Source organism: Bidens hawaiensis, unplaced genomic scaffold (assembly GCF_021521415.1).
Source record: "Bidens hawaiensis isolate Kalapana, Puna unplaced genomic scaffold, B.hawaiensis_p1.1 tig00027401_1, whole genome shotgun sequence".
NCBI classification, from domain to species: Eukaryota; Viridiplantae; Streptophyta; class Magnoliopsida; order Asterales; family Asteraceae; genus Bidens; species Bidens hawaiensis.
The window spans coordinates 4,703-76,791 of NW_027494441.1; the positions used below are offsets into that span (position 1 = coordinate 4,703).

At 37.9% G+C, this 72,089-nt stretch overlaps 1 protein-coding gene and 2 pseudogenes across 2 annotated transcripts; 2 read left to right on the top strand and 1 right to left on the bottom strand.

The window, feature by feature from the left end:
• Positions 1-27,176: 27,176 nt before the first annotated feature.
• Positions 27,177-30,656, bottom strand: LOC143575437 (ultraviolet-B receptor UVR8-like; annotated as a pseudogene). The gene is made up of 5 exons (XR_013142758.1): positions 30,332-30,656; positions 28,798-29,010; positions 28,245-28,724; positions 27,604-27,710; positions 27,177-27,512 (listed from the first exon to the last, which is right to left on the bottom strand). The product of XR_013142758.1 is annotated as an ultraviolet-B receptor UVR8-like (transcript).
• An 8,879-nt stretch (positions 30,657-39,535) lies between these two features.
• Positions 39,536-40,404, top strand: LOC143575438 (putative 2' cyclic ADP-D-ribose synthase BdTIR). Its single transcript, XM_077059818.1, has 2 exons — positions 39,536-40,205; positions 40,299-40,404. The coding sequence occupies exons 1-2, from the start codon at positions 39,727-39,729 to the stop codon at positions 40,402-40,404; spliced, it is 585 nt and encodes a 194-aa protein (XP_076915933.1). The 5' UTR covers positions 39,536-39,726.
• Positions 40,405-48,997: 8,593 nt separating this feature from the next.
• On the top strand, positions 48,998-49,681 carry LOC143575445 (putative 2' cyclic ADP-D-ribose synthase BdTIR pseudogene; annotated as a pseudogene).
• Positions 49,682-72,089: the final 22,408 nt, after the last annotated feature.

Here is a 72,089-nt window from a genome sequence, read left to right on the forward strand (position 1 = left end):
ACCCGAGGGTTCACACATATATACATTATATGCGCGCACCGCAAGCAGGGCACATGTCACATGATATATTCAATGATTAGAATGTCATGACTCGTTTATGCATTTGTATGATCAACGTGTCATGTGCATTTTTATAATTATTATTATAACTTATTAACAGAAGAGTTGAGAAATTGTTAAATGGTTAAAATGTCATATATGAATAGTATGTGTACTCATTTGATCAACATGTCATGAGTATTCCTATGATTAAGTGAAGAGTTGAGAAATTGTTAGAACGTCTTAGTATGACTCTTTGTATATGGGGCGTATCGCCTTGCCAGACTGAAAATGGTGAGCCATTACTTACAAACAGCCAACAAGACTTGTCCGTATTGTCGTCAAAAACCTTTTTCGATAACCAAATTAATCAAATAAATCGATAGCTCGTAAGTCTTAAAAGAAGCCGATCTACTAACAAAACTTCAAAATAAAATGAAGCCAACCTATTAACAAAGTCTAAACCAAAGCATGGTTTTCTTTCAACCTATAATCCATATAAAACTATATCATCACCGCAAACTACAGTCAAGAACACAACCATATATGATTACTATAACCGGTTCGAACTCGATTACCAAACCCCAGCCGAAACCTGCCCGGCCATGATTAACAAACCCTACCCAAAGCAGTTTGAAACCCCGAACCCGAACAACCAAAACACGAGAACAAAAGTTAATTGTTTTTTCTTTTTTTAATTTCTACTCCGTGACGTTTTTGACCCTAAGGTTGATTGTTGTGCCTGGGTTAGTTAAAGTGTCACGCCATTGTAACGTAAACAAGTGGGGTTTTAACAAACTAAATCGTTATCTAGCGTGTTATGGTTGGTGAAGAAAATAAAAAAAACTAAATAAAATTGAATGGTTGTTATTGGTTGGCCCCACAACATTAGTGTTAATTATTGTGGTAAGTTGGTAGCTAGGGATGAGCGAGGACCCGTACCAACTGAGTACGCCCAGTCGGTACCGACTTTTGCTGGTTTCGGGATAGTACGGCATTGGTATCGGTATTTTACTGAATTTTAGGTATCAAATTCAGGTTTACACATGGGGAAAAGGATATTGTGGTGCGCTTGATCACGGTGACCAGATTGATAAAACGACACCCGAACTACTTACGAGCCTCAAAACTCACCTTGTGGTCCAGGTTCATATTACTTGTCAAAACACATAAACACTTTTGTTTTCATTGGACATTATTTACATTTGTTTGAACTTATGATTGTAGGTGTGTGCAAGCAAGCGAAAGACATTTGTGTTGACGGATAATGGTTCATTATTTACATTTGTACCGGTACCATTTTTCTTAAAAATTCGGTGCTCGTACTGGCTATGGATCTCTCATCTCATCCCAGTGGTAAACATAAACAACACCCCATAACATCGCGGTATAGCCCACCTCAGCTTTAGAGCATGTTTGGGATTGAGTTTGAAAAATGCTTATTAGCTTATTAGCATTTTTAAAAAACCAATAAATTTAAAGGTGTTTGGTAATCATAAAAATATTTCTTATTTTAGCTTTTTAAAAGAGTTAAAAAAGCAGTTTTTCAAAAGCCTCAAATCCTGGCTTTTCAAAATGGCATTTTGAAAAAGCCATTAAGCAAATAAGCATTTTTCAAACTCAATCCCAAACATGCTCTAATGCCTCTTTTGTAGGCCCAGAATAACCAGCCTACTTGATTAGAAAACAAGCCCGAAACCACATGACATAAACTCAACTACCGAATCCACCCAAACTGTATATATAAGACTGCACGTAGTAGTAAAAAAACAAGACATTAAATGGTGACATGGCTCCCAAATAATTTGTTAAAACCATTACATGTTTGGTTTTCTCATTGCTAAAGTCTTTGCTCGCCATTCCCTTAGCGGCGCCAATGTCTAATTGAAAAGGTGTAGGTCTCACTTTATTGGAAGTTACAACCAAGCCATTGTGATTTATTAGAAACTGGTTTTAGAGCCCGTGTCACACACGGAATGATCCAAATTATAAAATTACAAGTAAAACAAATAATTGCATAACGTATATGAAAAAATGTATTACATCTATGCTTATATCTATACTATGTGTACATAAATTAATTTTATTTATATCACAAAATGATTTTTTTAAATGAACTTAATAAAAAAATGCGCATGCATAAACGTATTCGAGAACGCTTTTTCTATTGAAAATTTCATTCTCGGTATCATACATGTAAAATTGAAAGAATTTTGGTTATTAACCAATTTCAGGAATAAGACTTCTCATACAATAGTAGTTCTAACCACTCAGCCAAAATACAGAATAAGTGTCACCTTTATTGATATATTTAACAATTACCACCCATCAAAGGAAATGAGAACATTAAATTGTAACGACGGATGTTCTCCTGGAACTATGTTTTTCTGAGCTACATCATGAAAAATATTTTGATAACTTTTATGGGGTTCTCGACTTTGTCATAGTGACAACATAAAATAACATGTTAACTCATTTAATTTTGTGAATATTTTGCTTCATTTGAGCATAGTTTTGCATGGAATGCTTCCCATACAACGTTCTGATCATCATTGAAGGAAAAGTTAATGCTTACACAAATATTTCAAATTTGATGAAAGTTAGAAGCATTGATAGGTCTAGGGATGGCATGTCAAAAGTGTTTGCAATCTTTTCTTAAATTTAAATAGTCGAGGGAAAAATAGTCAATTGGCCAAATTCCGAACCTTTTGATTATTTCCAAAAATGCCCTTGGAAATAGATTTGAAACTTGAATCATGTTTAAAATTCTAACTTTTATCCATTTGATATTTTCAAACAAACACTGTGCCCCCCTAACAAATTTGATGATAAATCTATCTGCATTCTCAAACTTTTAAAAATACTCAGATTTCACATTTTGACCCGTAACAAATTTTTATCTAAATGTAGTTAACTTGTATCAAACAATCTATTTACCAACTTTTGAACCTAAAATCAAATTTAAGTTCCACAAAAGACTCGAAGCAATACTTGATAAGAAAAACAAAGAAGTTAGAAATGATAAACTTTAACATATATATAGTTTAGTGATTAGCATATACTATCCTTACATTTTAACATATATATATAGTTTAGTAAATTAACCGAAAAATAAATGGATAGATTTAAAGCATATATTTATAATTTATAAATTTATATGACAATTTAGAATAGTAATAATAATAATAGATAAATTGCTTGATTTTAAAAAAATGGATCAACTTTTAAGTATATATTTATAATTTAATGATTAAAAAAATTACTTTGTAAAATGAAAGCATATTCGCGTTTTGTTTTTCTTTACAATCTTTTACAATATACATAGTACAATATGTTAATGATAACATTTGAAATTATATTCTTTTCAATCTTTGATAAACATAGTTTGTTGTTGATTTTTGGATTTCACCAAGTATTTTGGAATATATAGTAAAATAATATGTTAAATTTTAGTATATCCTATTTTATAGGATTTTCATATCAAATAATTGGTAAGATTAAATTTTATTCCCCGTATTACGGGGGTTGTTTTACATTATTTGTTGGGACTAGGATCTTTGATCCTCGAAATTCAAGTATCATTAGCAACTGTCAGCAGGACTGAGGATCCTCAGAGGTTCAAGGATCCTCAACAGTCAATTTCAGTTATTACGGACGAAGTATTTTACTCAGTCTTCCCTTCTCGTCCACGCTTCAAAAACGTTCGAGTTGAAGAAGTAAACAAACGTGGCCGGGATTATAGCATAAGTAGTTACTAGCCGTTATAACTTATCATCATCATCATCATCATCATCATCATCATCATCATCGTACTCAGTATATCCCACCAATAGCAATCCTATGGTAGGGTCTGAGGAGGGTAAGATGTAGACAGCCTTACCTCTATCCCATAGGGATAGAGAGGCTGCTTCCGGTGAGACCCCCAGCTCGATAGTAGTTTTGAATCAAGCCTTGGACATAAGACACATAACACTCAATCATCGGGACACCGGCTGATTGGTGCATGTGCCCTTGTCTTTCGGCTATCAACGCCACCACATGATACCTGATTAACCTTCCGCCACTTTTAACGTTATTTTCACGTGATTAGTAAAATAACGTCAAAATTAGTGCAATTTTACTTTTGCCCACCCAAGGGTTCACACATATATACATTATATGTGCGCACCGCAAGCAGCCGTTATAACTTATATATATATATATATATATATATATATATATATATATATATATATATATCAAATACTAGCCGATCAACAAACGACACTTTAGTACTGAGAGTTCATAGCAAACACTTGTATTCACGATCAGCTATTATTCCACTATTTGTAATCTTTTCAAGTTCAATATAGTTGGTAGTGATAGTTTTCACTACCCGGGGTTTTTGTGCCGGCGGGATACTAGTTACCAATGGCTTTTTCTCGTATAAATCTCTGTGTTCAACCTTCACAATTATTACTTTGATTATTTTGTTCATATAAGCACCAATCCTCATTCACGAATTTGGTTCATTGATCCTTAATCCGATTTTTAACCAAAACAGTTTGGCGCCCACCGTGGGGCTCTTGGTGCTTTAATCACAAAAAATCCTTACCTTTATTCAATCCTCTGTTATCACTCACTCAATGGCCTCTCAAGAAAAAGCTATTCCTACAACCACTGCTTCAAGTGCCCCAGCTCAAGTAACTTTACCACCGGTACCTGGCACTACGAAGCCACAAAAGCCAGTAGCTGTTACTCAGAAGGAGACTGCTGTTTTCTCCGGATCGAAAGCCACTACTGTCTCCCTAACGGTAACTGCTAGTAATGATGTCTCTGTTTTGTGTTCACAGATGAAGAGCTATATGGAGCAGCAGAACAAGATTAATCAGAGGATCCTTTACGAGATCGAGGAAATCAGGAAGACCAAGAAGGCCGCTGAAAACACAAGCCCCATTATGCCGAGGATGCTTGATTTCAGCACTCCGGATTTCCCGGACCAAAGGTGCCCAACATCCACTTATCCTCAACAAGGATCCTCGGACCTCTCCCAGAAAAAATTCTCTGACCAATATTCGCAAGGATCCTCCATCCTTCAACAGGGATCTTTGGGTCAACCTTTAAGACCCTTCAATCACCAATTGCAAAGATTCTCAGCATGTCAACCCGAACCCTTAGGATTCCGTCAAGGATCCTCCAAACAACAACTTCAAGGATCCTCAATCTTTCAACCAGGATCCTTGGGTTTTCAAACAGAACCCATCATCCATCAGCATTCAGAATCCTACTATCCTTATGGAAAAGAACCCCTTAAGGAACCCCGATCCAGGCCATTGGAGGTCCATGAAGGCGATTTCATACCCATGCAAACTACTGCTCCTGCTGGACCAACTGCTGATGCCGAAACAGTATATCCCGGACGCAGCTATGGAGCTAGATCTTTTAATCACATAAAAGGTAACATTTATGATAATCCGTCTTTTGGCACTAACCATGCTAGTATGTAGGATACTAAGATCAACCAAACCATAGCCCGTGAGCTACAGAAGCTCAAGGATATGATATCGAGTGTGCTTGGAGTCATCAAACCTATTCCCGAAGTACCTGCAGGAAGCCACAACATATCTAGGTTTGCTCCACTGATTTGTGATGCCGAAATACCAAAGCGCTTCACTGCTCTTAGTATGAAACTATACGATGGATCTACTGATCCTGAGGAACATGTGGCCTTATATCGTGAGTGAATGGAAATCAACCCGATTCTAGAAAGATTGAAGGAGGCTTGCTTATGTAAGGGCTTTGGCTCAACCCTCACTGGATCCGCCCTTAAATGGCTGCTAAGTCTTCCTCCTTATTCTATTACCTCATTTTCTCATTTGATCAATCTATTTAATAGTCAATTTTCATGCAGTAGATCTTTCAAAAAATTAACTAGTGATTTATATAGAGTTGTCCAACCTCGTGGGGAGCCCCTTAGGCAGTTCCTAACAAGGTTCGGAAGAGAGGCCTTGGAAATTCCAAATTTGGATGTCCCGACAGCTGTTGAGGCATTCAAAATGGGGTTACAAAAGGACTCTCCATTTTATCAAGATCTTGTGATGACCCCTTGCAGGAACGTAGATGAAGAACGAAACAGAGCTTTAAGATTCATCAGGTTGGAGGAGGATCAAAGAATAGAAGATCAACTGAGCACTCCGGTGAAAAATGAATCTCAAGACAAGAAACAAGGATCCTACTTCAGGAACAACAACTCTAAGCCACACAATAAACCAAATGGCCAGAAGATCAATGCTGTAGAAGAGAAGGAGGACGATGAAGATTGTCCAAGAATATTTGATTATTGCTTCTCCGTAGATATGGGAGGAGTGATGCTTGCTATTAGGAACTTGGGCGACAAAGCAAGATGGCCAAGAAAAAATGAGAAGGCACCGCTCCCTAAAGACAAATCGAAATGGTGTGCCTTTCACGAAGACTTTGGCCATATGACAGAAGATTGTATAGCCTTGAGAAAGGAGATAAGCTACCTCCTCAGCAAGGGTCGCCTTAAGGAGCTGTTTGGAAGAAAAAAGCCCAAGAACAAGGATCCTGAAACAGTTTCGGAAAAGGCTGCTCCACCTCCCCCAGACGCTCAAGTTATCAACATGATCTTTGGAGGATCTGATATATGCGGAACCTCTTACTCGGCTGCAAAGAAGTACGCCAAAGAATGCAAACTGGAGAATGGTGAAAGGCCGATCAAGACTTCTACAACAGCCGAGCAAAGAATTATCTCCTTTGATGAGGATGATCGAGTCAATGTTCAGGACCCTCATCATAATGGTTTAGTCATTACTTTATTTATTTCTAACCATTATGTTCGCAGGATACTCATTGATAGAGGAAGTTCAGTTAACATCATCCAACTGGAAGTACCCAGAAGGATGAATATCCCAGAGTCAGAAATTGTCCCACGATCCTCAGTTCTTGTAGGATTCAGTGGGGAAATGAAGAATACATTGGGGGATATCAAACTACCCATATATATAGAGGGAGTAAATTCTATTCAAGAATTTTGTGTTATCAATTCCTTGTCTTGTTGCAATGTTATTCTTAGCAGGCCTTGGATACACGGAATGAAGGCGGTTCCCTCTACCTACCACCAATGTGTAAAACTGCTTTAAGTGCAGTCCTGGTAAAGGATCACGAAGGTAACCAACACCCTATTTACTATGTAAGTAAAAGTCTCCTCGATGCCGAGTCCAGGTACTTTCATTTAGAAAAACTTATTCTTGCTCTAATCATGGCTTCAACTAAGTTAAGTCATTATTTTGAAACTCATACTATTGTTGTGAAAACTAATTATCCCATAAAAAATGTCCTTAGAAAACTAGAAATGTCGGGTAGAATGGCCAAATGGGCTGTAAAACTAAGTGCATATGATATTCAATATGAGCCTAGAAACGCAATCAAGTCAGAGGCCCTAGCAGACTTTGTGGCTGATTTCAGTAGTAACATAGAAGAACAGGCCAATCTTGAAGTCCAACAGCTTGAAGAAACCAAGGATCCTTGGACACTCTTCACTGATGGAGCCTCAAACGTTAAAGGAACAGGATTAGGAATACTACTAAAATCGCCACAGGGGGGCATACTATCCCACTCGATAACTTGTGAATTCCAGGCCACTAACAATGAGGCAGAATACGAGGTACTCATTACAGGTATACAACTAGCCAAAGGTATGAAAATCAGGTACCTTCAAATTTTTGTAGATCAATTATTAATTGCTAATCATTTTTGTTTTGGTCAAAAATTGACAACAGTGATTTCGTAACCAAATTAGTAATCGGGACTAGGTGCTTGTAAAAAATGAAAGTAAATGTGCGTGGACACAATGATTTGTTGCGTGGAAAAAACCCGTTATCCTTAGGATAACAAGCAAAAAACCCCGGGCGGTGAAAACTATCAACACCGGTTTATCAATTACCAAGGTGATTACAATGGTGGAGCTCAAACTTGATCGTGATTACAGAGAATGCGAGTACTATTAAGTCTCGTGTGTCTAGAGTCTCTATTTATACAAAAATAAAAAGCTAACAATATAGCCTATAATTTAGGAAACTTTGGAATTATTCCAATTAGCTGTTAGCCCTTCAATCAGCATGTTTCCTTTCTTGTCACGCTTTATTAACTGAAAGTGCGAGTCTTTGGGAGATCACGATAACAATCTTTGACCTGGTAAACATAGAAAGAAGCAAAAATCGTGTTACATATATAATGTAATTAGGATACCTGTTACCTTTGACGATGTCGCATCCTGAATTTGCTCTGAATAATGTTTCCTGAGGATACCGGAAATCCGTGCCCTAACAATTGTCCCCAAATTTTAACAGCTGTAGATATGCCTTACAGCTGTAAAATTTTTGAATTTTGAATTTCAAATCTTGTGCGGTGGATACTTAATACACGCGTCAGCCGTTTTAACTACTTGCCAAACCCTAGGTAATCCTTATAACTACCCAGATGATTAATATTTATCTCATCTTCTCTTTTCATCCAGGTAACTTCTCTCTTTTCTATCTCCTGTATCTTTGTGAGATCATGAGTCCTAAGCTTCATAAGTCTGGTGTCGAAGATTTCGTATCGTAAAACCTTCTCGCTAGTCCAGCGAGTGAGATATGCATTTTTGGTGATGCAGACATCGCCAACTTGCGGTCTCGAGGATGCTTTCCTCTTCGAACAGTTTTTAGACCTTTCGACGCCGCTATTTCTTTTGACCATGTCTCGAAAACTTGGATCTGTTTTCCGTTTCTGCCGTTTAAAATTGGCTTTTCGTATCCATTTCCTGCCTTTACAACAGAGTTCTTTTCTAGAACGGGTCTTAGTTATGCCCAAACCATGCCGATGGTTTGGAGGACCTTGTTCGTTTTGGAGAGATTGATTGCTGATCATGCTCTTGATTTCACCCTTTCTGAGTTTGCATCTGTGTACGATCTTCGCAGTCATGGATCTTCAAGATATCTTCTCAAAATCAAATATGGTCGTTCCCCATTGGTTTTGAAAAATACTCAGAATAACGACCAGTGGAAGAGACAATTCTTCTTCGTAAAGAGAGGCTCTCTCCCTAATTCTGATAATCTTCCTTATCTCTAGATCTCTAAAAGTAGGATACCTTATTTTGAAGTCTTATGCTGACCTGTTTACATCTGACATTCTTTGTTTTATTTTTTGTAGCCCTGAAGTTTTTCGAGATTGCCCCTCCCACCAAAGAGACCGAGGCCAAACTTGACTCTTTCTTTCTCATCGACGAGGAGGAAAGGACGTTTTATTTTCAGCCAAGCCTTCAAGAGCCATCGCCTTCAGCCGGCTCCGTTATGTCTGGTAAGGAACATTGAATTGTTAGTATAAATATTTTTAGAATTTAGAGATACTAACCTGTACACTTGTAGGTAAATCTGCCTCAGTCTTTGCTTTGGATGATATTGACAGCATGCTCTCTACCCGCAGCACTAGGAAAAGAAAAGCCGCTCCCGTTCCTTAGTATAAGGCCGAGGGCAGTCGTGTCAAAGCTTTGAAAAAGAGGAGGACTTAGGAGACCTCCGATTCTTCTTCGACAGGTGACCTTGAGTTTAATCAGGCATGTCTTTGTATTTTATCCATGTATCTCGTAGATAATTTATGCTGACGTTATTTCAGTTTCAGGGGCTAGGATTGTTATTCCAAATTCAACGATCTCCATCATGAACTCCTTGAGGCCAACACTAGAATTGCTGAGATGCTGAAGATAGCGAATGCCAAGACCGGCCTTCTTGACAAAAAGACGAAAGAGATCGATGACTTGAAGCAAGAACTTTCGCTGGCCAAGAAGGAGTTAATTCACCAAGAGGTAGATCATCTTGCGCAGATCCAGGAGGTCACTGATGGAGCGAAGAAGTCCGTTGCTATCTCCATCTTTCAGTCCCGGCTTAAGATGACTAAGGAGGCTAAGGATGCAGGGTTGGAGACCCCTTTCTCGGATGTGACTGCTTGGGAGAGAGTCCTGGCCGAGCTTAATGGCAAGAATGTGGAGGATATCGGTCCTAGTGGAGCGGAGAAGTCTACAGAGGAGGCTATGGAGGTCGCAGTGAAGGCGGTCGGTGGTGAAGTGCGATTGGGTGATGATAGTGGTAAAGACAAGGCTTGAGCCCAATTTTTTATGTGTTTGTCTATGGTTTGATGTTAGGTTTTGATGGTTGTTCGAACAATTTTTATTTTCCTGTCTTGAACAAGTAAGCTTTAGGATATCTGACAATAGGGAGACATAGGTGGAGGGATCTTGAGTTTCAAGACGAAGCTTATGTCTTCCTGACCATAACTGTATGATGATGCCTGGTGGAGGGATCTTCCACTTGTTGAAGATGAAGCCTAGGCATTGTCTTTTTGTTTATCTGCACTTAACGTTAGAAATGACACAATATTTTGGTTTAATTATTGTGTTCTGCACGTATGCCATTTTTAGATAGTTTATCTGAATAAGTTTTGATCAGAATATGTTTATAAAACGTTTTCATCTTTTTGAGATTAGATATCTTGAAGATAAAGTATCCTGAGGATATACTTCTTGTATATTTAAAAATTATATCTCCAGAAAATCTATCTTTAGGACTTTTAATAAAACACCTTGAGGATAATGTATATAAAATATCTCAAAGATTATATAATTTTAGAAAACATGTATTTGAGATTTTTTAGGCATAAAATATCTTAGGGATAACATATCCTTATGTCTTGAGTGAGTTATCACAATCAAACCAAAAGATCATACCTTGAAATATGAATTGTATAATAAAATTAAGTGTAAAGAGTACCTTTATAGAGATTATTTATAAATCTGATAGGCTTACATGTAATGTCCCCAATTGTTGACTTTTTTAAGTATCAAGCATCTGGGAAGTTGTTAAGTTAAAATCAACTTAGTAATCTTCTCAGCAATCTGTCGAAACAAAGTTAGATAATTCTGGCGACAAAGCCCATTAACTGGCGATAAAGTCTTTTCGCTGGCGACTAGGCCTTTACTTTAGAGACATGAAAATGTCTAAACTTGGGATAAGACTGGGGAAAGTCCCAAACGTATGGGCATGATTATGCCAAAACTTTAGATAACACGAAAGTGTTATAAACCTTAGATAACAAGAAAATGTTATAAACCGTTTGTGTGACACGTCTGCCACTTATCTTAAGGATTCGGTATATAGCCAACAACAGACGGATTGTCAGCTGGTCTGGTCAGCCTGCCTCGAACTATACCCGAATCATCGTGCGCTCTAGGCGTCGTTAGAAAGGTGAAGACCTTTAAATCATTTGAGATATCCGAGATATCATATTCGTGCTCCCCTGGCGTTCGTTGGAAAGGTGAAGACCTTTAAACCTTGAGGGATATCATGGATATCATATTCGTTTGGGAGGTGATCAGCCTCTGACTGTTGTCGAGATAACATATCCTTAGGATAACTGCAAAACACTAAGCTCTTGATGAGGGGTGGGTGTTAGCCTGGCTAACACCCCTCCGATGCTTAAGTTAGTAAACTTGATTTAGAAATAATAGAGTTAAAAAATGTAATAATAGATAAGGAAACATACCTTCCTTTTGAGGATACCAACATACCAGTTAAGTATACTAACAGAAATACGCCTTGAGGTGGATAGCGTTCCAGGCTCTTGGTATAGGAACACCTTCCATAGTGATTAACCTGTAGGCCCCTTTACCTTCTTCTGAATCGATTAAGTAAGGGCCTTCCCACTTTGGAGCTAGCTTCCCATCCTGTTGGGTTAGTGGTATTTTGGAATGCCTTTCTTAATACCATATCTCCTACTTGGAACCTTCGAACCCTGATATTCTTGTTGTAAAACTTGGCTATTCTTTGTTGGTATGCTGCCATTCTGATCCTGGCTAGATCTCTGAGTTCATCGATGGTATCCAAGTCTTCGGTAAGACTTTGGTTGTTGGACTCAGTATCCTGGATGCTGGTTCTTTCTGTAGGGATCACCATCTCGGTAGGGATAACAGCTTCGGCCCCAAACACCAAGGAGAAAGGTGTCTGCCCTGTTGCGTTTTTTGAAGTGGTCCTGTCGGCCCAAAGAACAAATGGTAGTTCCTCAGCCCATTTACCCTTCTTGGACCTCAATTTCTTCTTCATATTGTTGATAATGATCTTGTTACTGGATTCTGCTTGACCATTAGCTTGAGGATGTATTGGAGTTGAGGTCACCATCTTGATTCCCCAACTTTCACAGAAGTTGGTTGTTCTTTTTTCGGTGAATTGTGATCCATTGTCACAAACAATCTCTGCTGGGATACTGAATCTTGTTAAGATGTTGCGTTTGATGAATGAGATCACATCCTTTTCTTTGACTTGAACAAATGCCTCTGCTTCGATCCACTTGGAGAAGTAATTCGTCATGGCTAGCATAAAGACTTTTCCACCAGGAGCCTTGGGCAGCTTTCTCACAATATCCATTCCCCACTTCATAAATGGCTATGGGGAGATGATAGGATATAATGGTTCAGCTGGTTGGTGTAATATGTTGCTATGTCTTTGGCAAGCATCACACCTCTTGGAGAAATCCATTGCATCTCTCTTCATTGTTGGCCAGAAGTAGTCTGTCCTTAGAATCTTGGATGCTAAGGCTCTGCCCCCAGTGTGGTTTCCACAATCGCCTTCATGTATGTATTTGAGAACTTCTTGTGCTTCTTGATATTCCAAGCATCTCAGGTATGGACCTGCAAGTGATTTTCTATACAAAACATTATTTAAGACAATGTATTGGGTTACCTTCATTCAGAAAGCTCTGGGATTTTCCCCTTCTGGGATCTCGTTATCCTGAAGATACCGTATTATAGGATTAGTCCAAGATGCTGGGTTATCCTTAGAATTCGAAGTTGATATAAGGCTAAATATATATAAATCCCTTGTATATTTAATATAATATTTTATTAGTTTTCGTTCGGTTTTTATTAGAATTTGTATATTACTAATTTATTTGAATATTTTAGGTTCCGGGTTTCAACCATGTCAAAAAGAGGGCGAAAACAAGCAAAATGGGAGAAGGCCCGTCGAGCGGTACTTTGGGCTCAGTTTTCTAGAATCTTCTACAAATATTAAGACGTTGGGCTCAGTTTTCTAGAATATTCTACAAATATTAAGTTTATGGGCTTAGATTTACAGAATCTTCTACTAATTTTAAGTTTATGGGCCTTAAAAGTCTATAATAACACCCATAAACTTAACCCTAATCATAACCTGAAAGCCATAAACAAAATTTGGAGCTCAAGAGGTGATCTTTTGGAGGTTTTGAAGGCTTGGAATCATACGGTGGCGTGCTTATCATCCAAGAACGAAGACCACGAGTTTTATCGCGTTTAATCTTTCGTTTCTTTTGTTTTCCACCATGAATTCCTTTATTATTGTTTTGTTTTATTTTATGATGTTAGGCTAAAAATTATAGACTGCCTAGGCTTATGATGAACCTATTTTGACGTTGTGTTTTGATTTGGGATTTATTTATCGTTATGATTTTTATGATTTAGTAAAAGGTTTAATCATATTAAATTGATGCGTATGGATATTTAGGATTGTTTGATTAATTGTTATTATTCCATAGTTGCCTAGATTATTGTTTGTCATTATGATAGGTTGCTATTAGGTCATCTACTTTGTGTTTTTGACTATTTTATGATTTATATGCATTAAGATCATAGGAATAATAATTATTAATTAATTAAACCTAAGTGTGCTGCTAACCTAAATCTGTAAGGTACTAGGTTATTGATAGATCTTTATTATTTGATCTTGCTAGATTTAGTTCTTCATAAGGAGTCCGTCTAGGTTTGATTATCTAATTATTGTCTATTGAATCAATTCGATATATTAAACTGCCTTTGATTTCCGCGCTGTAAGGTAGGATTTCGTATAAAGAAACTAAATTGTAAACAATTGGGTGACCGTAAGCGAACTTGATTTTTAATACTGGTGTGCGTTAAAACTTGTTAGAAATCCATAGGCTTTCTCTTGAGAAGGGTCAGGGGTCCTATTTGGTTTTTCTTTTAAGTGTCTATTTTACGATCCCAGTCCATAACTAAATATTTTCCCGAGTCAATTCATTACCAAAATTTAGGGGAGTCTAGCCTAGGTAGTTTTCTCATCATCATCTTATTTTCATAACAAACTTTGTTTTCGTTTAATTTATTTGTTTTCTTAATTAGTTTTAATTATAGTATTAATTTAGTATTTTAAATAAAAACCCCCTTAAACAAATATAAATAATAAGTCGTGTTTTGTAGTCGAGTCTAATTAGCTAGTAAACGTAATTTAAAGAGTCTCGTGGGTTCGATATCCGGACTTACTTAGCTGTACTAGAGTCGACTGGTTCACTTGTCGGTTAGTAGTTTAGTTAAGTTTAAGAGTCTAGAATTTATTACTTAGTGTCTAGATTAACGTGTTTTTATATAACTACTTTTAGCACATCAGAAGTCTCTAAGACTTCGAGGTTCTCCTTTGTTGCTGGATTCAAGATATGCACGATAGGTATCTTGACATCTCCTGGTATCTTGAGAGCTGATGCAAAGTTTGCTAAGGAATCTGCTTCAGTGTTCTCTTCTCTTGGTACCTGCACTATGTCAAATGTCTAGAAATACATAGTTAATTGCTTAACTATTTCTAAATATCTCGCTAGGTTTTCTGCATTTACTGCATAAGTTCCATTGAAATGGTTAGCTAATAACAAAGAATCAACATAAACTTGCAGATACCTGACCTTCATATTCTTAGCTAATTGCAAACCAGCTATTAAGGCTTCATATTCAGCCTTATTATTAGTAGCCTGAAATTCACAAGATATGGATACAGGTATTATGCCCCCCTGTGGCGATTTTAGCAGGATACCTAGATCTGTTCCTCTTATGTTGGAGGCCCCATCGGTATGCAGAGTCCAACTTTTCTTGATGTCCAATTGTTGAACCTCATTCTCTACTTCCTCAAGTATATCCTGGCTAAAATCAGCCACAAAGTCGGCAAGCGTCTGAGATTTTATGGTTGTCCTTGGTTCATACAAGATATCGTATGCACTAAGTTTCACAGCCCATTTTGCCATCCTACCTGACATTTCCGGTTTTCTCAAAACAGCTTTAATAGGATAGTTAGTCTTTACATGTATAGCATGAGTTTCAAAGTAATGTCTAAGTTTAGTGGAAGCCATTATAAGTGCTAAAATTAACTTTTCAAGATAAGAATACCTGGATTCAGCATCTAGTAGACTTTTACTTACATAATATATTGAATGCTTTTGACCTTCGTGATCCTTGACCGAGACGGCACTGATTGCACTCCCAGAAACGGCTAAGTATAGGGATAAAGACTCACCATCGACTGGCTTCATTAGAAGTGGTGCTGAGGATAAATACTCCTTCAGGGATACCAGTGCCCTTTCTTGTTTTTCTCCCCGTTCGAACTTTTGATTCTTCCTTAGGATATCGTAGAAGTCTTTACACTTCTCTGAAGATCTTGAGATGAATCTGTTGAGTGCAGCTATTTTTCCGGTAAACCTTTGGACATCTTTGACATTCTTTGGTGATTTGATATCGAGGATAGCCTTGATCTGCTCTGGGCTTGCTTCTATTCCTCTCTTGGTGACCATGTATCCCAGGAATTTTCCTGCTTTGACCCCAAAGTGACACTTGGCTGGATTCAACTTCATGTTGTATTCATCCAGGATATCGAATGCTGTCTCCAAGTCTTTGAGATGATCCTCGGCCTTTTTTGACTTCACAACCATGTCATCTATGTAGACTTCCATCGTGTCCCCCAGTTGGTCTTTGAACATCATGTTGACGAGCCTTTGGTATGTTGTACCTGCATTTTTAAGTCCAAAAGGCATTGCAGTATAACAGTATATACCTGTGGGAGTCATGAAGGCTGTGTCTTCTTGGTCTGAAGGCTCCATTTGAATCTATTGAAATCCTGAGGATGCGTCCATGAATGTTAGCAGTTCGTGGCCAGCAGTTGCATCCACCATTGAGTCGATGTGTGGGAGTGGAAATGGATCTTTTGGGCAGGACTTATTTAGGTCTGTGAAGTCTACGCATACTCTCCACTTTCCATTCTTCTTCTGGACCACAACTAGATTGGACAACCATCTAGGATAATGGACCTCCCTTATCATTTTGGTCTTGAGCAGTTTCTGCACTTCTTCTTGTATGATTGCGTTTCTCTCAGGAGCAAACTTTCTTCGTTTCTGATGTACTAGCCTGAAAGATTTATCTATACCAAGTTTATGAGTTATTATTGATTTTGAGATACCTGTCATATCTTCATGTTTCCAGGCGAAGGTAGAAGCTCGTTTTTTAGGAACGATATCAATTCCATCTCGATATCCTCAGGAATGCTTGATCCTAATAACACTTTAATCTCAGTATCCTGAGGATCCAAAGATACTTCCTTCACATCCTGCTCTCTTGCTTGCAGGACCTTCCCTGGTTGTTTCTATAATTGCTATGCTTGAGTGGGTTTTGTAGTCCACTTCATTGATGAAGCATAACATTCTTTGGCATCTTTTTGATCACTTTCAATCTTGATGACTCCCCAAGGACTTGGGAGTTTCACATACTAATGGTAGGTTGAGGGTACTGCCTTCATGCTGTGGATCTAGGGCCTGCCTAAAATCACATTACAACAAGATAGAGAGTCAATAACACAAAACTTTTGTAGGGAGTTAGTTCCCTCAATATATATTGGAAGTTTGATTTCTCCCAAAGTGTTCTTGGTTTTGCCACTGAATCCGGCAAGGACCGAGGATTTCGGGATAATTTCCGTTTCCGGGATATCCATTTTCTTCAAGGCATCCATCTGGATAATATTTACAGAGCTCCCTCCATCAACGAGTATCAGGCGCACAAAACAGTTAGCAATACATAAAGTGATTACCAAACAGTCGTGGTTGGGATCCACAAGGTCACATCTATCCTCTTCATCGAAGGATATGATTCTTTGAGTTGTTAATGTGGAAGTACAGAGAGGTCTCTCTCCGTTGTCCATCTTCGTCTCTCTAAAACGTTTCTTGGCTGCTGAATACGAGGTCCTGCAGATGTCAGATCCTCCCGAGATAAAGGATACCACCTTAGCTTCGGGTGGTGGAGAAGGTTCCCTTTCAGGTATATTGACAGGATCCTGATTCTTGTTCTTATTTCTTCCAAATAGTTCCTTCAGGTGTCCTTTACTAAGAAGGTATCCTATCTCTTTCCGGAGTTCTATACAATCGTCTGTCCGATGGCCAAAGTCTTCATGGAATGCACACCATTTTGACTTGTCTTTGTTGGATCCGGGCTTCTCATTCTTGTTAGGCCATCTAGCCTTGTCGCCTAGATCCTGCATGGCACAAATTATACCACCAACATCTAAGTTAAAGCAGTATTCAGAAATTTTAGGATATTCTTCGTCATCTTCGTCTTCTTCCACAACATTGATCTTGGGATTATCCTGCTTGGAATAAGGCTTTGGCCTAAAGAACTTTTGGGGGAGTCTGATTCCCTGTTGGTGGACTCATATTTTGGGACCACCAAACCTCTATAAGCCTTCTTATCATCTTCCAGCCGTATGTATCTCAATGCCCTGCTTCTGACTTCATCAAGATTCCTGCATGGAGTCATGACTAGGTCGTCATAGAAAGGAGAATCCTTCCTAAGTCCCATCTTGAAGGCTTCAACAGCAGCTGCCATGTCAAGGTTGGGGATTTCCAAAGCTTCCCTGCTAAATCTGATTATGTAATCCATTAGGGATTCATTGTTATGCTGAAAAATTCTATATAGATCACCTATCATTTTCTCAAAAGATCTACTACACGAAAACTGATTATTAAACAAGTTAATTAAATGAGCAAAGGAAGTGATAGTATTGGAAGGAATACTTAATAACCATTTGAGGGCCGGCCCTGTTAGTGTCGAACCAAACCCTTTACATAGACAGGCTTCTTTGATTTCAGCGGGGATAGGGTTGACCTCCATCCTTTCCCTGTATTGAGCCACATGCTCCTCAGGATCCGTAGTGCCGTCATAAAGTTTCATGTTGGGCGGCTGGAATTTCCTGGGGATCTCCACGTCGCATATGGGCCAAGTGAACCTGGAAAGTTTGTGACTACCCGCCGGGACTTCAGCTATGGGACGGATTATCCCGAGGATACTGTAGATCATGTCCTTCATTTTCTGTAATTCCCTGGCTATATCGGGGGATATCCCCTTGTGCTGTACAGATCCACGGTTAGTGTATAAATTAGAATTAAGTAAACTGTTACAAGGATCTTGGTTAGGTCTCTGGTATCCTGAGCTTGGGTGGTTAATTCCTCCATTGATGGTATCCCCAGGATAAGGTGGTGCCTGCATAAGGATGTCATCTCCAACATGCACTTCTGAGGACATCATAGGGGATCCTGATGAAAATATGCCGGCTGGCATGGTTGAGCGAGGCTGCATGTTGACGGACCCTGGCCTCGTTGGTCTGGGTAACTCCGAGGATACCGAAGGAAAAGCTCCCCAGTATCCTGATTGCTGCTGTGGTGGAATCCTTGCTGATTGTGTCCCCAAGGATCCGAGATTCTGAAGGATAGAAGATCCTGGAGAATCAAAATCAAGGACCCTGGGCATGATTGGAGTGGCCTCATGCCCTGGTTTCTTCTTGATTCCTTCAATCTCCTTGAATAGCATTGAGTTGGTCTTCTCTTGCTGCTTCATGTGCGTTTTGACCTGATTCATCAAAACAAAAATATCATTGTTAGACATATCCGGGTCTATCCGTGTGGAGGACCCCGCGAATGGTGGAATTTCTCCTCTAGGCTGAGTATTTTTCTTCGGCAGTGGTGGAGGTTCTGGATTGACACTTGTAGCTGTAGTGACCACTGAAGCAAAGACTGAACTGGTTTTTGGTTGTGAGGCCATTGTAAAGAGAATGAAGGTGAATGAAATAAATGGATTTAATGGATTAAAGTACCGTTAGCCCCACGGTGGGCGCCAAATTGTTTTGGTCAAAAATTGACAACAGTGATTTTGTAACCAAATTAGTAATCGGGACTAGGTGCTTGTAAAAAATGAAAGTAAATCTGCTTGGACACAATGATTTGTTGCGAGGAAAAATCCCTTTATCCTTAGGATAACAATCAAAAAACCCCAGGCGGTGAAAACTATCACCACCGGTTTATTAATAACAAAGGTGATTACAATGGTGGAGCTCAAACTTGATCGTGATTACAGAGAATGCGAGTACTAGTAAGTCTCGTGTGTCTAGAGTATATGTTATGATCCGGTTTTAAGCTCCATTTATACAAAAATAAAAGCTAACAATATGGCCTATAATTTAGGAAACTTTGGAATTATTCCAATTAGCTGTTAGCCCTTCAATCAGCATGTTTCCTTTCTTGTCACGCTTTATTAACTGAAAGTGTGAGTCTTTGGGAGATCACGATAACAATCTTTGACCTGGTAAACATAGAAAGAAGCAAAAATCGTGTTACATATATAATGTAATTAGGATACATGTTACCTTTGACGATACCGCATCCTGAATTTGCTCTGAATAATGTTTCTTGAGGATACCGGAAATCCGTGCCCTAACAATTTTAATGGCTCATATGCAGTCAAAAGTGAAAAATTAATGAAATATTTAGATATAGTAAAGGATCTTGCAAGGTCCTTCGAGTATTTTAATATTACACAAGTACCTAGAGAAGAGAATACAGGGGCTGATGCCTTGGCAAACCTGGCCTCGGCCTTGAAGTTCCCCGAGAACATGAAGGTTCCTATCATTCATGTCTTATCTACTGCAATCGAGGAACTCAAAGCAATGGAGGTAGATGGGAATGTACTTATGGATCCTGAGGATCACCCTCATGCTCATTCATCCTAGATCCTTCCGATAATGAAGTACATTCAAGACGGGGAGAACCCGAAAGACGAAAATCCGAAAGCTTTCAAAGCCAAGGTATCTCAATATATTATTATATGTAATATGCTATACAGGAAATCCCTTGCAGTTCCATACTTGAGATGTATCGAAGAACCTGAGACCCAAGAAGTTTTAAAGGATTTCCATGAAGGAGATTGTGGCAATCATACAGGGGGGCAGAGCATTATACTCCAGGATCCTAAGGACTGGGTACTTCTGGCCTACTATGAAGAAGGATGCTATGGAATACTTCAGGAAGTGCGATGCTTGTCAGAGGCATAGCAACATCCTACATCAGCCGGCAGAACCCCTATACCCCATTGTCTCCTCATGACCATTCATGAAGCGGGGAATGTATATAGTGGGAAAACTTCCTACAACTCCAGGAGGAAAAGTCTTTATGTTAGCAATGACGGACTATTTCTCTAAATTGATTGAAGCTGAGGCATTTCCTCAAGTTACGGAGAGGGAAGTTATATCCTTTATTAAACGTAACATTATTACTAGATTTGGAATCCCTTTTGAAATTATTTGTGATAATGGTTCCTAATTTATTGGGAAAAGAACTACTAACTTTTATGACAATTGGGGAATCAAGATGATCACTTCAACACCAGTCCATCCACAAGCAAATGGCCAAGCAGAATCAAACAACAAAATTATCATCAACCTGAAGAAGAAGCTTGGAACGAAGAAAGGCAAATGGGCTAAGGAACTACCCTACGTGCTTTGGGCAGATAGGACAACTCCAAAGAATACCACAAGACAGACGCCGTTCTCATTAGTCTTTGGAGCTGAGGCATTGATCTCCACCGAAATGGTGTATCCAACAGCCAGAACAAGCATCAGTGATCCTCAGATAAATGAAGACAGTCTTGCTCAAGATTTGAATATTGTGGTAGAACTCAGATATCAAGCAAGGTTCAGGATGGCCGCCTACCAACAGAAGATGGCCGGTGCATACAACAAAAATATCAGAATCAAAAGATTTGAAGTTGGGGATTTAGTTCTTCGAAAGGCATTCCAAAATACAACTAATCCTGCCGACGGGAAGTTAGCACCTAAATGGGAATGTCCTTATTTAATTGAATCCAAAGCTAGAAAGGGGGCATATCGTTTGATGAATATGGAAGGTGACATGATCCCAAGGGTTTGGAATGCAATTCATCTGAAAAAATATTTTTGTTAACCAGGATCTTGGATCCCAATAATCTTCTTCATTTGGTAAAATTTTACTTTATGTCCATATAAATTATGTTAGATTTTTGTTTTGTCAAGTTGCAGAAATGCCGAGCAATAGGGTCCTCAAGTGGAAAAAACGGGTTGGCCAACTCTCTCCTAAGTTTAATTGGTCTTGTCGCCAGGTTTATAAGGTTTTCACCTTATCTCCCGAATTAGGGTTTCTACACCCTCACCTGGAGCGCACGATTATCCGGGTATAATTGAAGGCTGTTGGGACCAGTGCACTATACGTGACTGACAATTTCATGGCTAAAAATTATATCTTGGATCCCACGAATTAAATGGTAGACGTACCATATGCACAAGTTAAGGTCAACGCCGAGTTAGGCTCGTCACCGCGTACAATTGGGCTAACGCCAAAGATTGGCTCGTCGCTCGTATTTCTTGGGCTTGTCCCCACGAATTATTGGGCTTCTCCCCACGATTTATTGGGCCTGTCCCCACGTTTTATTATTTGTTGGGCTTGTCCCCAAGATAGTTGGAATTTAATCCAGCTTTCTAACTATTATATCCTCTTTTGATGATTTGTTTTAACAAGAAAATATCTTAAAGAAAAAAGTTCTAAGGATTGAGAATCCTCTATCCTAGTGACACAGGTTATAATGCAGAAATCAAAAGAGTTATATTATAATATGCAAGATAAAACGGCGATCCGGGCTTCACCAACAAAATGCGGACCATCCACCCGAATCAAACTACGTCAAAGTTCATGCAGAAATTTAAAAGACAAAGGCGGTTAAGGCTTCATCCCCATAAAGCTAAGGATCCCTCCACCCTAACCACCTTTGAAAATTGTCTTATGGATCACGGATCCTAAGGATTGCCACTCAAATTGTCCATACAAACCATAAACAAAAACCATTAAAACATCATAAAAAATGGGCTCTGGCCTTGTCTTCATATCCATCATCGCCCATTTCGCCATCTACTCCTTAGCCATATCACCCCCACCTTCACCAGCCTCCTTGACCTCCAACGCATAATCCTTAACCCCGCTCGTCCCAGCATCCTCGACCCCCTTCTCAGTCCCTGCATCCTCGCTCTCTTCGCCAAAGCCAGCCAATGCCTTCTCCCACATAGCCACATTCCAAGTGGACCTGTCGAAGTTAGGATCCTCAGCCTCCACAGCCATCTTGATCCTGGCTGTGAGCACCGCCTTGCTAGCCCACACCTTGGCCTGCTCGGTGACCTCAACCACTTGCTCCTAAGCTTGGATGTCAGCAAGTGCCAGTTTATCCTCCAGGGTTCCCTTCTCAGTTTGAAGTTCCATGATCAGCTTATCCTTTAGAGATATCCCGGCATGGTACCTTGCTAGTTCCCTCTCGGTGTTGGCCATGTTTTCATCATACAGAACCTTGAAATTAGCCACAGCCTGTAGAAAGAAAACGAATCAATAAGATAGTCAAACCATCTGTACATGAGGAGAAAGGATCCTTACCTTCTAGAGCTGGTCGAACACATCCTGGGCACTGTGGACTTCCACGTCAGGGTCCCTTTTTCTCTTCATGCTGGCCTTGGAACAAGTAGTCATGGTCTTCGGATGTGCCAGGCTGGAGCTTTTCATTAGCTTCTTCTCAGAGGAGCGAGAAGAAATGAGGCTATCAACATCCTCCAACTGGAACTAACCCAACAAGTTTTTGGAAGGCTTGGATGAGGACTTCTGTGCACCTTCCCGAAAAAAGATAAGTTATTATCTGTTATCTTTTCTTATGTAGCAAACTTACAATTAAAGGATGGATTCTAACTTACTTGACATTGTTTCCGAATTCTGAGGAGCTGGCGGTCTTCTCGTCTGAATCCTGTGCTTCTTCAATGATAGTTTTGAAGGTCCTATCAAAAGGATCCAGAGACAGGAACACCTTTGCCTTTTCAATACCTTCCGGGTTAGCGGCAAAATCAGAAAATTTGGATACTGCACAAAAAACAACAAGCCCACAGTTAGCCAATTGATAGAACGAACATCACCTATCCTCTGGATCCACTATCCTACCCTTCAGGATCCGGCGAGACGGTAAGGAATTCCCTTTGGGGATACTGTCTCTTAAAATGAAAAAGAACTGGTTCTTCCAGCTTTGGTCGTTATGAGTAGTCTTGTTGATCGGCAAAGGCTGGAAGGGTTTACTCTTGAAGAGAAATCTTCTAGAACCGTGAGTTACGAGGCTATACAAGTAAGAAAGGGCTGGAAGATTGAAGTCGAGATCCTGCTCTGCAATCAGTCTCTCAAAGGTATGCAAAGTCCTCCACATCATCGGCATAGCTTGAATATAGCTAAGACCGGTGAAGGAAAAGAATGTAGTAGTAAGGTCGGGAAACGGATACGAGAGGCCGAGAAGGAATGGGAGTGCCGGAAAACAAACCCGATCAGAGGAAACACAATCGCTCCTTAATCGGGATTCGTACGCCCTAAACACTGTTCCTTCAGGGAAGCGTTTGGAGATTCTCTGGATCTATTCGTTGGTAAATTTGCAAATCTCTGAAGCTGGATCTTTAAGAAGATGTTGAGTCTAGAGCACGGGAGTAATATCCTTAGGACTCGAGCTAAAGGAAGCTTTCTGGTCTCTTCTAGGCATCGTGATAGAAGGATGAGAAAGATACAGGAGATAATAGAAAAAAGAAAAGAGGATACCTGGTAGTTGCGCCGGAACTACGCTTATAATCCGATGAAGAAGGAAGATATAAGGGTTCGAATCTATTAAGTAGGCATAATTATTTGGTGGCAGGTGACGATCACATCTATCTTTAATCAACGGTTACGATGCACCTCTCTCGAGATAAACATGACAATTGTTCCCCTTTTCGCACCTATCATGTTTGGGGGCAATTGTTGGGACTAGGATCTTTGATCCTCGAAATTCAAGTATCATTAGCAACTGTCAGCAGGACTGAGGATCCTCAGAGGTTTAAGGATCCTCAACAGTCAATTTCAGTTATATTCTAATCTATTTTTTGCAGGTATAACACATGTTTACCAGAATTCCTACTATTACGGACGAAGTATTTTACTCAGTCTTCCATTCTCGTCCACGCTTCAAAAACGTTCGAGTTGAAGAAGTAAACAAACGTGGCCGAGATTATAGCATAAGTAGTTACTAGCCGTTATAACTTATATATATATATATATATATCGAATACTAGCCGATCAGCACACGACACTTTAGTACTGAGAGTTCATAGCAAACACTTGTATTCACGATCAGCTATTATTCCACCATTTGTAATCTTTTCAAGTTCAATATAGTTGGTAGTGATAGTTTTCACTACCCGAGGTTTTTGTGCCGGCGGGATACTAGTTACCAAGGGCTTTTCCTCGTATAAATCTTTGTGTTCAACCTTTACAATTATTACTTTGATTATTTTGTTCATCTAAGCACCAATCCTCATTCACGAATTTGGTTCATTGATCCTTAATTCGATTTTTAACCAAAACATTATTCGTATTAATATTTATCAAATATTTAATGAGATTAATTTTTAATATAATGAGATGTTATAACCCGTTTAAGAGCTATCTGGGTTTGGTGAGACCTTTACCCGTGAATTCGAGTCAAATGCGTGAGAAACCTTCATTTACAAATTAAGCTATCTGATGGCTTAAGAGAATGGTTGTTTTACAGTTTTTGTTTTTCAATATTTATTTTTTGGAATTTAATTTTCTTTATTGTAAGAAAGTTAATAATATACTTAGGGGTTTATGATGAAATGGTTTCATAAATAAATGATATGTTATAACACATTTAAAAGCTATCTGGATTTGGTGACTCATGACCTACTTATGTTTTTTACTATGAAATTGTTTATTAATTATAAATAATATCCTTTTCTTTTTAAATTGGATATTAAATTTTAGTATATTCCTATTTTATATGATTTTCATATCAAATAATTGGTAAGATTAATTTTTAATTTAATGAGATATATAACACGTTTAAGAGCTATCTGATTTTTGTAAGACTCATACCCATAAATTTGGGTTAAATCAATGAGATGCTTCCATTTAAAAATCAAGCAATCTGGTGGCTTTCATAAAAGGGGGGGAGCGACCATATCGTACCAATAGGATTTTAGGGGTTTCGGTTATATATATTATAGATAATATGTTAATATTTATTTTTATAAAAATGTATATATAATATAAATAGAGCATAAAAGAAAAGTGAATAATTATTGATCTATTACATATATTAGGGTTAATTTAGATCTTAGTTTTGTAGGGAAAATAATTGTGAGAATTAACCAAAAGATAACAAGTGTCCACAATTATTTTACTTTATTAGAATAGGTAGATAATATTACGTAAATATATTAGGAAAATTGGATTTTAATAATCCCAAATTTTTGTTATTGGCCGATAATAATCCCAACTTAGTTTATTCCCACTAGTGGTCCCAAATTTTAAAAAATTGACTCTTAATGGTCTCCCGTTAATAAAAAAACCTAACGGTGTTAAGTTTTTTCTGAATTTCAAACTAATTTTCTGGGGCTTTGATCGGAAAAGTGATACGAGTCGATTAATGTAAAACTTAGCTCAAAACGATATTCCAAACAGCTTCATTTTGTTAATTTGAAGTTCAAGCACCCGATTTGAAGCTCTAATCAAGCCATTTAAAGCATCATTTCGAGCTAAGTTTTACGTTAACTGACTTGTATCCACCTTCCGATCAAAAGCCCTAAAAATCAGTTTGAAATTCGGAAAAAACTTAACACCGTTAGGTTTTTTTTTAACGGGGGACCATTGAGAGCCAACTTTTTTAAATTTGGGACTACTGGTGGAAATAAACTAAGTTGAGAATATTATCGGCCAATAACAGAAAATTGGGATTATTAAAATCCAATTTTCCTAAATATTATGCCCTTTTTTTCAACTTGGTATGATATATGTGATTTAATGTTATAATTGGTGGAGACCATATTTCTAGAACTTTTATATTACTCTGTTGATATATCAAGTAACTTATTAAAATATGTCTGTATGAGAATGATGCTGAGAATGATTTTTCCTACACAAACATAATTACATCTATGAATACTTATTATTAGAACAAAAAATGCATCATGTTATGTTTATTTGCTCGTAAAAAAATATTATGTTCATCAAATAATTAAACATTAGGTAAATAACAAAATGATTGAGTAAATAAATGCAATTAGTTAAAACCACTGCACTTGATTTAAAATGAGTTTTAATGAATTCATTTTTGCTTACATGATGTCTAGGTGTCATTTTAACTAAACAAATAATTAAAACCACTGCACATAGTCTAACACTGTAATTATATAGTTTACCGAATCTTGGTGTGGCAGGTACTGGTTTAAATGATTGGCACGTAACGGATTGATCAACCGAATATTTTGTGTCCTTCATCTATAACAAAAATTGTCTTTTTTATGTTTAATTGATGGATATTTGCTTCCATGAGCATATTGGACGGGAGGTTTTAGACATGTATCAGACTTTTTTTTTTTGGTGTTTTTTAACTTATTTTTATTTTATTAAGGTGTTAAATAATAATTATGTTTGATAATTTTTCCAACAAGGTCGCTCATAAAATATTTTTTTTTTCAATTAGGTCATTTAATTTTAAAAATTATTATAATCCTAGATATTTTATCTGGATGACAGGTTATTTAGGTTTTTTTCAAAGTATTTTACCGGAATAACTGGTTATTTCAACTTCTTGTTCCCTCTTTCCTATATTACAAACCCACCACCACCACCTTTAACCAACCGCACCGCTTCCGGAACTGCCGTCACCTTTTAGTAAACTTATAAAACTTAAATGACCTGATTAAAACAAAATATTTTATAAATGATCTAATTGAAACAATTCTAAAACTTGATTGCTATTAATGTAAATCTCCAATAGACACTTCAAACAATTTTAAAACAAACCAACCAATATAACTGCCTCAAATACACAAAGAATCCTAATCATTTTATCATTTCAATCAATATCCAACAAACAAGAAAACCATCAAAACTATCTACTAACAAACACCAACTTCGCTTGCTTCTTCAACCGAGGTCTCAGTCGGGTTAAGACAAGATCTCAACATATCATGCCCGAGTTGCGCTCGTTCATTATCTCCAAATCCAAATATCCGGCCTTGGTTTGTAACCACAACCGAGTGATATAAACCAGTGCTTACTTGGGAAATATGATGACCTTTCAGAGTGTAAAGCATGCTCGGTTTTAAAACTTTATCAGATACACCTCTATCGGGAAACCCTAGACTCCCGAACCCCATCCATCCAAACCCGTATAAAGATCCATTATCCGTCAACACAAACGTCTTTCGCTTGCTTGCACACACCTACAATCATAAGTTCACAAAAATGTAAATAATATCTAATAAAAACAAAAGTGCTCATTTGTGTTGGACTGGTGGGACAAAGAATATGAACCTGAACAGCAAGATGAGGTTTGAGGCTCGTAAGAAGCTCGGTGTCGTTTTATCAATCTCGTCACCATGACCAAGTGCACCACAATACCCTTTCCCCCATGTGTAAACCTGGATTTGATACATAAACGGTTAATTCAAGACTAAAAGACAGGTGACACGGGTGCTAAGCGAATCGTGGTTGTGGGTTAGCGGGCCCAGCCCGACATGAACCTGAAAATTGTGACTGATATGTGAACCTGAACACGACATGAATATTCACAAGTTGACACAAACACGACCCATTTGACCCAAAGTTTTTTACTTTTTATTGTTTTTGCATGTTGATGCTTTAAATTTACATTCTTACAACAAATATACACATGTATATAAAACAACTACACGTTAATTATAAAATCTTGTCTCGGTTTCTTTTTTAAGTTTTCAGTTTTGGCTAAAATATCCAACCAATTTAATTTAAAACATAAAAAACATTTTAAACAAATAAATAATAATAATAATAACAACAATAACAAACAAGACCCATTTAGCTAAATGGGTTCGTGGGGTCCGATCCGAACCCGTTTACAGCAAATTTAAATTTCAAATTTCGTGTTAGGTTCAGAAATTCAAACCCCTAATTTAAAGTTTAGAGCTTAGACTTACATAACCATTAGAATCAAGTGCAACCACATGTTCATCACCAGCCGACACACGAACCACATGGATCCCTTTTCTCCTAAACCACTGCACAGGTCTCGGGTTAAGTTCAGTATGCTGCTCACCATGACCCAGACAGAAGTTGGTTCCAGACCCGAACGAATAAACGGTCCCATCACTAGTAACCGCAAGCGCATAACTCGGACCAGCAGCAATCTGAACAACCGGACCAACAGTCACAAGCGATTCCACCAGCTTCGGTGACGGTCGGTCCAACGTGTCACCATGACCGAGCTGACCGTGTCCACTCGTCCCACACGTGTAAACCCGACCATCATTTGTTAAAAACATAGTGAAACTAACCCCTGTAGCCACCTGTTGGCACGGGATTTCCTTTAACGATTCAACGAGCCGAGGCTTGAATATTGGCCGGTTTGTATCGCTATGCCCGCAACAATAAGATGAATTATCGCCACATGTGAAAACCTACGAACATTAATAATCAAAATTACTTTATTTCATCTTCATGATCAAAATTCGATGTAAAATAACTGCATACCTCTCCTGACTGTGTGACAAAGGCGGCGTGATTATGTGAGGCTGAAACATGTGTCACGTGAGCGGGAAGTGGGAATTTGATCGGTGTAAACGTTACACACTGTGTTGTTTCGGGACCGTGACCAAGAACACCGCATATACTTGAACCACATGAGTATACAGTTGAATCTTTAATCAATAATGTGTGATACCTTCCACTTCTAATTTGCATATTCTAAATTAAACAACAAACTATCAGTAAATTGCATCAAAACTGAGATTATATTATTATAATAACTAGGCCTATCACTTTTATCCGCAACCCTAAAAAACTGTTGACCTAAACCCGAAAGTACTCGTATCCATGGAACCTAACAAAACCTATAGAATCGAACGGTGGTTTTCCGTTCGATTCTATAGGTTTTGTTCGATCGTATCCATCTTTGTTCTCAATAGTCGGTCAAATATTCATTTTTTAATTATTATTCTTTTAGTGTTCTATGCCAAATACTCAAAACCTGATTAACCCAACCTGATAAAACCCGAACCCATAGGGTCAGGTTTCACACTTTCAGTTTCAATTCTAGCAATAAAATTCTCAAACCCGAAGAACCCGACCCAAGAAACTCGAAACCTGAAAGTACAACTCAAAAAAACCCCTTGTTAAAACAATAAAAATGAATAAAATCATACATTGCTTGACGTGGCTTTGTTCGACCGATATTTGTTCAATTCTACTAAAACCTGATTAACCCAACCCGATAAAACCCAAACCCAAGAAACCCAAAACCCGAAAGTACAACCCAAAAAACACCCCTGATTATTATTCTTTTAGTTTTCAATGTCAAGTATTTGATTAACCCAACCTGATAAAACCTGAACCCAAAAAACCCGTGAAAGATCAGGGTCCGGTTTCCGTTTCAATTCTAGCAATAAAATTCTCAAACCCAAAGAACCCAAACCAAGAAACCCAAAACCCAAAAGTACAACCCGAAAAAACCCTCGATAATAACAACAAAAATGAGTAAAACCATGCATTGCCTTTAGTTCGATTCTATAGATTTGTTCAATTCGTTTTTGTTCAACTCTACAGGTTTTTGTTCAATAGTATCCATCTTTATTCTCAATACTCGGTCAAATATTCATTTTTTTAATTATTATTCTTTTAGTTTCCTATGTAAAATACTCGAAACCTGATTAACCCAACCCAATAAAACCCAAAACCCGAAAGTACAACCCGAAAACACCCCTGATTATTATTCTTTTAGTTTTCTATGTCAAATACTTGAAACCGGATTAACACAACCCGATAAAGCCCGAATCCCAAAAACCCGTGAGAGATTAGGGTCGGGTTTTGAAACCGACCCAAGAAACTCAGAAACCCACCCGATAAAACCCAAACCCAAAAACCTGTGAGAGATTAGTGTCGGGCTTCAGACTTTCAGTTTCAATTCTAGCAATAAAATTCTCAAACCCAAAGAACCCAACTCAAGAAACCCGAAATTACAACCCGAAAAACACCCTCATAATTACTACAAAAACGAATAAAACCATACATTGCCTGAAGCGGTTCGAACCACATCCGAAGACATGACCACCGACTGCAAGAACCTCAAAACCCTCTTCCAATTCCGCCCACACCGAGCCACCAACTCCTCCCGTGCCTTGTAACTCAAGCAACCATACACACAGTGCGTCTTTAAACAGTTCAAACGCCGCAAACTCAACACTATCTCTAAAACCCGAGTTCGTCAGCTCCAAAGACACAAGATCCGACCCGGATAACCGAGACCCAGATGTTAAAATCTCAAGAATCAGATGTAACGGCAAGTCTTCGAGTGTGGCTGGCCTTAATCGATCACCCATTTGGAATAACAATTGAGGGGTAATTTTGGAAAAAGAAAAAGGTTAGATTTTGAAACGGAATTTGATGAAATTGAGACGGTGGAAATTGATGATAGATTGAGTCAAGAATGAAACTAAACATTAGAAATTGGAATTGGGTTTTTGGGTTATTGTTATTATTAGGGCATGAGGAATTGAAGAAATTGGAATTGGAATTGGAATTGAAGAAATGGGAGTGGAGTTTGAGTTATTATTGACAAAAGTAGAGAGAGAAAGGGGTGGAATTACACTCTGTTGTGCACACGTGGAGGATTGTGATTGGGGTGATGTGTTGATGAATGTGGAAATGGGTGTCAGATTGGCACTAGCTTTTTTATCTTCTTCATCAAGTTTCCATGGGTTGAGTGTTGATGTCTAGATTAAGGAAGATGATCTAGTCAATCGGTTCAAGATCCTTCGACCCGCTTAGATTATTTGTTCAAGATCTCTGTTAGGTTATATGTAATGAATGGACTACAAAATAAGGCGTTTTTAACACGTGGTCAAGGAGGGCAATATGTAGCCCGGGCCCGATGGCGGTATTGTAGCCACAAATCGCTCCACCCTCCAGGGCCGGCTCAACGATGTGAAGGCCTAAAACTAACTAAAATGTTGAGGCATTTTTCTATTTCTTTACGTTATGTGTATAGCGCTAGAGCGTATACAAGAATTATAGAATATGGATGATATGCAGTGATAATGGTTATGCAACAATCCTGCTTGGCTTGTGACCCATCAATGAGTTATCAATTCTAAAAATAACTCTACTTTCAAAATCTCATAATGCATAACTCCTACTTAAGATGGAGGTCCTATAAAACTGGAGGCCTAAAGCCATTGCCTTATTTAGCTTACCCAAGAGACGGCCCTACCACCCTCCAATCATTGATCGCTACGTCATCATCACCATAACACAAGCAGGCGACATGTTTGTGTCGCCCCCCCCCCCCCCCCCCGGTCGCCCCTCTTATCACTCGGGGGAAGGGGCGTTCTCGCCTTTGTCGCCCACATTTGTAGCCTCACTACACATGATCTTACTGGTTATAAATTGATATGATTGGTATTTGTAATTAATGTTAGTGTGTGTGACTTTCTTCGAATGGACCCCATTCTAGTTAGAGCAACTGTCTTAAACCATGTGGTCAAAACTAAGCAACCCAAGTATTTTTCATCATGTGACGTCTAGTTAGCTTTTCGGCATTTTATAAAAAGTGGATGTAGTGGAAAAAGTCCCCCCAAAACGTCTCTCTTTCCTCCCTCTCTTTCTCTCTCTCTCTCTCTCATAAAAGCCTCAAAATTCGAGCTGGTCTAGTGTTATCTACATAACTCGCCAACCCAAAACATGACCAAAACTTAGGACGGGGCGGTGTGCCCCCGGCGTTTTAGCCCATAACGTCGGCTTGAAGCGACCACTACGAATGGCCTTATAAGCTATCTTGCCTTTGATATAGAAAAATTGGCTTAAGTTTTTTAATAGCCTTTAGGCAAGGGCTTTCATCCCGAAGGTTGGGGACTGGGGTGCTACCAAAGGTGAGGGGCGATGTTTCAACATCTATTGTCGTGCTACATCTGTCGTGCCACATCGCTGCTTCGGCTCTTCCGTCATCTTATTTCTTTTTGTTTCTTTTTTTCTTTGACAACGCACTTTAATTCCCATAACAAGTCTCTCTCTCTCTCTCTCACACACACACACACACACTACTCATTGTCTTTTTTAGACTAAGTTTAGTGAACTAACTAAAAAAATGAAAAAAATTTCGCTACATCACTATCACGTAGACATAAGGATATTAAATAATTTCACTCAATAATGTTTTAACAAAAAAACAGAATTATCATTTATTTTTTTAATACAAAAAAAAATTTTGATTGGTTAGAAAGTGAGTAGTCACACTCTCTTTTTTCCAATGACGTCGCTAACAACGTAACGCCAAGATAAGGGCGATCATGTGGAAGAGATCACCACTCACATACACCTCCACCAGGGTTGGTAAATTGCTTTAGTAATGAAATCAACATCAACAATACATACCTAGGAAGAGGAAAAAATTACCAAGCCTCGTGTTAATAATAAAATGAATAAAATAGTTTTATATTTCCAATTTTGTGTCCTTAATCGGTAGAGCACTTGCTTGTGTCTTGTCAGTTTGCGCAATCGGTTTGGAGCATTATTGCCTCTTGGTGTAAAGTTCCATCTATCTATGCCTTTTCCATTCGTGATTTATCGGAATTGTATAAATATTCTTTACTTCCGAAAAAAAGGGCGAAAGCGTTTCATGCGGTGTGCTTGATGGTGATTTGGTGTATTTGGAAAGTGAGAAACCTCGCGGTGTTTGAAAGGAAAACAACAAGTCTAAGCTGCGTGATTGGTGGGATAAAAGCGCTAAGTTTTTTGTGGGTGAAGAATAGGTCCAAGTGGCCGGGTTTAACGTGAGAAAGATGGAGTACGTTTAATTTTGTATAAATTGAAAGAGTGTTTCTGGTGGGTGAAGGTATTAGGTGGTGTGACTACGTTGCCTTAATGTTTTTTTGGGTCTGATGTTTCTAGCATCTTGCTAGTTTGTTGTGTTGTATTTAATAACAAATTTTGTATGTGGTTAAAAAGAAAAAAAAGAAGATTTGAGGTCAAGGTTGGGCGGCAAAGGCTCTTGCTTTTGGAAAAAAGAATCAGATTTTCTTTTCAAACAGTTTAGGAGTAGAACTAGAACAATATTTAAATCTTCATAAAAAATGGACTGCAAAATGTATGGTATCTTAACTCTTAATTGCTAAGATACGTTTTTAGTTTTTTATTTTGTTTTCAAGCTTGAAACAGTATTAAATACTAATAATAATTTAAATAACAACAAAAGCTAATACAATTTTTTATAAATCCGGTTTTAGTAATACACGGTTTGACTTGGTAAACTAGTTTGGTTTTCTTTTAACGGCCAACTAAACCTCTAGATGGGCTACTGGTAAAGTTCATCACATCGGGAAATACTCGTCATTCGATCAAGAAAAAACCTTCACCTAAGGCCAACGCCCGTTAACACTCGCCCTAAGGCATGACGGTTCGGTGAGATCAAACACGTTCAGTTCAAGGATTCAACCAGTAAAAACCACATGTTAGTCTAGCCTCCCATCATCAGTCTGGTGCATCTGAAACTAAATGCTGGGGGGGGGGGGGGGGGCAGGAATTAAACTCGGGTCATATGGAACACCAAGTCTCTCTCTTACCACTCTACCACTAGCTCATTAACAACTAGTTTGTTTTAAGAAATTATTTGTATAATAATAATAATAATAGTAATCTTTTCATTGCCGCTCTCGAAATTTTACAAATACAACTATTGAAAATTTAATATTTCAAATAATAAAATGGAGTAAAACACTATGCACAATCGCGATGATGATGTACCATCAAAGACGACAGGATGTTTGTAACACTAGATAATTCAAAGCTTTAATCCGAATAGGTTGTCTTAGTTAGAAAGGTGTGAGGCACACTTAGACGGGTGAGGCATCATTTATGACAGAGTTAGTGCGTGGTACATGAGGCGCGTCTTTTGTGCATGAGTATATCTTGTGAAGGAAACCAGTATGTATAACTTTTAAGCTTGTAAATAAATACTATATATTTAAATATTAAATCATATATAGATGTAATTAATATCTAACCTTTGGTAAAAACCCATAACAAATAAAGACTAAATATTTTTACCTTGTGAATGTGATGTGCGCATCTATGATTCTCGCCGTTATGTCTTGTCTACGGAGACCCTATAGTCTCATATATCTCGCACTCTTTAAAATTTTCTCTCTCTTCAGTATTAAAAACATAACTATTAAAAGTAACAAAAACATAACTACTAAAATAAAATATAAAAAAATAAATTTGAAAAACAAGATTTACCCCCAAATCCCAAACCAATGGACCTGCCGGCTTAAATTGACACATGTGACATGACCTGTTTAGTTTAAACCCGTTTCAGGATCATTAACTGTTGGCCTATGTCATTTAATATCATTTGTTATTGTGAGGCTACCTAACACTCAATATCGTGTGATAATGTGATACAAATAAATAAAATCTTACTTTCTCTCTTTTTGGCCCTTAAAGTCCTCTCTTTTTAATACCACTTTTTCTAAACCCTAAAGGCTAGACAAGTTAAGTCTACCATCTCCATAAATTTCTAAGCAACACATGTTAGAGACCCATAAAGAGGAAAACGAAAACACAACGCCAACACGTTATAACGAAGCAAGTTGATTACATTCACCACCTCTGCCGTTAACATGTGTCTTGATACATAAGTATCGGGAGTTTTTAAGGACCTCGAATTAATGAAAGTATTTTTACTATATGTTAATCTAGTTTTACGTCTGAAGAAAAATATCTCGTTGTGTGCTTCTAAGCTTGATGGTTACTTTTAAATTACATAAAAAGGGTTTTCAAACGGATAAATAGTAAAACTCGAAGGCATGTATGAAATAATATAGTGTGTCTAAGACGTGCCAAATTAAAAACAAAAAATAGATTGATTTATATATTTATATCTCCTAATTAAGTCTTCTAATTATAATTTAGGTTAGATAGAAGGGTTGAATAAGCCGTATTCAAATATTTTATGTATTATACAAATTGGCTCGTAGGGTTTATACACTTGACTTGCTATTAAGTGTTATAGACCACTTTTTAAATCATTTATTATATATTAAAATATGATATTGTTAGCTTACCTAACAATCAATGTTATGTGATGCAAATACATTAATACTTTTCTTTTCTCATATTTTTTATTGTCAAATCATTATGCTAGATGAATAATGAGACTCGCGTGCTGTAACGGAAATTCAGACGGTATTAGTTTGATTTGTTACGGTATTGATACGGTACTAGTTTTTGCTATAGCAACAAAGTTTTGGCTTTGTTCCAATCAGGTCACTACTATAAAGTTTTGTTCTACTTAGGTCACTTAACCTTTATTTAGTGTTTCAATCCTAAATATTTGGTCTGGATAGCAGGTTATATATGTTTATTATGCACTCTTCTTAAGTAAGAGGCAAGCACTTGCACTTCCCGTAAGTTACCAGGTGCTTGCTTTACACTCTTAAGTTAAGAGGTGTTTACTATAAGTTAAGAGGTGCTTACTTTGCACTCCTCTTAAGTTAAGAGATGTTTACTTTGCACTCCTCTTAAGTTGGTGTGGCAATGATTTTCGTTCGTGGATGCAATGGTGGCAGTGGAGGTTGCTTCAAGTGATGCTTTAGGTTGTTGTCAGCAGGAGACGGTAGCGATGGTTGTCGGCGGGCCGAAGATGGTGATGGTCTTTTGGATGAAGATGCAGATATGGTAAAATGGGAGATGAAGATCTATATACATATAAATTAATTATGTATGTATCAATTACAAATTATAACTTTAGTTCTAAAATAAAAAGGGTATATAGGTCATTTCAGACTAACTTAAATGAAGATGGTTAATGGAGTTAATGATTTGCTAGATTAGGATTGTTATTGGCAACTGAAAGTTGGATTACTACGGATCATATTGTTAGTTGAGATTATTATTGGCCAAAAGTGAATAATTGGGATTATTAACATCCAATTTTCCTAAAATAAAATAACAATCGAATTGCTTTTCTTGTTGCTCCAAAGATGTCAAAAACTACAATGGTGACATGGAATACAATGGATTTGCAGATGTTTATGTTTTTTTGTATTGGTTCTTAAAAGAATAGGAACGACACTAGGTTGGGTACTTGGGTTTGTTGGCCATTATCCGGCCCAACCCAAAAGTAGAAATATGCAGTGGAGAAAACCCAACTTTTCGGTTCAATAGGGTTGGTTTTCAAGGTTTTTTTTTTGAATATTTTTTTGGAACGAAATAAAAAGAAGACGTTGTTTATTATTATTATTATTATTATTATTATTATTATTATTATTATAGTGTAGGATCTTGGTGCAATCAGCCAGTAAGGCTTTCACTGGTCAATTGATGGCACTTTATTGGGCCATGCTAATTTTTTTTTTCAGGTAATGAATGTAACAGAAATCGATTGAATTCATATAAATTCATAGCCTCAGTGGCCAAGACTGACAATATTTGGGTTTTACCAATGCTCGAGTTTCAACGTCTGGGCGTGAAAACCGTCACACATGAGGAGCGAAAGTGCACTAAGAGGCGAGGGTGGTGCAGATCAGGGCACAAAGACGATTTGTGATTGAAATAGTTTATTATTAATTAATTAATATTTAGAATCAAATCATTAAGACTAAAATTTTGCACTTTATAAGGTTTAAACTATTTATGTTTTAAGTCTTGTTCTATTAGATACTAAGATAGAGCTCGTGTGATACACTGATTATTAAAAAGTAAAATAAAAAAATAATATACATATTAACATATCTTATGGATTAATTCATAAAATATAATAATTTATTAAAATACATAGATTAGTAAGAATAATTTATATTTGCATTTTAAAAGTAATAAAATAAAATGTTGTGAATTTATACCAATTAAGAAAAAGAGAAGACTAACATTAATGAATCCTAGTTGAGTTGGTAAACAATGAACATTTTAAAAGTAAGGTATTGAGTTCAATTTCCATCAAAAACATATTTTTCGTTTTATCAGTCATGAAGGAAAAATTGTAAAAATGAAAACTTGTATACTTGGAGGCTATGTGGAGGGTCTAATTGAATGACAAGTGAAAAAATTATATTGCTTTAATATATAGGTAGGTTAAATGATAAATCTACAAAACTTAATAAAATATTAAATGACCAAATCCAAATTACAACATCAAAGAATTTAATCAATCAGATAATTCAACATTCAGAATAGAGAAATGAAAGCACAATTAGCCCAATGCTTTTAATGTTATAAACCAAAAAATTCATATATATAATTCAAATTCGAAAAATCATAAATTCAAAGTTGAATTGCACTAAATTCAAAAACTGACTTCAAATCATTTGTTAACTCGATTGAAAATTCAAAACCCAAATTCAAGATTAGAATTTGAATTCAGATGGATCCGAATTTCTAGTTTTTGAGTCTGATTCGTACGGTGAGAATACTAATTTCAACTCCATGACATTTCACCTCAAATATTCTTTCGAAAAGGAAATGTGTATAAAAGTCTCACTAGTAAGGACAAATTTGATGAGCCAAAAAGAATAATGAAATAGCTACATATTAAGAACAAATGTGACTAGAGGTACAAAGAAGATTCATATGGATACAGGTCAAAGAGGCACACTGGTAGAATGGTACGGTACTTCTATGTGTTTATACTTGATTATAGACAATGACAATGAGACAATCAAGTCATTCAACAAAACTAGCTTACTAAGTCTTAAACGAGTGTATAGTAAATGTTGTAAACGGGTTTAACGGGCCGTAAATGGGTTTGCGGGCTGAATTTATAAAGTTATATATTTTTTTTAGTTTTGTATTCTATCTTTTAACATACGGGTTGACCCAGTTCAGCTTAGTATACTCCTAAAAGGACTAGTTAATTAAACGAACTAGACATGCCAACCCGAATATGCCATGTCTAATTTTCTATTGAACAATCAAAATCTTATATTTTCCGTGTTATTACCACTCCTAGACTCTTCCATGCCTTGACAAGAAATTACAAAAACATTGCTCCTATTTTTCATAGAAATATATGGTTTGAAAAATACGAGCTTAATTTTAAACTCGAGTTATTATAACTACATATCTAAAGTTTGAATTTGGCTTATAAACGTAAAAATCCTTTATTGTTGTTTGAAAGACAGTTTGTTATAAATAAAATCTCCTAGCAAGAAGTGACATGAAAAATAGTTACAAGTACAATAATGAATTCTTACACCACTCGGTTCTAGTAATTTACATTTTTGATTCCTTGTTCTGTACCAAAGGTATGTGAAATGCTAAATATCATCAAATAACGCAAGCTTGTTGTGCCGAATATTATTATGAGCGGTATCATTCCTGAATTTCTTTAGAATCCACCAAATGACAAATATATAAACCCGTTCAAGTCACTCCTTTTATGTATCTTTGTCATTTGAGTTAAGTATCAAGGTAACGCGGAGTCTTTAATTAGCATGGCTAGCTAGATTGGTATATGTTTAATTTCAAATTTCTTTTCGATGTTTGTAACCTTGGTGTTTCCGGTGCCTTGTGTCTTGCTAGCCCGTGTGAATGAACTTAGCCATTCAAACAAACAATTTTTTTTTTTAAGAAATCTTCGCCATTTATTGGTATTTATATATCGCGTTAACGAATTAACCACCTTTTATTATTTCAATGTTACATCATATTGTACCTAAATCATATATAGTAATCTAATATTGACAATAGTTTTACCATCGTATATGAACACAAAATGGTTGAAAAACGTATTTGAAGGGTCTTAATTTGGAAATACCCATGACTGAAAAAACATTCAAAGGGTCCTTTGTCGCTTTGTCTACTGTCAATTCTTAAGCCTGAACATTGATTGATTCAAACCTTTTCTTTTATTAAATAACAAAATTAAATATTTTAATATATATATATATATATATAAAACCGTATATATACTTATATATAGATACAAGTTTTCGACCATATATTATTACATTGTTGGTTCGTAATTCTTTGAACGTATCTCACTATCTTGATTAGTTTAACCAATGACGAACCTAAGCAGTGACTGGAAAACTACTTTTTACGTTGAGATACCGACTAGCGATTAATTGGGATTAATAATTTGATATATTACACTCATTTTTTTTAATTTTATATAATATACGAAAAGTAACACATATATTCATGTTCTCCCACCAATTAAGTTTAGTGGGTATTAAGTGTTGCAACTTTGAATAGGTCCATTCACAAACATAATATAATATAATTGTAAGGTGCAACTTTTTTACTATTTAGGTCATGCATGTTTACTTCTATTCTAATAATTCCAAAACAAGACATTCTCATTCAATTCCATCATCTATAAATACAAACCTTTAACACAACCTTAAACTCCAACCTAAGCTAAAACAAAAACATCTAAGATTTTGCTTTCACTTTCCTAAAACAGAAACCATGCAACGTGCAGCCATGTTAAACACCATCAAACGCCAAATAGCATTGCAAAAGGCCCAACGAGTGGTTCAACCCGCGTGTGATGTTTTCATAAACCATCGTGGGATCGATACTAAAAGATCAATTGCCTCTTTGCTCTACCACCAACTCGTGTTGTCAAGAATCCCGTCGTTTCTTGACAACAAGAACATGAAACCGGGGGATAAACTTTTTGAGCATATTGATAATGCGATAATTGGGTGCAAGATTGGTGTGGCGGTCTTTTCACCCCGTTACTGTGAATCATATTTTTGTCTTCACGAACTTGCTTTAATGATGGAGTCGAGGAAAAAAGTTATTCCTATTTTTTGTGATGTGAAGCCCTCAGAGCTTCGGGTCACGAATAATAAACTATATTCTCCATCTGAGATTAGAAGATTCGGTTACGCTATTGAAGAGGCTAAGAATACCGTAGGACTCACATTTGACACTACCAAAGGGTAAATATTTGTTTATGTATTCACTTTATTTATTTGTTTTTGTTTTCTTTTGAAAGGTTTAAGTTTTGACACTTTCTTAACCAAAATTTATAGGAATTGGGCGGATGTGGTAGCATATGCAACTGAGCTGGTTCAAGAAAGCTTGATTGAGATTAACAACGAGAAGAATCCTGTTCAGCCCGCTGAAATAGTGTATTAAAAACCCGTTTATGGGAACTAATATCGATCTCACTTATGACGATTTTTTTTGTTTTTTATTCACAATAGTGCCCTTTTAGGGTTGGAAGTGTAAATCAGTTGCACATATTTTCATTTTCTTGTAACTCTATTCCTTCATGTCTTGAATTGTTTGAATAAATGCTCATGGCAGATTTTACATTGTAAACGTTTATATAAAAATACAATTGACAATAATGTGCGTATATAAATACTTTTAGACGCATAAGTGCGTAACATATTATAACTAATTTTAAGCAATGATATCTGCAAATTAAAGATCATAAAATACACTTGACAATAATGTGTGTATATAAATACTTGTGGCGGTCAACTTAGTATAATACAAATTAGCCATGAACATCAGCTCCATTACAGTCTTTTCAACACAAAAATATGTCAAAAGCTTCTTTTGATTTTCTTGGTCAAATTGACTACTTGTCAAGTAAAAAAACAGAAGTGGCATTATAAGTTTATAACGGTTGAAACGTAACGATATAACGTTCTGTGTGTACATTTCTAAGTTTCTAACATAACGTCACATTTGCCAAAGGTAAAAATCTAGGATGAATGTATGACTTTTGATAAAATTTGGGTAAATAATATTAACATACCGAACACGCGAGTAGAAAAAGATTAAAACCCTACTCAAGTGGCGCTTCTGAAAAGAAGCCTGCAGATTCGTTCGACATGTTTGACTTGTGGGGATCGTGAGAAAACTGTTGGAAAATTATAAAGTTGGTGAATGGAAATTAATATATTAAATTATTAATATTAAACTCTTCATATGTTGAAATTATTGAGTAGAGTTTCTTTATGACACTTGATGAGTTTTATTAGAGTATTAAGTCTTTAATTAAGTAAGACTCCTCATTCACCTACAACTCTTGTATATATAGTAGACTTGGTGTCTTATTTGATAGATGGAAAAAAGAAGTATACAAATATATATATACAGGAGAGGTATTTAGAGCTAGGAGAACACTTGAAGACCATATGTTGGGAACCCGTAGAGTGGTTACTTTTACTTGATCACATCACCATATTATTCTTTCCATATTTTTTTTCTCCAGAACATCAATATACATAGTGTAATCTCGAGTGCGAGTGCCATCTCCGACAGTGTGTACTGTTCTGGTTGTTGTACCTTGGGAGATAGACGAACTCTTTAGTGGAAACCCGAAATCTGTTTTAAGGTAATCATATTGAATATGTGCCTCAACCGTGCTCTATACATATTGTTTGGTTCATCTTTTGTTGCAGTTAATGAAGTTAGCCACACCAAGGAAAACTAAGACGAATGTGAAGATACTCAACGGGTGGAAGACTCGAGTCAAGAAGTTTCTGTTGAAGTTTTCACCAAAGCAATCGACATGAATCTTTATATTAATATAAATTGTAATTTATTTTTATTTTATTTTTGGTTTTGTACACGGTATTGTACTAAGGTATTTCTCTTGTATAACGAGAGTATCGTTACACTTATTTTATTATATATTTTTTAAATATATTGTGACCCACGCCCTATAATCTTAAAACAGATTTCATGAAATTGTTGCCGCGATCTTCAAATTTTATTTATTAGGATTTTGGGTTCACAAAAGAATTGATATAAAAGGCATTTGAATTTTTTCATGAAACTTTTAAAATAATTTGGGAAATAATATCATGTGTAGTACAACGTTGTTTTTGGATATTTTAAAAGATTTGAGTACAACGTTATATCTAAAAAAAATACCGTATTATATAACGAAATGCTTGATTCGACCATTTGGTTTAGAAACGATTTTTCTAATTGTTTGTATTCTAACAATAGTGTTAGAAACGGTTTTTGGATAACCATTGGGGTTTTATTTATTTATTTTTAAACGATTTTTGTTTATGTCTAACAATTGTGTTAGAAAGGGTTCTCAGTAAACCGTTCATTTTAAACAATGATTTTTGTAATCGGCCGTTTTCTAAAAACCATGTTAAACGGTGCATAAAAAACATCCGTTTAAAACCAATTTTGTAATCGGTTATTTTACTAATAGTGATTGTAGACGAGTAACATTCATCTTGTTTATGATGAATGTATTCATCAAAATGATTTGGATTAAGACTTATATTCATAGTCTATATAAGTCAATAATGAAGCCTTGGAGATCAAAGGAAAATAAGTTATGTTCCTTAATTGAATGATGAAGTTATGTATGTGCTACATACAATCTCCAAAACTTAGTACTTAAGAAAGTCTCACTAGTACTAGTAAGACTTTCTTAAGTACTAAGTTTTGGAGAACGTTTCAAAGTGATACAGTAATAGCTGTGAAAAATCATAATGATGCATCTTCCGTTCACATGTTAAAGTATTGTAGTCTAACGTTTGCTAAACTAGTACTTGTTAATTATAGTGCTTTATGAAGACTAATTAATGCGAAACATTTGTAGAGTCAACAATACAAGAATGAATTTGTGTATAGACAAATTTAAAGAAATTTTCATTTAATCTAAGGAAATGATATAACTTATGAGGATCTTAAGAAGACCTCAACTTTTTGACTATGCCCAAAATGATGATTTATAATCCTTCTAGATTTGTAATGGTTTGTTAACAACCTTATGACAAGTTTAGCTTAAACACTAGCAAGTTGTGAAAGCCACTAAGGCATGTGCTTCTCTATGAATAAGCATCAATGAACTCGCTAATATAAAGACACGGTCTTGTTCAAATCATTAATGTAGATGTGTGGTCACAAGTAAAGTAAATCAAACTATGTCAAAATGCAAGAAATGTGGGGGAAGTAATTTAACAAAGTTGGATGATGTTATCCAATAACACTTAAATATGGGGATGTCTTGCATTTGGACATTGGAAGGTTGTGTTTGCCTTGAAATGAGAATTGTGGTTTTCAAAAGACAATCGTTATAACCAGATTCAAGATAAGCCTCGAGGTTATAGTCTTAGAAGATAATAACAGGCAATATCAACTTACAAGTTAAGAACACATCATAACAACTCATCTTAATTACAATTATCTAATACTGACTTGAGGAAGTCATAAATGATGGTTTTAGATCCAAACAACAATAGGGTTGATTTAGATGGAGTTATGGAATGAGACTAAAGCCCATTAGAAAGTGAGTACAAAGGAAAACCTAACCCATGAGATTGGAGATCCCAAGATCTAGGTTCAATAGGACAACCTAACCGCATGAACTAAGGTCACTGTGAGGGTATAGCTAATGTATATGTTTCTATATATAAGCTATTATGTACACTTATATATATCCTCCAAAATAGTAAATGGAGTGCAATTACTTCCTAGTCTATTCCTATAATAATAGTGACATGTTGTGAGGCTGAGCTATGTGTGGCTAATGATTTGTGTATGCCATCATAACCTTAATGTTTTAATGATTTATGGATAATCACCTGTGTGAAAGAGAAGTAAGATTGCTTCGAATGAAATGGGAAAGAAGGGTGGGGCAATTCTTAGAGCTTTCACAGGACCAGACCAGTGTTTTAGGACCATAATGGACACGACAATGAGGGGATGTGCCCGACTAGGGAGAGTAATGTGTGAAGTGTATTATCGTCTACATAAAAAAGGGGTTTGGTTTAAGGACATCGTGTCTACTAATCTCTATGAGACTAAGGGGCTACTTGGCAAATGCTGAGCCACTAAGTGCCGAACCAGCAAGAGGTCTGAATGATTAAGAGACTCTGAACCAGTAAGTGTTGTTTGGTTATACCTCTGAATGACTATGCAAAATGACCATTTTACCCCTCTCAGCACTTAATAACTATACAAAATAATCAAACTTTCATTATAACCAACCTAAATAAATCTTAAAACAAACTTTCATTTTAACCAACAAAAATGCATCTTAAAAATAGTCTATCCAAGGGATCACATTAATGTCCATTTTTTAACAGGCTAGAGAAAAAAAAAGATGAATAGATTTCAAAGCAAGTATAAAAAACAACAATTTGTCATTTACCCAACAACGTATTAATATACTTTACATACCATATGATAAAAATATAGGCTAATATTCTTATGAAGTTCTATTTATCATCATCATCATGAACCCATTGGCCCTAATTTCTCCATCACCTATATAATGCATATGTATCCACCAAAGAGCATATGTTGAAAATTTTAAACTCCATATTTCCCTGTACGTTTCTCCAGACCTTGGATTCTTTCCTGATATGGGTCAAACAGGTCAATTTGTCAGGTACAATCCCAAATAGATCAAATCAAAACATTTAGCTACAAAATCCAATGGTTGCATACTAGAAAAATATCCCGAAGATGGAGCTTTGTTCCTAATAACTTCTTGCATACCAGAACATTTAGCTACAAAACATTTACTGGGTATAGTTGGTGTTGTCTTGTTATGAATTTGGTGTATACAACCACTTGTAGTGGTGGATCTGCCAACATGAACTCAACTAACCCTACGGTGACACAAAGATAACTAGTATAACCCGATTTACTAATTACTGAGTATAGATGTTGTTATCTTGTTATGAATTTGGTGTATATAACCACTTGTAGCGGTGGATCTACCAACATGAACACGACTAACCCTACGGTGACACAAAGACAACTAGTATAACCTAATTTACTGGGTATAGTTGTTGTCTTGTTATGAATTTGGTGTATACAACCACTTGTAGCGGTGGATCTGCCAACATGAACACGACTAACCATACGGTGACACGAAAACAACTAGTATAACTCGATTTTTTTCTTTTAATTTACAACAAAAAATGCAAATGTACATAAAACAGTTACATTTAAGTTGTGATATTTAAAATAACCCATATATTTAAATGACATAAAACAAATTCTAAAAATAACATAAAAACAAATGGAGTAAAGGGTCACATTATGAAGTTGATGAGTTGACATAAACACTATCTGTTGAGCTAAACATGTTCACTGGGTTCGACCTGAAATTGACCCAAACCCGTTATACCAAACCAAAACATGAAGTTGACCCGAACCCGTTTATACTAAACCAAAACCCGAAGCTGACGTGAACCCGTTTATACTAAAGTAACTAAACCAAAACCTGAAACTGACACGAACCCATTTATACTAAACCAAAAACCAAAACTAGCCTGAATCCGTTAATGCTAAACTAACTCGAAACTGACTAGGACCCCTTTTTTTGTAAGCAATTAGTCCTCTAGAATATTACTAACCAATATTAAAGATCATCTTATATGATCTAATATATTAATTAACGTTTAACTATTATTTAGTTTTCTTATTATATTCTAATTGTGTTTCCTTATTGTTTATTTTTTTCTATTTTTATGTCTCCTTTCCTATAAATTGTAATCTTCTTTTGAGAAAAGAATAAGAAAAAATAATCAGCAAATTGTTCCAAAAAATTCTTGTTAGAGTGGGTTAGGCTCCAAGAACAAGAAGAGAGAACAAGAACTTTTTGGAACAATTTTCTAATTATTTTCTCAAAAGATGATTACAATTTATAGGAAAACCTAGGGGTGTTTATCGAATCGAATAACGAATTTTCAAGTTAAATCGAATCGAATAATCCGAATAATTGTTTTCGCCAGTATTCGTAAACGATTAAAAGTTGAACTATTCGATTCGTATTATATACCCAATTCAAAATTCGATTCGTATTCGTATTTGAAACTCGAATTCGAATCAAATTCGAATAAGTTCGATTTTAATTTGAATAAATACGATCTAATTCAAGTTTACCTATGCCAAAAATTCAAAAACCATAATCATAATTGCAAAACAAACATATAAATTTAAAGTATCTACAATACCATATGATAATAAATTCAAAACTAAAGTACTAATAGTCTAAAATTCAAAATATTTAAAACGATAAGTAAATAAGACCCGTGTTAGTATGGGCTAAGAAACGGTTTAAGTAACGGATATTTATTATTTATGGATTTGACACACATAAAAATAAATAATTATACACACACACACATGTATATATAATTTGAATTCGAATTTCGAATAGAATCGAATAAGAAATCATAAATTCGTATTCGAGTATATTACTCGAATACGAATCGAATCAAATTCGAATTTTTTAAAACCGAATTCGAATCTTAATAATCGAATTCGAATCGAATCGAATTTTGAATGTTTCGAATGCGAATCAAATTCTGAACACCCCTAGGAAAACCAAGACATAAAAATATATTTTAGATTTATTGTCGGTGGTCTAAATTTAATTATTATGAAGCTTTGTGTAAATTCGTATAGACCAAGTATATTTTAGATTTGCAAAGGATGAACCAACAAGTTGATTCAATTGATTTATAAAAATAAAATGATATGATTGTATGTGAAAACAAGTGTCAAATAGTACTCAAGTAAATTTAGTTGATTGATGTAAACAAGAATTGGGAAAAATGACCACCCCGAGCTTCGAGCTATGTAGCAAATTATACTTTAATTCGGTTTGTTAATTGGAAATTACATAGACATAATTTGGTAAATAAGTGTAACAAAGGATAATTGCAAAACAAGGTATTCCGGCCGTATTGACCTTTCGATATATAACCGGGCAAGGAACACACGCTAGGAATTTGTCTTAGTAAAAATCAAGTTATATAATATGAAATCCGTAAACCAATTGCTAGTATATGATTATGGAAACACCGAACACAGACAATTGACAATAGATTCAATAATAATAACTTTGTTCTTCAAACACAAAAATACCACATAAACCTTAATTGTTCAACAAAGTTACAAAGATGATGAAACACAAGAAGTTTAAATCCAACAAACACAATTAATCAAGAGTATAAGATACAAACATAATATCCTAGACCCGGGTTGATAAAAAAGAAATTAGACAAACATGTTCAACATAGTTCTTATAAATGATAAAGATGAAATCTTCAATAGATTGTGAACCTTGATGATAACAAACTCTCCAATGCTTCCCTTCTTGTTTCTTGATGCCAAAAAAATAATGGAAGATTTATGAAAAGATACTTAAAGGTGAAGAAAATTGGGCTCTAATAATCCTCCATCATGTGGTTACATATCCCCTTAATTATGACATTAATTTTCAATAAAAACTTGATCAAAAACTAATTCTCACGGTTTTGAAATTGTAGGGACTATACCCTACGCCAACAGGACCTAGGATACGGTTTAGATGTCCAGCAGCCGTAGGGTACGACCAGGTAGCCGTAGGGTATGGCTGACTCAGATTTTCTTTAATCTCTTAGTCCTTAAAACATGCTTAAATCCGATCCTTTGTGCATTCTTCTGCAACACCAACAAATCATAAACACACCATCAAAGTACCTATATTTGATATGAAACAAGAAAATACTTTAACTCCTTTAATCGTGTGATATTAACCAACCCATCAGATCATATCATCATCGCTCGTTCAGCACTTTGCGATCCAATTATTCACTAGCTATCTGTACAGTTTTTGATATGAAACAAGAAAATACTTTAACTCCTTTAATTGTGTGATATTAACCAACCCATCAGATCATATCATCATCGCTCGTTCAGCACTTTGCGATCCAATTACTCACTAGCTATCTGTACAGTTCATACATGAAACAGTGTGCAACGAGTCCGATCAATCCGCCTTGTCTTGACTGCACAAACAAACCCGAATTCAAATTTCTTTCTTTATACAAATATGCATAAAATTTCAACTAAAAGCCAACTACTTGCCTGATATTACTCATGATAAACCTTTGCAGACTTCCCATGAGCCAATAACATATTATGCATAACAAAAAGAGGCTCGATATCAGTATTTTACGCGGTCTTCAAAACTCTTGAAACAAGTTTCTGGAAAATGTATGAATTCGTCCCGGTCTGCAAGAAAGATGTTTATAATAATAACATGATTAACAAAATATTCATGAACTTAACAAACGTTTTACCATCGTATATGAACACAAAATGGTTGAAAAACGTGTTTGAAGGGTCTTTGGAAATTCCCATGACTGAAAAAACATTCAAACTGTTGTTTGTCACTTTGTCTGCTGTCAATATATTCTTATGCCTCAACATTGATTGATTCAAACTATTTTCTTTTCATAATTAACAACTTAAACATTTTTAAAATATATATAAAAAGCGTACTTATAATAGATGCAAGTTTTCTAGCATATATTATTACATTGTTGGCGCGCAATTCTTTGAACGTATCTTGATTGGTTCAACCAAGAAAGGACCCAAGTACGAGAGAATTTATTTTACGTTTTACGTTATTTGATATTTGATACTCGTTTTTTTATTTATACCATACGAAGAGTAACAAATATATTCAAGTTCTCCCACCAGTTAATTAAGTTTAGAGGGTATTAAAATTTGCAACTTTGAATAGGTCCATTCACAACATAATATAATATAATAATTGTAACTTGCAACTTTTTTACTAATTTGGTCATGTTTACTTCTATTCAAATAAGTCCAAAAAGGACATTTCTCATTCAATCCCATGTCATCTATAAATACAAACCTTCAACACAACCTTAAACTCCAACCTAAGCTAAAACAAAAGCATCTAAGATTTTGCTTTCACTTTCCTAAAAAAGAAACCATGCAACGTGCAGCCATGTTAAACACCATCAAACGCCAAATAGCATTGCAAAAGGCTCAACGAGCGGTTCAACCCGTGTGTGATGTTTTCATAAACCATCGTGGGATCGATACTAAAAGATCAATTGCCTCTTTGCTCTACCACCAGCTCGTGTTGTCAAGAATCCCTTCGTTTCTTGACAACAAGAACATGAAACCGGGTGATAAGCTTTTTGAGCATATTGATAATGCAATAATTGGGTGCAAGATTGGTGTGGCTGTCTTTTCACCCCGTTATTGCGAATCATATTTTTGTCTTCACGAACTTGCTTTAATGATGGAGTCGAGGAAAAAAGTTATTCCTATTTTTTGTGACGTGAAGCCCTCTGAGCTTCGCGTCACGGATAATAAATTATATTCTCCGTCTGAGATTAAAAGATTCAGTTACGCGATTGAAGAGGCCAAGAATACCGTAGGACTCACATTCAACACATCCAAAGGGTAAATATTTGTTTATATATTAACTTTATTTAATTGTTTTTATTTTCTTTTGAAAGTTTTAAGGTTTGACACTTTCTTAACCAAAATTTACAGGAATTGGGCGGATGTGGTAACATATGCAACCGAGTTGGTTCAGGAAAGCTTGATTGAGATCAACAATGAGAAGAATGTTGCTCAGCCCGCTGAAATCGTTTGCGGGAACTAATATCGACCTTAGTTATGATGATTTTTTTGTTTTTTTTATTGACAATAATGCCCTTTTTAAAGTTGGAAGTGTAAATTAGTTGTACATATTTTCATTTTCTTTGTAACTCTATTCCTTCATGTCTTGAATTGTTTGAATAAAAGTTCATTGCAGATTTTACATTTTTTTGTAAATGCTCATATAAAAATTCACTTGACAGTAATGCGCGTATACATATACTTCTAGATGTGTAACATATTATAATAAATTTTAGGTAATGATATCTGCAAATCCAAGATCATAAAATATCAATAAGTCTGTTATTTTCCAATAAATCTTGATACCATCTTACTGACAATTTGGGTATTCGGTCAATAGTTTGACGGTCGGCATAGTATAACCCACATGCTACATTAATGTACCCATGTATGCATTTGTAATTTTCTATCAACGAACCATACAAATTAGCCATGAACCAGCTCCATGATTGTATTTTCAACACAAAAATATGTCAAAGCTTCTTTTGACTTTTGGTCAAATTAACTACTTGTCAAGTACAAAAACAGATGTGGCATTATAAGTTTATAACTGTTGAAACGTAACGCTATAACGTTCTGTGTGTACTTCTATAAGTTTCTAACGTAAAATCATATTTGTCAAAGGTAAATCTAGGGTGAATAATGTTAGCATACCGAACACTTGGTGGGCAGAGAAAGAACAAAATCCTACTCAAGCGCCGCTTCAGAAAAGAAACTTGCAGATTATTTCGACATGCTCGATTTGTGGGGATCATGAGGAAACTGCCAAGCGTTCACCTCTTGCAGTTTGGCAAATGCAAGTCTGGCCAATTATTGCCAATGGTGCAAAGTAAAAAGACGTACCACTCCTAGTGGGGCACCTTTCCCACCCTAACATCCCCCCCCCCAACCAAGGGCGCCTATGAGGTTTTGGAGATGGGGGCGCTTTATATAATAATAAAATAATAATTGGGTAATTATTGAAATAGGGTTCATCCACTATACGCACTTTGTGTATAATGTCCATATGATGATGTGATACCACATGACACACAACGCCTCTATAGGGGCATTATCCACTACACACGGTCTAACTATTTTCATTCTTTTGTTTAAGGACATCTTGATCCAACAGTTCTACACATGTTTATTTCAGGAAGTCGAGCTATAAAGAACGTTTTTCAAGCTATTTGTGGGGTCACATGTTGGTGTATATGTATATGGAGAGCATGCAACAATATGATCTTTAATAAAATTCTGGCTCGCATTCAAAAGTGATTGAAAGCGTAAATACGCTGGGCTTCTTGTGGGTGAGAGATTGATAAAATGCATGCCATTAATTGGAGTCGAGAGTGTAGTTTCAATTTCAATTTTCAAGTAATTGCTGTCATTTCTTTTTAGGTTGTATGTGAATAAAAAAATATCACTAGTTAAGTTGAATTATATAATATATTTCCCACTAATGGTAACCATCAATTGAGAAGATCTTGACCGTTCAAAGTAATGAACTTTTGATCACAGCCATTCAAACTCTCAAAATTCCTTCTAGAAGCAGCGGTTACCAGCAGTTCCACACCTCTCTCCTGCCATCTGCAAGTTACCGACAGTTATGTGTGCTTGATGAAACTGTTTATCCACTCCCCCCCCACCCCCTGGATGACTACATGTGTTTGCTCGCAGCATCTTTGTTTCTTTTTCTTTGTCCCTGCACTACCGTCGATTAAAAATGTAAGTTACCAATTCAGTTTTGTTGCTTGGATTTTGATCAGTACCTTATCTAGGGTAGGGTTTATAATATGTATCATTACCATCCAAAAATTAAAATTGCAGGGTTGCACTTCGGCCATTCAATATCGAAATTGAAATCCAACCACCATACTGTCTTCACATCGAACGGTAAATTTATGTGCTTTTGACCATGACACAGTTGTAAGAATGCAACCTAATTTGTTCACTGGTGCAACAATTTGTTTGGGGTTATTGTGTTGATTTGATATTAATTTATATCTATACCTTTTATTTCTCCAAGTATATGATATTAATTTTCTTTTCTTTTTTTTTTCCAGAATTTTATCTAAATCTAAGGTATGCGACACTAAAAGAAGGAAATTTGGATACTTATCATGTGGAACTGGTAATCCTTTTTCATTATTCAACCTTTAAGTCATATTAATGTTGATCAGTTCTTCACGTATGTAATAAAAAACATGAATGTTATGATAAACCCATAAGTAAAACATACCTGTTACAGTAGGGGAAGTAGTAACCGTCCGGAGAAGGATGTAGACGACATGATTGTCAGCTTGGTCGAGTTCCCCTTTAGGATGTATATTAGTAATGGGAATTAGGGTTCTTGAGGAAACCGAATTATGGAGAGATATAGGGGTCACGAATTACTTAATGTGAGAGTTAGGTTTTTCTTATGATGTTAATTAATTTCTTCCATGTATTTATATACACCCAAGAGGAAACCCTTGATTAGCAAGTAATGGTAATATGGTCCATCAACAATTACCTAGCTAATATAACAATAAGGTATGATTTAATTATTTTGATATATTATTATATAAATGATAATGATGGCCATACATAAATATATATATCCATATATTTATTCTTACATTCTCCCACTTGGCCGAATAATCATTTATTATGAGTGTTAGATTAGTCTGCAGATTTTAACACTCATTTTAGCTATAAACTCAAACTGGAGCAGAGAAATACAGTCATTGAATTGAACATCAGCTCAAGACCCTCATTAATCATACTGTAGTCCTTGTTTAAAACCTAAGTAGTTATGATCAAAATTTTCAAGTAAGCCCTTCAGAATATTTGATTTGTATACTAATTTGTCTATATGTCATTACGCATGCAGAACATATTAAGAGACATACAAAATTAAAACTGGCGAGGAAAATTAATAATTAGTCAATTAAAATTAGTCATTCATATAACGATATACTATTATACATGGTCATAAATAATCCCGTCTTTATTATAAGCGCTTTCATAAGACTTATGGGTAATAGACCTTTAGTTATAGGATCCTTAAGCATATCATGAATGTATTCGATATGAGAATTTAGTTTCCTCAATTCGTTCATAAACGAATAATTTATTTCATATCGAAATTTAATGCAGCACTTCTTGAACTGTTACTGTTTGAGAAAACATGGTAGCTGACTTTATCACAATAAGTCTTCAATATATAATTTCTATGGAGTTAATAAACTTATGAGTCCAATGATAAATTTTCAATAACATTTATTGACAATTGCGTTGAGATTTAATCAACATATTATGTCGTTAAAATTTAGATTGTTGTTATCAGTTCATTATGACTCCTCCATGAGATAGATTATCTTCTGACATGAGAATATATCCCGAAAATTACATTTTCTTATTTTTTGAATATGACGAAGTTTAGAGTAATCAACCGGTTTGAATTCTCACTTATTCTCTTAAATTATAGTCCCTCGTTTCCTTTAAAGATATTTCAATACTCTTTTAGATGTTTCGCGTTAATCTAGACATATCTAGTGTGTGCAATTCGAGTAATATCTGAACGAGTATAGACTTGTACCTATATAAGGCTTCTACTTAATGAAGCACAAGGGAATAATCTCAGTGATCCTATTATCCTCTAAAGGAGAGTGTTATTGCGTGTTACATGTACAAGGACCCTTTTAAGTTAATGCTTATAGAACAAAAATAATGTCCTTTCGGGTCTATCTCAGTATGTTATGATATTTATCACGTAAGAGATATCTCTTGAGATTTATCATATCAAAGTATGTACAAACAATACTTAGACTTATGTAACATATGCTTGTCAAAAGAATGTCATCTATATAAGGACAAGTTTTTTTTTAGTTGCTCCCACTTATCTTGAGGTAGGTACATTGATCCACTTAGTTGTTGATGAAAATTATTGTATAAATGTTTCATCACATTTCTAATGTTTGCATTAACCCATAAATGGAATATATTGACTTACGGACTAAGTGTTCTTTGACCTTCAGTTTAGAACTTCAAGTTGCTTTATGAACATGTAAATATGCAAGCCAGTTGTTAGGAAAAGTTGTTTAAATGTTCATGTAATGTAGCTCTTAAATATTATAAGCTACTTGAACAACAATAATGATCCTCAAAGAAATCTTTTGTAATATGGGAAAGATTCTTTGATGATTTATTCCCTCTTGAATATAACCTTTAATAATCAATCGTGCTTCTTAGTGCCTTACGTTTGTATTAGGATTTAGTTTAGTTATGAACACTCTTAGGTGATTCAACCAAATCCCAAACGTTATTCTGACTTATAGAATTTAATTTAGATTGCTAATGATAGCTTTATTCCATTCAGAAGATTGATTGATATTAATGGTTTAATTAGAAGATGTAGGATCAGTAAACTTTTTATCATCCATTTCAACTTTAGTTAAGGAGGTTATATAATCATCAAACTTAGTAGGTTTTTAAAAACTTAGATGACCTCCTGAGTTAATTATTGGGTTTATTAGAAGTTTCGGTTTTTATGGATTAGCTCTTGTTTAGGTTGCTATCATTTTCAGGATTCTAAGTGTATAAGAGTTGGTGCAGTATAGTGTACAAGAGGTGTAATCGGAGTTAAATTTGGAGTAAAATTTAATGACTCTTTTCCCCCCGCCTCTTGTACTTATGATAAGTCATTTTAAGGACTTTTACTGCTCCCACTGACCTTAGAAACCTTTAGGAAATTGGCATGCTTAGGGTCAATATTTAAATACCAGTAGATTCTAATGGAGAAACTAGTCGTTGTAGTTTCTCTTATTTTGAGGATTACTTTAGTTATGATAAGAAATCTGATTATGCCCATATTTAAGTACAAATGAAACTTTTGTAAGCGTATTGTTGAATTCTAAGGAGATAAGTTAGGATGAAACAATTTTGTGTTGGAGCAATGTCTTGTACAAGAGGTGTAATTGAGTTAATATCAAGTTTTCACCCCCACCTCTTGCAAATCTTACAAGTTATGATTAAGATACTTAATGCTCCCACTGATTTTCGAATCTCTTTGAAAGCTACATGATAAGTTTCAATGATGTACGTGACGTAAGAACATTTCATTCATATACTAGACTTGGTTTGATTTCCTTAACGTCCATATGTCATAAGAAACTTAGGAACATATTAGAAGAAAGCATGTTAGTTATATATGAATGGATCTCTTTAAAACCGTGGACCATAGAAGTCAGATTAGATACAAGTAAATAGTCGTAAAATGATAACTTATGTCTGAATATTCCATTTGAAATAAGTTCCACGAATGTCAGTGAAATATAACTTTGGGTGGACCCATACTTATTCCTTAAGCCTAGTGATGTTTATGGCATCCAACACATGATTTTAAAATCACTTAGAATGAGATTATATGAAAAATCATCCTCATCAACCATGTCATGATTTCTCATGAAGTTTTGGTTTTAATGGATGACATTTATAGGTCTCATTTGTCTTTTGTTAAAAAAAATTGATAACAAGAGTTGTGAAAGTATATAGTATCATCTAGTTCTATCTTATAATTGTTTCTATCCGGATATTGATAACAAGTAAGATGAGAATTTAATGTAAGAGTGACTTTATGTTGGCTATGCAAACCTCACAACTGTCATAACGCAGCTTAAGTATTGCTACTAAATTCTGATTAAACACCAGAATTTATAAGGTATCCTAAAGCATAACTAGAACAGTTTATTATGGTTTATGATAACTTGAACATTTAATTTTTTCACCAACACTCATGTTAGTTATTTGTTGATTTTTGGTAAGGAAACATATAAAGAACTAGAATCAACCTACTATGTGTTAATTGGAATATATAATTAGTAGACTTAAATATCATGAATATGTGACTACTGATTTTAGCTAAAAGTTCTTTTAAATTATGGAAAATCACGTTGCTTATGTCTAGTATAATGACATATATTTGCAGTGAACCTTCTCTTTAAAGATCTTAAAACTAGAAGTTATACTTGTATTTGTCTATGAACCTTAGAATTGTCTTCTTTTAGGTTTTAGTGGTAGTGAGTGGAATAACATCTTATTTTCCAGTACTAGATATTTTTTTTCTTGTACATATGTTGCTGATCAACACACTCATTTTCCTTTGGTACTTCTAAGTGTTATAGTTGATTCTTAAGGCATCAAATTATACTATTGAAAAATTTAGTGTATAATGTACTGGAAAAATTATACTTATTTTCATGTGTAAGCCCTTAATTTTATAGGTCATGTCATGATATTGTACATTATGATGTATTCAATAATGTCATTTAACCTTATAGTTAGAATTTAGAAGAAATGCATGCATCTTAGGAGCTATTTTGATTATTTTCTAGATATTAGATTAGTTTTAGGGAAAACTAAATCTAGAATAACTCTATTTGATAGCATGAGTTTATTAATTATCATAAGAGACATTATGTTTGACTCATCTCATTTATCATGCTCTAGGTTTCTTCTTTATTACTATTATAAGAAGGAGCAATTGGATGGTGATGTCTTGAGGAATAATAAAAAATGAGAAGAGCTAAAAGTTAATGAAACTCTTTATGAAGCAAACATATTGGGTTTGAAATTAGAGTGGATGATTTGATTGAGAGTAATTTCTAGGAAGAAAATTATAGTGAGTAATGTAATGGGATATTAAAGTAAGATAGATTAATTTAAATGATCATTAGATTAATGAAGGATCATTAATTGTGAGGATCATTATATTTTATTGAAGATATGATATGTCTATTATTAACATCAAACTAATAGACAACTTAAATTAAAGTTCTACTTAAATAAAAAATAAATCACCTTTGGGCAGGATTAAAATTTATTTAAATATGTGTGCAAAACAATTGTAACACATCACCTTTGGGCAGAAGTGAGACAACCATTTTAATTATGCACGAGTTAGTTTTGCTTTATTTAAATGTAACTCATCACCTTTGGGCAGAAGCGATACATTTAAATCATGTTAAGCGAAACTAACACGGCTTGTATTAAGACTTGAATGATATGTTCGATGTAATGCATCAACTTTGGGCAGAAATTTACATCAACAATTTATTCAAGTTTAAGCCTTTCTATGTTTTGTAAAATTAATCAATATATTTTTATATTTTAAGTGTCTTACAAAACATTTTTCGTGTTTTCGGTTTTATGAGATCTCGGAAATTATGAGTTCTCTGTTAACACTTGAGTTTTCGGTTTTTATTGTGTTTTCGGTTTTATAAGATCTCGAAAATTATGAGTTCTCTGTTAATACATGAGTTTTCGGTTTTATTTGGGTTTTCGGTTTTAATGAGATATCAGAAATTATGAGTTCTCGGTTTTAACCAAGATTTCGGTGGTACCCAAATCAAATTATTTAGGGTAAACATATTTTGATTCAAATTCTTTAGAGATTAATTTTATCTTCAAGATTTCGTTTTAATTTTAAAATTTATAGATTCCATAATTATTCAAAATTTAAAATCTTTGAAGATTTGTTTATTCAATTATTTTAGGAAAAACACAATCATAATCCGAATTTTAACCAAAATATGTAATATTTTTCGAAAAACTCATGATGAACACGAAGAACACAACCGAAAAACCATAAAGTTTTTAATAGGTTTTTTTTTTAAAGTGAAATTGGTTATAACATTGTTTTTAAACAGTTTATATATAACCAGATTTCAATAAGTTCATAAGAATTTAATGATAATAAAATAAGAAAACAGAATTCGGGTTTATCAGATTTTAGTTTCATGTTTTCCGGTTTAGATCCAGATTTAGGGAAAACATAAAGAACTGATTAATCAACATCGCTCTGATACCACATGTTGATCAGTTCTTCACGTATGTAATAAAAAACATGAATGTTATGATAAACCCATAAGTAAAACATACGTGTTACAGTAGGGGAAGTAGTAACTGTCCGGAGAAGAATGTAGACGACATGATTGTCAGCTTGGTCGAGTTCCCCTTTAGGATGTATATTAGTGATGGGAATTAGGGTTCTTGAGGAAACCGAATTATGGATAGATATAAGGGTCACGAATTACTTAATGTGAGAGTTAGGTTTTTCTTATGATGTTAATTAATCTCTTCCATGTATTTATATACACCCAAGGGGAAACCCTTGATTAGCAAGTAATGGTAATATGGTCCATCAACAATTACCTAACTAATATAATAATAAGGTATAATTTAATTATTTTGATCTATTATTATATAAATGATAATGATGACCATACATAAATATATATATATCCATATATTTATTCTTACAATTAAATCACTTTTAGTTCAAAATTACTACCATTTGTGTGCGTCATGGAACAAATTTACCACTAGCTCACTAACCAACTAACTGTTTTATTAATATATGCAGGTAATTTGTGAAATTCAAGCTGCACATGATTATAACATCAATATAGATGGAGGCTTCTTCTTACTCAATTTCTTTCATTTTTAGTAAATTATAATATATATATATATCACTCAAACATTAGATTTTTACTGTGGGAATTCCAAGTTGCTCCTAGTGTGGGTACTGAAGCTAGAGACCATATCTCCTTCAGGTGAAACATCTACATCATTTATTATTATTAAGTATTAACTGTGCAATACTTCTAATTCGTTTTGGAAGGGGAGGTTGAAAACGGTTTTTGTTTCCTTCCATTTCTCACCACGTCATCCCCATCACCGTTATTTCTCTCATACCAGTGCTTGAAGTTGTATCTCATTCCTTCTCTCTGCCTCAACCTTTTACTCTTACTCTCATGGATCTGAAGGTTTAATCTAACAGGTAATGTCAATTATTAGTGCAAAATTGGGATTCTAGGGTTGATATTTGGTTTTTTATCAATCGATTTTTCACTTTCGCTTTCGGTTTTGACTCTTAATTTGTATCTTCTATTTACCCCCGGCAGCTGGTTTCTAATTTCCAGCAGCGTCTTTATGTTCTGGAACCATCAAGGTATGTTCTATGTTCTGCTTTCTGTTTAGACAATTTTTGTTCAGTTTTTGGATTTAAATGAAGTTTTTTTTATTAATCATCAGTTTACATATTTATGCATCCTTAAGCCTAAGTATCAAGTAGTTAAATGTCATGTAACCCATTTGAACCTTTATATAATAAAAATAACATATTGACCCATTGGACAACAATCCTAACATTATTTTGTGATTACTTATCCCTTGAGCATTGAAGAAACACTAAGTGAACCCTGGACAGATTATAGATAATCTGGGGGTTAAGTAATGTTTCCCACGGATGAGATCTAGCTGAGAAGGTTGTTCTTCAGGAGACCTGCAAAACAGACACCGTAAGCTCGTCACTGAGAAGGGGGGGTTCCTCCTTGTGACCACCCTCCGGCGTGAGAATCAGACTAGATTGCTCTGAATATAAGTGTATATTAAGAGATTGCTAGATAACAGGATAGCAGATGATCTTACCATTCCAAGATGTTGGAGTATTTATAGCCGAAGGTAGGTTTCCTAGAAGGTACAGCCGGCTGAATAGTATTCCTGTTCTACCAACAGTGGATTACGCACAGGCCATACTGGTTGGTGGATAGGTTACGGCCAATAGTAACAAAGTCGGCTGCACTATTCCACCAGCTGTAGATTATGCACGTCCCACCTACTGTGGATTATACGCAGGCCATGCTGGTTGGTGAATAGGTTACGGCCAACAGTAACACTATTCTACCAACTGTAGGCTACGCACGCCCCTCAGTAAGAGTTGGTGAGTAGGCAGCGGCTAATAGTGATAAACAGTACTAGAGGGTGCTCCTCCTCGTACTGTTGTCGGTGAGCTGTCACCCTGTGATTGGCTCATGGGTTGTTCTGGTCAGATTGTCTGTCCTATCCATACCTTGGTAGGTATAGTACAAAAGATCTTTCAGAATCATACGGACTGGCTCATTTTGGCGGGATTGTTCCCGCCTTGCTCATTCCTTCATGTGACTACTGAAGTAGCTATTGTCTTGTGCGTGTAGCCCTGCTGTCTGCGGGTAGCCTTCCCTGATGGCTTGTATCCGCAACTGCGGGAACAGGCGGGGTACTTCACCATTGGGAGGCTTTCCCTGCGTGTACAGCTTGCGTACTGCGCTTAAGGTTCTATGAGCATGGTGGGTCCTGCGGGAGCAGATGGCCTTTGCGCAGACGTCCCTGTTCAAGGTGAGTCTTGCGGGACCAACTGGTCTCTGCTGGGACCTACCTCTTCAAGTCCCCCCAGTCCAATGTTCTTCTCATGAATGTTTAATAAAGTGAGGTGAACTTTTGGACTTTAAGCAAGGGGTTTTGAAAAGGGTTTTTAGTTTTAAGGTTCTCCGTGGGGATTCTTCCCGCGGGTTTCCTAATGTCACTTGCAAAAATTCCCGATTTTTTTGCTTGATCTTTGGGTATGATGCGGGTAGGTATGTAACCTTCTCGCAAGTCAGGAGCGTTGAGTCTTACTTGTATATAGTCTCCATGGGGTTTTGGTGGTTTTCAACATAGTGATCGATTATGCTAAGACCACCAATTCCATCACGGAGTTTCAAACAATATAATTCTCGACGCTCCCATTATGCGGGGATGTTACTCCTCTATCCGCAAGCATTGCCCAGAAGATCCTTCTTGGTTTCAATTTTCTGCGGGGCGCTAGGTATGTGAAGGGTTTTGCCTTAACACTACCCGCGCTCGTCTTACGGTTACTTTACTTCCAAGGTACTGGGGTCCATTCCCTGCGGGTGCTAGGTATGTGAAGGGTTTTGCCTTTACACTGTACCCGCATCCGTCTTACGGTTACTTGGTTGCCAAGGTATTCTTGGCTTCAATTCCCTGCGGGTGCTAGGTATGTGAAGGGTTTTGCCTTAACACTGTACCCGCACCCGGCTTATGGTTACTTGGTTGCCAAGGTATTCTTGGCTTCAATTCCCTGCGGGTGCTAGGTATGTGAAGGGTTTTGCCTTAACACTGTACCCGCATCCGTCTTACGGTTATTTGTTTGCCAAGGTAAGGGGTGTTTTCCCGCTTACTTTTGAATCTTTTTTGAATTTTGAATTTCGAAATTCGAAGAGTTGGTGGAAAGATAGGAACAGTCCAAACATCTGAAACGTCGTGCGACGGTTTCTTCTGACTGTGTCAGGACGTGCAGGAAGTTATGGTGACGTGACAGTTCATGGTCATTCCAGACGCTTTTTCAGGCGCGTGGGCGCGATTTTTCGGGCGCGTGGCCGCGAAATTACTGGCACGCGTCCTTTTGACAGCTGTTGCCAGCTTGCTTTTTGCCACGCGTCATAGTTTCATTGCACCCTCGATTTCTCTCTCCTCCGCATTAAATTCACCGCATTAATTGCGATTAGTATATAAAGGGGGAGGGTCCTTTGTAATTCACACCTTCACCCTTCTCTTCTTCTTAGCGATTTCCGGCAAATACTCCCCTTTTCAGGCAAGCATTTTCCCGAAATCGCTTTCTTTCTGCAAGATGTCTTCACATGATCTCGAGTCTACCACCGATGACAGGAGTACTGCTGGCGAGTGCAAGTGTGCTCTGCCCGGCGATCAGTACCGGTATGTTGTTAGGAAGTTCATGCTCGATCCTCTCGAGCCTGAGTTTCCTGAACCCCATCAGACCGTGTACGATGCCCCCAGAGGCAAGATCGGGGTTTATGCAGCATTCTTTGTCTATGGGAATCTTAGGTTCCCATTGACAAAGTTTGTTTACCGTGTCCTCGAGAGGCACGGTGTTCATCTGACCGAGTTGCACCCTATGGCGATCGCCAAGATTCGCCATTTCGAGTGGGTGTGCCGGATTCTGGGCATTGAGCCCTATGTGGACCGCATGATGACCTTCTATACTTGGAGGTGCATCCAGGGGTGGTACACCCTGACAACCCGGATCAAGGGTTTGAAGATTTGCGCGACCGAGCGCAGTCTCCGATCGTGGAAGCGGGAGTTCTTCTACATTTCTGCCCGCGCCATCCCCATTGCCATGAAGTTTAAAAATGGCCAAGCAATTCCGAGCCACCACGCCACCAACTACCAGGAGGCGGAATGGTTTGCGAAGATATCCCGGGTCCAATCTCCGGTTTACCGGTTTGCGGAGTCCGGGATGGTGATGCTGGGGATGAGCCGGGTATGGAAGGAGGCGTCTCAGGTTCCCATCCTTCTCGAATACGGTTTGAACTCTACTCCTTATGGTATGTCTTGTCTTTTTTGCTGATATGAGTTTGTCTTCTAACTGTTTCTTTTCTTTCAGAGGGGAACGATTTGGAGTCGCTCCTGTACCCGCGGGAAGCTGACGGTCCCGTGCGGGTGGGTACTCGTGCTCTTGACGAGAACGAGTTGCCCATCCTGGAGCAAACAGCGGATCGGTTTGTGGAGGTCTATCCGCTGGGCCACGAGATCCTGAGCCACCGGCGGCCAGGTAAGGCGTTATTCTCTCCTCCACCCCTCAGTGCTGTACCCGCTGCTGGAATTCCTGACATCCTGTCTTCTTCTGAGGAATCCGCAGATGGTCCTCCGTTAGTGCGGAAGAAGAGGGCTGCCGGCGGGAAAGGGAAGGAGAAGGCGGCCTCCACAGCCGATCCAGTGCTCCTATCTGACACTGAGTCAGATAGTGAAGAGGTGGCGGGGAACCCCGGTGGTGAGAAGACCACTGTTCCGGAGGCTACGACTGTTACCTCCGGAGAACCAATGACGACGACGGTGACCGGCATCAAGAGATCGGCTCCATCGGGTTCGTCCCCGCCCGTCCGTACGTTCAAGCTCAAGAAAACCCGTAAGTACAACTTTCTCTTGGCTTTTATCTTCGTAGTTTAATCCTTTGTCTTTTAACACTTTTCTTCTTTACGCATGCGTGGATGTTGACGCATTCCAGGGTGGAGCGCAGGGGAGTACCTCTCCGCCAATGACGGTAGGCTCGGTCAGCCTACCTGAGGCGTCGACCCAGGCACCTGCGCCTGCTTCCGCTGGTCCAGTTGCTCACTCCTTTGAGCCGACTGTTCCAGCCGAGATGACGTCACCGCCGGCGGTGAGTGCGATTTTTACAGCATCCTTCACCGAGCCGGCGGTTACTGTTGCTGCTGACTCCTCGGCGGCGACCGCGGCGGACACCATGCCTCCGCCATCGACTGCGGCGGAAACCATGCCGCTTCCGCCATCGGCCTCGACGGCCGAACCTTCAGGTACGCGCGGGGCTTCTCGCCGATCTTTGTTACCTTCCCATCTGCCTGACCTTTTGGATGGATTTCCCTTAGGTTCAGGTGATGGTTTCGGTGGCTATCGGCCTGTGATCGACCCTACAGTTGCGTAGGGTTCTTTTGGCCTTTATGCATTTTTTATCATCTTTTCCTAACTGCTTTGTTTCTTTTGCAGTGTCGGATTCCAATGAAGTGTATGTTCCAAGATGGAACATTCGCCGAGGAACAACCCTTCGCACACCTGTGGAGTGCGTGGACTGGGCTCGCCACGCTGCTCCCCATGGTGCGTTGGGGGAAGCCATGGTTAGCTACCAGGAGGGTAGGCTAACCAACGAGCTTCGGGTTCTCCTGGCCCGGATGCAGCCACGCGTCGAGCTGCTTTGTCGTGAAAACGACAAGTTGAAAGCAGCTCGCGTTAAAGAAGTATCTCAGGCGCGTGCTCTCCGGGAGGAGAACCAAAAACTAACCGCAGTAGCTGCGGAGAAGGAGAAGGCCTTCAAGGCCCTCGAGGTTGAGGTTCAAGCGCGACTCGAGGCCCGCTCCAAGGCTGCCCAAGCTGTTAACGAACAGCTTCGGCTAGCTAAGGAGACTGCGAGGAACGCGACCGAGAGGGCCACCAAGGCTGAAGCTGTTGCTGAGCCTCTCCGCCTGGAGAATGAAGAACTTAAAGCCAAATTAGAGGCTCTTCAACAGGCTCATGATGCCTTGGCTATGGAGGACGCGAAGAAGCTTCAAGAGATCCTGGACCAGAGGGGTGTGCTTGCGCACACCGAGCGGAAGCTTAAGGGCGTTGAAGAGGCCGCTGCAAAGGATGTGCTTCTTGCCAATCTTAATAAGAGCGAAGCTGAACGCGCCTGTACCCAAGCTCTGGTTGCCAAGGAATGGCTTCTTCGAGAAGCGTTGCCTCAGGTATTTTAGCTTTATGTCTTCACGCTTTCCTTTGTTCATAGAAAAGGTGTTTGACACTTGTATCTTTTTTTTTTTTTGTAGGTTGTGCATCGGGTCTTCTCAGAGACTACTTACGATGATGCTATGAGCGCAGCCCTCAACGCTTCTCATGAGGATGGGGAACGGACCGGCTTCCTGCTTGGTCTAGGGTTTGCTGAGAAAGGCGTCCCGCCTTCCAACTTCCCTTTGTATAATGCGGATACTGAAACTATTTACGACCAAGCAGTGAACCAGTATGCTGCCTTCCCGCATCCGGTGGTGGAGAAGGTGAATGAAATTGCTGCTGCTGATGATGGGCTTGCTGTCCTTAGAGCTTTCCTTGAACCGCCACACTCTGCTGATGGTGCGGGTCCAAGTGGAAGTGGTCCTGAAGCATGATCCAGAAGATCCCTTTCCACCACTAGCGTAGATATTTGCTTTTGTATTTCTTTTGTATGCGGGTATACACCCAGCAACGTTTGTAATATTCGAGTTTTGATGAAATAAAGAATGTGTTTGTCCTTTTCTTTGTTTATTTTACGCATGTTTACACTTAGCAATTTCTTTAGTACTTAGATAAGTTAACTTTTTGACGTGGTAAATTATAAGTTTATTTTGCTTCCTCTTTCATGATTGTGCGGGTAGGACCGTCACTTGCACTTAGTAGGATGGCTAAACTTACATTTAACCTGCGTGGAAGTTTTCCTCATCTTTTCCTTTGAAATTTTCTAAGTGTTCAGAATAAGTTAACCTTTGAACGTGGTAGATGATAGGTTGAAGTTTTGCTTCCTTGTTCGTGATTGTGCGGGTAAGACCGTCACTTGCACTTACAAGGATGGCCAAACTTTACTTACATCTAACCTGCGTGTAGGTTTTCCTTAGAACTTTTTTAACATTTTTAGCGTTGTGTTTTTGCGGGTTTTGCCGCCTTCCACACGCAACTACTTACTTCTTCACACATTGATGCGGTGAATACCGGCACATGGGAAGTTCATAAGTTAAAGGTAAGGCTATCAACACATTGTGAAAGGAGAATCATTTCCATTAGAAGTGGCTCTTAGGCCTTTTCTTTACAAGTTTGGAATTGATCTACATATAACATTTGCGTAATTGAGCTCCATTCCATGTTCTTGGGATGGGAGTGCCATCGAGCCTTTCGAGCCGGTATGCGCCCTTTCCCAGAACTTGTTTGATAACATATGGCCCTTCCCAGACCGGGGCCAGCTTTCCTGGGCGTTCTTGGTTCGAAGCCTCGTTGTTACGCAGTATGTAGTCTCCTTCATTGAAGTTGCAGAGTTTTACCCGCGTGTTGTAGTACTTTTGCATTTGTCGTTTGTAATTCTCTTCACGCACTGCGGCTAAGTCTCTGCGTTCCTCGGTTAGCATAAGGTCTAACCGTCTTTCCGCATCATTGTCTTCTGGCTGGATCAAGACCCTTGGTGAGGGTAAACCAATTTCGACCGGGACCATGGCTTCAGTGCCGTAAGTGAGACTGAACGGGGTTTCCCCCGTACTGGCCTTTTTCAGCGTTCTGTTTGCCCAAAGGACGTGCGGAGGCTCGTCCACCCAGCCGGATCTGTGTTCCGATAGTCTCTTCTTGATGCCTTCGACAATGCTCTTATTTGCTCTTTCCACCTCACCATTACCTTGCGGGTGTGCCACTGAGGTAAAGGTGTGGGTGATTTGAAGTTCTTTTAGCCACTGTTGTAGCTTCTTGTCAGCAAAGTTGGTGCCGTTATCGCTCACCAAATTCTGTGGAAGTCCAAAACGACAAATAATAAATTCCCAAATAAATTTTTTGATATGTTTCGCGGTTGTTTGGGCTAAAGGTTTTGCTTCTATCCACTTGGTGAAGTAGTCGATGGCTACCACTAGGAACTGAACATTTCCTGCTGCTGTAGGAAATGGGCCTGTCACATCGATGGCCCACTTCTGAAATGGCCATGAAGAAGTGACTGGAACAAGTTCATTCTTCGGGCGGTGCGTGTTGGGTGCGTAAAGCTGGCAAGACCTGCATTTTCTGATGTATGCCAGTGCATCCGTATGCATCCCCGGCCAAAAGTATCCCGCGTTGTTTAGCTTGGCTACAACAGCGCGGGGACCTGCGTGTACTCCACAGATGCCTTCGTGTACTTCCCTTAGGAGGTAGTCAGCATCTTGGTTGTCCACGCATCTCAAGAGTGGGCCAAGAAAGTTACGTCTGTAAAGGATGTCATTGACGAGTTGATAATTCAGTGCTTTACAGCGTAGTTTTCTTGCCTGTGTTTTTGACTCTGGTAATGTTCCTGCTGCAAGGTAATTTATTATTGGTGTCATCCACGTTTCTGTACCGGTTTGGATGACACAAATTTCCTTGTGCGGGACTGATGGTGCTTCGAGGAGTTCAATGCGGATGTCCTTTCCCAAGTGGGTGAAGGCTAGTGATGCAAGCTTGCTTAACGCATCCGCAGATTTGTTTTCGCTGCGCTTGACATGTATGACTTTACAATCATTAAAATCACGCATAAGGGTTTTTGCCTGAGCGAGGTACAGGGCCATTGTGTCGTTCACAGCCGTGTACGTCCCATTTATTTGGTTGGCCACCAGCATGGAATCCACGTGGGCTTCCAAGTTTTTCACTCCCATCTTACGCGCAATTCTCAATCCGGCCAAGAATGCTTCGTATTCGGCTTCGTTATTCGTACTTGGAAAATCCAACCGAATAGCGTAAGTATATTCTTGGCCTGCTGGGTTGGTTAATTTTAACCCTGCGCCTGAACCCTCGTTATTGGCTGCTCCATCAGTGTAGAGTCGCCAGACATCATTGATGTCCTGTGCTGGGGAGGGTTGAGCCTCCTCCTGGCACTCTTTCTCCCGCGAAGCGGGGACTTCTGCAATAAAATCGGCCAGGACCTGGCCTTTTATGGCTGGTCTTGGCTTGTACTTAATTGCATATTCTCCCAATTCAATTGCCCATTTGGCTAGACGTCCCGATAATTCGGGTTTGCCTAGAACGTTTGAGAGTTTGAAGTTGGTGAGAATGGTGATTGGGTGGCCCTGGAAATATCGTCTTAACCTGCGTGAAGCGTGTATAAGTGCTAAGACTAATTTTTCGAGGGTAGAGTACCGGGTTTCTACGTCTGTTAGTACACGGCTAACATAATAGATTGGCATCTGGATGCCTTTTCGTTCTATTAGCAGGACTGCCCCGGTTGCTCTATCTGTTGCGGAAAGGTATAGGATTAACTCTTCTCCCGCTTGTGGTGCTGTAAGTGTTGGGAGTTCGATCAGGCGTGACCGAATCTCCTGAAAAGCTGCTTCCGCTTCTGGTTTCCAGCGGAAGTGCGTTTTCTTTAAGCAGTTTCTCAATGTTGACACGAAAGGAAACGACTTATCCGCATGGTTTGCCAAAAAGCGATTAAGTGCGACTAGTCGTCCATTCAGTGTCTGAGCCTGTTTGATGGTGGTAGGTGATTCCATTCTAACAATGGCTTCGACCTTTTCAGGGTTCGCTCTGAAGCCATCTTTAGTAACAATGACTCCCAAGAACTTCCCTTCTTCCATCCCAAATGAACACTTGCTCGGGTTGAGCTTCATGTTTATCTTTCTGAGCGTGTTGAAAGTTTCTTCAATGTCTTTCAACATCGCTTCTGGCTCGGGGCTTTTGATGACCAAATCATCCATATAGACTTCCAAGTTTCTCCCGATTTGGGCATGAAACTCTTTGTCCATCAGTCGTTGGTACGTGGACCCTGCATTCTTAAGTCCGAATGGCATCATTTTATAACAAAACGTACCATCGGGCGTCCGAAATGCGGTTTTGTCCTGGTCATCTACGGCCATGTGGATTTGATGGTACCCCTTATACGCATCCAAGAAGCATTTAAGGCGAAATGGTGCCAACGAATCCACCTTAAGATCAATTTCTGGTAACGGATAACAATCTTTGGGGCATGCTTTGTTCAAATCTTTGAAATCTATGCACATGCGCCATTGTTTGTCATTCTTCGGTACCATTACGGGATTTGCAACCCATGTTTGATATCTACTAACGCGTATGATGCCTGCGTCAAGGAGTTCCTTGACTTGGGTTCTACACGCGTTAGTTTGTTCAGGCCCCATTACTCTGCGCTTTTGTACGACTGGCGTAACAGCCGGATCGCACTTGAGCTTATGCTCCGCCTTACTTCGGGGTACACCAGTCATGTCAGCTGGTGCCCACGCAAAGATGTCAGCGTTTTTCTGCAGTAAGCGTTTGAGTAAGGTGCGGGTGGGATCAACGATTGTTGGTCCAATGGTAACGGCCTGTTCGGGGTATTTGCCATTGAAGGCCCATTTTTCCGGTTCGGTGATGGTTGGTTTAGCCATTTTCGGTTTGGGTTTAGATGAGACAGGTGCGATGCATACCTGGGGAATGCCAGTGATCATCGCTACACCCTCAGCTGTTGGCCATCCCATCATGCCGTGGACTGAAGATACCACGGCGTTGAATCTTGCCATCCCGTCTCTTCCGAATAGGATGTCGTACGTGTGGTGTGGCTTTCTCATCACGACAAAATCCACGTCTTCTGTGCGTGAATGATTCCCATCGGTAAGAGTAACGGGGAAAGATAGGATACCCAGGGGGGTTTCTGTGCTGCCGTCAAACCCTTCCATTGAAGCGTAGACCGTTTCCAAGCGTTCTTTGTCTTCATCATCCAGCTTGTCAAAGAACTGCCTGTACATCACTGTCGACGAAGCGCCGTTGTCAACAAGAGTGCGGGAAGTGATGTAATGCCCCAGCTGGCTTTTGATGACGATGGGGCCTTCTTTGCTGGGGCCTCCTGGCACTCGCGGGAAGCGCACCTCAGCTTCCTTCCACGCGCATGGTTCTGTCACTCGTCTTTTTCTTCCTCCGACCTTGCCATGAACCATGTTGATGCTGATGTCGACGGGCTTTCGTCCGTTACCTCTGTACCGGTTGTCATTCTTTCCTCCCTTCCTGATTGATGCCACGAGATGTGCAAGTCTTCCATCCTTGACAAATGTCTCAACAATATCCTTCAAGGATGTGCACTCTTCAGTACCATGACCCTTTGTCCCGTGGAAATCACAGGATTTGCTTTGATCCGCATTAGGTTTCTGCCGGATCAATTGGGCTTTTGGCCATGGCAATTTTTCCGTGGCAAATATCTCCGTGACGCTCTTGGTGAGTGGCGTCCACCGGTGTTTTCGGTTTGAAGGGTGTGTGTTGTCCCTTCCGCCAACAAGAGGGCGAGAGCTGGATGAGGTGTCAAAGTTTACCCTTGACTGCCAAATACCTAGCCGCCTCTTTTTGTTCTGCCGGGCGGTCCTAACGTTGTTCTCCCTTGTCCTCTGCGTGTAGAGGTGTGTACTCTGGGGAAGATCTCTTCCCAGCTGCTTCTCCGTCTCGGCAAAGCGCTTGGCTGCCGTCATGATGGCATCCCATGTGGATGGCATGCCGTCCTTACCCGTCAATGTGCGGATAAGCTCTGGGTACTCGGCGCCCTGGATGAAAGCGGCACGAACAAGATCTTCACTTACGTTGCCCAGACTCAGCTTCTTGGAGTTGAAGCGGGTGATGAAGTCTAGTAAAGATTCATCCTCCTCTCTAACGCAGTTGAGGATCGTCCACTGCTCTTCAGTATACTTCCTCTGCTGGCTGAAGTGCTGGCTGAACTTGTTCTGAAAGTCCGCCCAGTCATATATGTGGTGGACCGGTAAACGATCGAACCATGCCCTGGCTGCTCCGACCAGAGTCATCTGGAACATGTAACACCACGTGGGTTCCGTCCAGTTACTGACGGTAGCCCCCGCAATGAACCTGTTCAAATGGTCGTCTGGGTCGGATAGACCATCATAAGTGCCTATGTTGGACATTTGTTTGGCACTTCTCGGGGCGATTGCTTCCGCAATGTCCCTTGCAAATTTTGACTTTCCTGCATTCGTAGCAGTTGGTCTAAAGGTTTTGGAGAAGTCACGCGGGTTTCTCTCCGCATTTGTTGGTTTAAAGGCTTCTCCAAAATTCCTTTTTGGCTGGGAGTCCGTTTCCTTACGCTTCCCTTTCGCCTTATGGCGAGGGTTTGCGTCGGTATCGGACTCCTCCCTCTCGTCTGAGTACTCGCCCTCGCTGTTCATCATGAGGTGTTGGCGAGTACTGCCGAATTCTTCAGCCTGTTGAACTGAACGCAAGCGTTCGTCCAATTCAGCTTGGAACTCTTTCTGACGTGCTTCGGCCCACGCCTTCACTTGATCTAGTGTTTGGCGAGGGACCCTCGTTCGTTTTTCCAGCTGGGTATCGGTGAACCCCAGTGGAATATTTACTGCACTTGCCCCGGCTTGGGTAGTCGGGGTAGTGTTCGTAAGGATTGTATAACCGCCGGTGTTCCCCCCAGTTGCTGGGGTTGTTACCGGGGTTTCCTGGTCGGTTACTGGCCTTTGGACCGGAGTAACGTTAACCATTTCTTCAGAAAATTTGAAAAAACTAAATTAGTTCTAGCTTTTATGCACGGATGGCGCCAATGAAGAAACACTAAGTGAACCCTGGACAGATTATAGATAATCTGGGGGTTAAGTAATGTTTCCCACGGATGAGATCTAGCTGAGAAGGTTGTTCTTCAGGAGACCTGCAAAACAGACACCGTAAGCTCGTCACTGAGAAGGGGGGGTTCCTCCTTGTGACCACCCTCCGGCGTGAGAATCAGACTAGATTGCTCTGAATATAAGTGTATATTAAGAGATTGCTAGATAACAGGATAGCAGATGATCTTACCATTCCAAGATGTTGGAGTATTTATAGCCGAAGGTAGGTTTCCTAGAAGGTACAGCCGGCTGAATAGTATTCCTGTTCTACCAACAGTGGATTACGCACAGGCCATACTGGTTGGTGGATAGGTTACGGCCAATAGTAACAAAGTCGGCTGCACTATTCCACCAGCTGTAGATTATGCACGTCCCACCTACTGTGGATTATACGCAGGCCATGCTGGTTGGTGAATAGGTTACGGCCAACAGTAACACTATTCTACCAACTGTAGGCTACGCACGCCCCTCAGTAAGAGTTGGTGAGTAGGCAGCGGCTAATAGTGATAAACAGTACTAGAGGGTGCTCCTCCTCGTACTGTTGTCGGTGAGCTGTCACCCTGTGATTGGCTCATGGGTTGTTCTGGTCAGATTGTCTGTCCTATCCATACCTTGGTAGGTATAGTACAAAAGATCTTTCAGAATCATACGGACTGGCTCATTTTGGCGGGATTGTTCCCGCCTTGCTCATTCCTTCATGTGACTACTGAAGTAGCTATTGTCTTGTGCGTGTAGCCCTGCTGTCTGCGGGTAGCCTTCCCTGATGGCTTGTATCCGCAACTGCGGGAACAGGCGGGGTACTTCACCATTGGGAGGCTTTCCCTGCGTGTACAGCTTGCGTACTGCGCGTAAGGTTCTATGAGCATGGTGGGTCCTGCGGGAGCAGATGGCCTTTGCGCAGACGTCCCTGTTCAAGGTGAGTCTTGCGGGACCAACTGGTCTCTGCTGGGACCTACCTCTTCAAGCATCCTTTCTTTTTGATTTTTTTACAGCTATGACCTGAAAGCAGATAAAGAACAAATTGCATGAAGATGGTGATACATAAAGAACAAATTGCATGAAGATGTAGCCATAAATTATAAGGATTATTGGTATCTAATTTCGTTTTGTTTGCTGTCAGGGTATACATTTCATTGATGTGGATAGTTATCTCCATCTGTTCCAAAAGAGCTGGAGTATATATATAGCTATTGCATGCTCAAAACAGTCAAGCATCAGACAAGAAGAAGCAAAATCAATTGGTGCGATTGCAAGGCTGAGATTCTCATAAAGTGTTTGCTTAGAGTGATATGGTTGAATCACGTAGTTAAATGTCATTTGACCCATTCTGTTATAGAATCAAACTAACCTATCGGACCCTTTTAACTTCTTTTTTTTTGTGTACATATTCTTATTATTACGATTATTTTAATGACCAATGTTTTGCATTTCTTTTAACGAAGTGTGTCATCTTTTAACTCACAAGTGAAACGAACTATACCTTTGTTTTTAAACAAGTGCTTTCTTTTTTTTTTTTGTTTATAGTGCAAAGAAAAACAGTTTTGTCATTTTGACTTTAAACTTCCCGTCCGCCGGACGGGTATAAAACTAGTTAATTATTGTTGGAGGTAATACTGAATAAAAAAATCACTAAATAATAAACAAGCTTCACAATTTTACAACTAAAAATTTACATGAATTGGGCGCATATGGCAACATACGCAACCAGGCTGGTAA

Coding starts and splice junctions, on each gene's coding strand:
- LOC143575438 (XM_077059818.1), top strand. CDS start 39,727: ATGCAACGTGCAGCCATGTTAAACACCATCAAACGCCAAATAGCATTG. Junction 40,206..40,298: donor ACATTTGACACTACCAAAGG/GTAAATATTTGT, acceptor CAAAATTTATAG/GAATTGGGCGGATGTGGTAG.